Source organism: Dipodomys spectabilis, unplaced genomic scaffold (assembly GCF_019054845.1).
Source record: "Dipodomys spectabilis isolate Male_0828 unplaced genomic scaffold, ASM1905484v1 ptg000266l, whole genome shotgun sequence".
Taxonomy (NCBI): Eukaryota; Metazoa; Chordata; class Mammalia; order Rodentia; family Heteromyidae; genus Dipodomys; species Dipodomys spectabilis.
Genome location: NW_024870943.1, coordinates 5,538,868 through 5,609,355, shown reverse-complemented (window position 1 = coordinate 5,609,355; position 70,488 = coordinate 5,538,868). Strand labels below are relative to the sequence as shown.

At 45.7% G+C, this 70,488-nt stretch overlaps 3 protein-coding genes across 4 annotated transcripts; all 3 read right to left on the bottom strand.

Annotated features, from left to right (window-relative positions):
• Nucleotides 1-15,067: 15,067 nt before the first annotated feature.
• Nucleotides 15,068-21,572, bottom strand: LOC122125768 (sulfotransferase 2A1-like). Its single transcript, XM_042700369.1, has 6 exons — nt 21,430-21,572; nt 19,894-20,105; nt 18,491-18,617; nt 16,584-16,678; nt 16,040-16,217; nt 15,068-15,180 (listed from the first exon to the last, which is right to left on the bottom strand). The coding sequence occupies exons 1-6, from the start codon at nt 21,563-21,565 to the stop codon at nt 15,068-15,070; spliced, it is 861 nt and encodes a 286-aa protein (XP_042556303.1). The 5' UTR covers nt 21,566-21,572.
• Nucleotides 21,573-29,015: 7,443 nt separating this feature from the next.
• LOC122125778 (sulfotransferase 2A1-like) lies at nt 29,016-42,202 on the bottom strand. The gene is made up of 6 exons (XM_042700385.1): nt 42,041-42,202; nt 40,489-40,700; nt 32,255-32,381; nt 30,572-30,666; nt 29,985-30,162; nt 29,016-29,141 (listed from the first exon to the last, which is right to left on the bottom strand). Exons 1-6 carry the CDS (start codon nt 42,174-42,176, stop codon nt 29,029-29,031), a joined length of 861 nt encoding a protein of 286 aa, XP_042556319.1. The 5' UTR covers nt 42,177-42,202; the 3' UTR covers nt 29,016-29,028.
• Nucleotides 42,203-50,608: 8,406 nt separating this feature from the next.
• On the bottom strand, nt 50,609-58,481 carry LOC122125771 (sulfotransferase 2A1-like). 2 transcript variants are annotated; one of them, XM_042700373.1, is made up of 6 exons: nt 58,346-58,481; nt 56,537-56,748; nt 55,149-55,275; nt 53,487-53,581; nt 52,909-53,086; nt 50,609-50,721 (listed from the first exon to the last, which is right to left on the bottom strand). In XM_042700373.1, the coding sequence occupies exons 1-6, from the start codon at nt 58,479-58,481 to the stop codon at nt 50,609-50,611; spliced, it is 861 nt and encodes a 286-aa protein (XP_042556307.1). The 2 variants fall into 2 exon arrangements, with proteins under 2 accessions (XP_042556307.1, XP_042556308.1); XM_042700374.1 differs by lacking the exons at nt 52,909-53,086; nt 53,487-53,581.
• Nucleotides 58,482-70,488: the final 12,007 nt, after the last annotated feature.

Below are 70,488 nucleotides of genomic sequence, written 5' to 3'. Positions count from 1 at the left end.
ATGCTTCCATTCCAGCCCGGGGTTTATGCATGGCTTAGGAGACCCAGCGGAAGGCTGCCTTGGGGCAGGTAATGAACCCTGCCAAGACCTGTTGGGAAAGGGGAGGTGGTGATGGAGGGTTGTGGGAGTATAATACAGGGAAAAACGTAGTCAAAGTACATGGTGAGCTGGGTACCATACTCACAACTCTAATCCCAGCTGCTCAGGAGGCTGAGATCTGAGTGAGGGTTGCGGTTCAAAGCCAGCCTGGGTGGGAAAGTGAGACTCTTATCTCCAATGAGCCACTAGAGCCACAGCTCCACTTCTGGCTTTTTTTCCTTTTTTTTTTTGTCAGTTGTGGGCTTGACTTCAGGGCCTGGATGCTGTCCCTCAGCTCTTCAGCTCAAGGTTAGCGCTCTACCACTTGAGCCGCAGCACCACTTCTGGCTTTTTTTCTTTTTGCATATGTGGTGCTGAGGAATCAAACCCAGGGCCTTAGGCATGCAAGGCAAGCGCTCTACCACTGAGCCACCTTCCCAGCCCTCTCCTTGAGTTGAAGAGCTGAGGGACAGTGCTCAGGCCCAGAGTTCAAGCCCCATGACTGACAAAAAATAAAAAAAATAAAAAAGGGTTCTGGCAATGTGGTTTAGTGGTAGAGTGCTTGTCTAGCATGCATGAAGCCCTGGGTTTGTTTCCTCAGCACCACATATACAGAAAAAGCTGGAAGTGACGCTGTGGCTTAAGTGGTAGAGTGCTAGCCTTGAGCAAAAGAAGCTGAGGGACAGTGCCTAGGCCCTGGTTCAAGCCTGAGGACTGGCAAAAGAAAACTAAACATACACATATGCACAAAAACAGTTGAAAACGGGGTGTTGGTGGCTCATGCCTGTAATCCAAGCTACTCAGGAGGCTGAGCTCTAAGGATCATGGTTTGAAGCCAGCCCAGGCATGAATGTCCAGGAGACTCTTTTTTTTTTGGGGGGGGGGGTCCGGTCGTGGGGCCTGAACTCTGGGCCTGGGCACTGTCCCTCAGCTCTTCAGCTCAAGGCTAGCACTCTACCACTTGAGCCACAGCGCCACTTCCGGCTTTTCTCTTATGTGGTGCTGAGGAATCGAACCCAGGGCCTTGAGCATGCAAGGCAAGTGTTCTACCACTGAGCCACCTTCCCAGCCCCCCAGGAGTCTCTTATCTCCAATGAACCACCAGAGAACTGGAAGTGAAACTGTGGCTCAAAGTGGTAGAGTGCTAGCCTTGAGCAAAAACAAAACAAAACAAAAGCCTCAAGGACAGCACTCAGGCCCTGAGTTCAAGCCCCAGAACCACCACCACCAACAGAAAATAAATAAAAATTTTAAAAAATGGAAAGAGAGATCCAGATGGCAGTGGTTCATGCCTGCAATCCTAACAACTCAAGAGGCTGAGATCTGAGGATCAAGGGTCAAAGCCAACCTGGGTAGGAAGTCCATGAAAAATAATAGCTAAGAGGAGGCGCCCAGATCCTGAGTCCAAGACCCAGGACTAGCACATGGGCGTGTGCCTGCGAGTGCACAAACACACACACACACACACACACACATCAAAAGGGAGGGAAAAATAAGACTAGCAAAGAACATGGGAAGAGAGCCACAAAAACAAAGTTGATTCTGTGCAGGCTTTGAACTCACAGCATCTGTCTTTGTTGCCTATCCTCTGCTTTCCTCCACAACCTTCCTTTCCAACCTGCCTTTTGTTCTCTGTTGTGGGGGAACCAAGGATGGACTTTTGGATGAGGGTTCCATCCATTGTTACTTGATACCTAGATACTTAGGGCCCCAGCAAGCCCCCTTGGGCACCTCTTGGTGCTTTGGAGGCTAGTCCATGGTTGATTTGATTCAGCACCACGGACAGCGCCACAGGGCCCAGCCCCACAGCATGGAGACACCAGGCCCTGCCTGAGTTTCCAGGTACTGGGGTGCTGTAGCAGGGCCCAGGGAGCTTGAGCTGCACCCCATCCAGCCACAGTCCTGCAGAGTCCTGGTAGCAATCAGATTTCATGGCTTCACTTCCCTGAGGATTGCTTTTGTAATGGTAAAGTACAGCTTTTATTGGTCACCAGGTCTCACAGTACATAGTTGTTATAAAATAAGGCAATCAGGAACTAAACTGCTTTTTCTTTTTTTTCTTCCTGGCCAATCCTGGGCCTTGAACTGTCTCTAAGATCCTTTTGCTTTATGCTAGCACTCTACCACTTGAGCCACAGAACCACTTCTGGCTTTTTTTTTTGGTAATAGAGATAGGAGTCTCACTGACTTTCTTGCCTGGGCTGGCTCCGAACTGCAATCCTCAGATCTTAGCCTCTTGGGTAGCTGAGATGACAGGCCTGAGCCATTGGTGCCCAGCTTCTTTCTATTTATTTTTGTTCAATCCAAACCATTTTAAGTTGGGTGCTGGTAGCTCATGCCTGGAATACCAGCTACTTATGAGACTGAGACCCAGAGGATCTGGGCAGAAAAGTCTATGAAACCCCATTTCCAAAATTACCATCAAAAAACAAAGAACTGAACACCAGTGGCTCACACTGTGATTCTAGTTACTCAGATGGCTGAGATCTGAGGTTCTCAGTTCGAAGCCAGCTTGGGCAAAAAGTCCATGAGACATTTTTTTGGTCGTGGGGCTTGAACTCTGAGCCTGGGCACTGTCCCTCAGCTCTTCAGCTCAAGGCTAGCGCTCTACCACTTCAGCCATAGCGCCACTTTCGGCTTTTTCGGCTTATGTGGTGCTGAGGAATCAAACTCAGGGCCTCGTGCATGCAAAGCAAGTACTCTACCACTGAGCCACCTTCCCAGTCTTTTTTTTTTTTTTTTTAAATTCAGCTGTTAGTCTGGAACTCAGGGCCTGGCACTGTTCCTGAACACAAAGAGTTGTGCTCAAGGCTAGTGCTCTACCACTTGAGCCACAGCACTACTTCTGACTTTTGAGTGGATTACTGGAGATGAGTCTCATGAAGACTTTTCTGCCAAGGCTGGCACCTGGCTTCTTGAGACTCTTATCTGCAACTAATCACAGAAAAATCCAGAAGAAGGGCTGGGAAGGTGGCTCAGTGCTAGAACGCTTGCTTTGCATGCCTGAGGCTGTGGGTTTGATTCCTCAGCACCACATAAGCAAAAAGAAAAAAAAAGCCAGAAATGGTGCTGTGGCTCAAGTGGAAGAGGACTAAGCCTTGAGCAAAAGGAGCTTAGGAACTGCACCCAGGCAGAGTTTAACGCTTAATAGGACTAGGGAAAAAAAAAAAAAACAAAAAACATTGGGTGCTGGTAGCTTACACCTATAATCTTAGCGACTCCGGAAGCTGAGATCTGTGGATCACGGTTCAAAGCCAGGAAACCCCGTGAGACTCTTATCTCCAATAAACCACTCAGAAAACCGGAATTGGTGCTGTGGCTCAAGCAGTAGAGCGCTCGCCTTGAGATTAAGTTGAGATTAAGAGGGCAGGGACAGCACCCAGGCCCAGAAAAAAAATCAAGAATGGAAGCCTGGTTCCAGAGTGCTAGGATAGCAAGCAAACCCAGTGAATATGAGGCCCTGAGTTCAAACCCTGGGAAACCAAAAGGAAAAACAAATCAAGTACTACAACCAATCTAAAACGAAAGGTTTCATAAACGCTAAGTGATACCCCATTTCAATGTGCCGGTGATCAGTACTGGTTCTCTGGTGTTGGTGTTCCCACAAAGGCCCTTGACCCATGTTTTAGTCATATTCTTTTTTAAAATTAATTTACTTTATTGATATTATAGAGGTGATGTACAGAGGGATTACAATGACATGAGTCAGGTAATGAGTACATTTCCTTTTGAACAGTGTCTTCTGTTCCCTCATTCTCTCCCAGTCCCTCCCTCCCGTCTCCACCCATGAGTTGTATAGCATACTTTCATCCATGTCCAGTGAGCTCCACTGCCATACTTTTTGCCCATTTTGCTTCAGGTTCTGTGCCCTCTCCCTCCCCCTCCTGAAGATACGTACATGAATATACCAAACATAAGGTAAAGAAGACAGAATCATCAAAAAATTTAAAAGGAGTCCTTAGTTTCCATATCTTGGAGTTTGTTTCCGTATGTATATTATTTTATACAAATATGAAGAGGCACTTAGGCATTGAGCCTTTGTGTTTCTCTCCTAAGAGTATCCTCTTGGTTTGACTCTGTGTGAGTATCAAGAATCCTGTATAATTGGTTATCTCCCAGTGCGTTTTAGAACTAATGTCTGCATATCAGAGAGAACATGCACTGTTTGTCTCTCTGAGCTTGGGTGACCTGACTTTTTGTTTTTGTTTTTGTTTTTTTGGTCGTGGGCTTGAACTCTGGGCCTGGGTGCTGTCCCTCAACTCATCAGCTCAAAGCAAGCACTCTACCGCTTGAGCCACAGCGCCACTTCTGGTTTTCTGGTGGTTTATTGAAGATAAGAGACTCCAGACTTTCCTGCACAGGCTGGCTTTGAACCTCGATCCTTAGATCTCAGCCTCCTGAGTAGCTAGATGACAGGCATGAGCCACCAGTGCCCAGCTGGCTGACTTGATTTGTTCTAGTTCCATTCATTTCCCTGCAAATGACATTATTTTATTCTTTCTTTTTTTTGGGGGGGGAGGGGCCCGGTCATGGGGCCTGAACTCTGGGTCTGGGCGCTGTCCCTTAGCTCTTCAGTTCAAGGCTAGCGCTCTACCACTTGAGCCACAGCACCACTTCCGGCTTTTTTCTTTTTGCTTATGTGGTGTTGAGGAATGGAACCCAGGGCCTCAGGCATGCAAGACAAGCTCTCTATCACTGAGCCACCTTCCCAGCCCCCTATTTTATTCTTTCTAATGGCTGTGTAGAATTCCATTGTGTATAGGTACCACATTTTTTTGGGGTCCCCTCATCTATTGGGGGGCACCTGGGCTGTTTTCAAGCCTTGTGAATTGCGCTAGCTGCTGTAGCTACTTAAATAGCATTGACACCAAACAACCTTTGAGCTTTAGGTGCAATAACAATTTGCTGTTTTTTTTTAAAAAAATCATCTAGTTAATTTCTGTGCAAACAAGGAAAAAGATAGTGACTGTCCTGTCATAAATATAAATCCAGATTGCCCAGGCTCTGCTAGGAAGACCTTCAGGCCTAGTACCATCTCCCCACCCCCTAGCGAGGCCCTCCTCCCCCCGCCCCCCCCCCCCCCCCCCGCTATGATGGGCAACTGTGTATGGTGTGAGGGAATACCTATCTCTGCCATGAGCACCTCACTTGAGATCCTGAAAGATGTTCCCAGGTTTGTCCTGAAGGATGAAGATGTGGTCACCGTGATATACCCCAAATCAGGTAAGGGCACAGGCTCTGGAGCAGGTGCATGAAGGAAGGCTGAGAACTGGAGGACCACGGTTGCTCTGCACCCTCCCCTCCCCCCAGTGGAATATTCTCTGCATGCCCTATGGGCAGCGTGGAGGACCGCTGATGCCACCTGAGAGGAAAGGAATATAGCCAGGTCACTCCCCAGGACCCCGTGTGTCCCGATGGGACCGCTGTGTAAGGTGTTAGGGAGCTGCTTGATTCTATTTGGGCATTGGTATGGTTGCCGAGGGTGGGTTGCGGGAGGTGGGGCTGGAAGAGGGTGGTCAAGGAGGGCAGAATAGAAATAAAGAACATAGAGAAACATGGAATAGAGGTAGAGGCATGGCTCAGGTGGAACAGCACCTGCCTAACCAGCAAGCCTAAGGCTCTGAGTCCAAAGCATCGGTAATGTCCTCAGAAATGGCTTGGGATGTTGGGATGTCAGGGAGGGAGTAAGGATATCAACTCAGCAAGGCAAAATCTACTTCTGCATAGAAGGCGATGCCATTTGTCCAGGTCCTGGCAAGCAAACACCGGGAGCAGGCCACGCCCCTCTGCTCAGATTGGCTGAGCCCAGGTACCCACTCTGCTTGGGACTGAACGACTTTGAGACAAGATTAGCATTTTTTTTTTTGGTTCTGGTCGTGGGGCCTGAACTCTGGGCCTGGGCGCTGTCTCTCAGCTCTTCAGTTCAAGGCTAGTGCTCTACCACTTTGGACCACAGCGCCACTCTTTTTGCATATGTGGTGCTGAGGAATTGAACCCAGGGCCTCATGCATGCAAGGCAAGTGCTCTACCAATGAGCCACCTTCCCAGCCCAGCAATTTTTTTTTTTAATTGTGAAAATACCATACAGAGGGGTTACAATTACATGGGCAAGATAATGAGTATATTTCTTGTCAAGCACTGTTGCCTCCTCCTTTGTTATTTTTTTTTGCCAATCCTGGGGCTTGAACTCAGGGCCTGGGCACTGTCCCTGAGCTTCTTTTGCTCAAGGTGAGCGCTCTACCACTTGAGCCACAGTGCCACTTCCGGTTTTCTGGTGGTTCATTGGAGATAAGAGTCTCACGGTCTTTCCTGCCTGGGCTGGCCTTGAACCTTAGATCGCAGCCTCCTGAGTAGCTAGGATTACAGGTGTGAGCCACTGGTGCCTGGCAAGGTGTAGACAAGGCTGGTCTCGAACTCATTATCTTCTTGCCTCATTCTCCTTGTTGATTATTGGCATGTACCACTATGTTCAGTTTATAGCTGTTTAAGGTCAAAGCCACTCAAAGCTCCCAGGTGGCTAAAAAATGTCTCCAAAAATGTCCCATGGCTACTATGATTTTATATATGATAGGTCATTTCTAGAATCCTACCTTCATTCATGGTGACATTTGACTTGTGTTTTTCATTTTGAACAAGATTGATCAGGTAGAGTAAGAACTTTCTCTGCTGGAAATGTTTTGTTGTTTTGTTTTGTATTTTTGTCAGTTGTGAGGCTTGAACTCAGGGCCTGGGCTGTCCCTGAGCTCTTTTTGCTCAAGGCCGGTACTCTACCACTTGAGCCACAGCTCCACTTCAAGTTTTCTGGTGCTTAATTGGAGATAAGAGTCTCAGGGACAGCTGGGCATCAGTGGCTCATGCCTGAAATCCTAGCTACTCACAGTTCATAGCCAGCCCAGGCAGGAAAGTCCATGAGACTCTTATCTCCAATAAACTACTAGAAAAGTGGAAGTGGTGCTGTGGCTCAAGCGGTAGAGCACTCACCTTGAGCTGAAGAGCACAGGGACAGCACCCAAGCCCTGAGTTCAAGCCCTACAACCTACCAAAGGGGGGGAAAAAGTCTCATGGACTTTCCTGGCTGGCTGGCTTTGAAGGGTGATCCTCAGATTGCAAAGAAAGGAAGTCTGAGAAATTCTCCCTGTGTTTCCCAGCTAGCCTGGACAGTTAAGCCTAGCACTCTCTCTCTTACACACACACACACACACACACACACACACACACACACACACACACCCCATCAGTTTGGCACTCCAAAGATATGGAAATAGAAGACTTTTAAAAAGTTTTATTTTTTTGTTTTCTTGATGATTCTGTAGTCTTTGCCTCATACATGGTGTATTTACATCTACGTTTATGGGAGGGGAGGAGGGCACAAACTCAGAGGAAAAAGTGTGAAAAAGTGCAGCTGTGGAGCACACTGGCTACGCTGGGTGTTGATGAAAGTGAACTGTGCAACTTGTGGGTGGAGATGGGAGGGAGGGACTGGGAGACAATGAGGGAACTGAGGACACCATGCGGAAGGAAATGTTCTTATTTCCTGACGTATGGAAAGGTAACCAGGGTGTGTAGCACCTCTAAAGCAACATGTAAACTGGAGAAAAAGAATCCGTTTGACTATGATCTACGAAGTGTGATTTGCCAAAACTTGATCTTGACTAGTATTTAACTATGCCTTACAATGTTTTCAACTAGAATAAACCGAATACACCAAATAAACATGGCCTGGTGTGTGTGTGCCACAGCTCAGACCTTGTACTCAGACGTGTGCTCCGCGGTACAAATGATGGATTTGGGCCAACTTGGCACGGAAGGCCCTCAGCCTGAGTTCTCTGAGGGCCTGTGGAGCTCTTTGTCCCGGTCAGAGGTGTCGGTGCTGTCTTTGGTGATCTGCTTCCGATGGGGCAAATGTTGCGCCACAAAACAACAAAAAAAGATTTTCTGGAAAGTCCTATCCTGGCTCCACAGTGCTGGTGCTGGTTCCCGTGGCCATGATCCCTCCCACCCATTGTACTGCCTTGCCAGCAGGAAATGGTGGTGGTGGTGGTGGTGGTGGTGGTGGTGGTGTGTGTGTGTGTGTGTGTGTGTGTGTGTGTGTGAAGAATAGGTGAATTACACTGATTTGTCATTGCATCCTTGGTGGGCATAGCGATAAATCACCAATTTCAGGGTACAAATAGAGACAGGACTTATTTGTCAGTTACACCCTGGTGAAGGTGACAGGGACCAGAGCGATCAATGCCAAGACCGCAGGGCAGATCGGGAATGGTGGAGACTTTTCATGCTGCCCTCCTGTCTCCCCTGCAGTGCCATATGGGTCATGGTTTGATCACGTCCAGGGCTGGCTGTCATGAGGGAAAAGGAGAATGTGCTGACCCTCAGTTATGAGCAGATGAAAAAGGTAATGATCAATTTTACACGCATCCTACCTTTTCCATGTCTTCTTCTTCTGATTACCCCTCCCTCCAGAAAACACACACACACACACACACACACACACACACACTCTCTCTCTCTCTCCATCCCACCGTCTCTGTCAAATTTCTGCATTATGTTGTGTTATTCCACTCATTCTGCTTTCCATTTTTGTCAGTCATGGGGCTTGAACTCTGGGCCTGGGCGCTGTCCCTCAGCTCTTCAGCTCAAGGTGAGAGCGCTCTACCACTTGAGCCACAGCGCCACTTCCGGTTTTCTGGTAGTTCATCGGAGATAAGAGACTCATGAACTTTCCTGCCTGGGCTGGCTTTGAACCATGATCCTCAGATCTCAGCCTCCTGAATAACTAGGATGACAGGCGTGAGCCACCGGTGACAGGCTCCTGCTTTCCTTTTCCTTTTCCTTTTTTTTTCATTCTGAGATGGAAACTTAAACTTGGTACCTGGTGCTTTTGCTCTGGCTGGCGCTCTGCCCCGTGAGCCACACTTCCAAACCCACACTCTACTTATCTGCATTTGGTCATTTGGGGTTTGGTTGGTTCTTGTTTTTCTAGCAGTTTGAGTTGTATCATGAGGTAATTTACTTGAGGTGTTTCTTTTTGCATGTGAGTTTAGAGCTATGAACTTTCCTCTCAGCACTGTTTTTGCCATATCCCAGAGGTTTGGTTGTGATGCATTTTCATTTTCATTGAATTCTAAGAATTTTCTTTTTCTTTTTTTTTGGGTCTGGTCGTGAGGCCTGAACTCTGGGCCTGGGAGCTGTCACTCAGCTCTTCAGCTCAAGACTAGTGCTCTACCACTTGAGCCACAGCGCCACTTCTGGCTTTTTTTCTTTTTGCTTATGTGGTGCTGAGGAATCGAACCCAGGGCCTCATGCATGCAAGGCAAGCGCTCTACCACTAAGCTACCTTCCCAGCCAGTCTCTTTTATTTCTTTGGTGTCCCCTCTGTTGTTTGGTGGTGTATTATTCTGTCTTCATGTGTTTGAGTGTTTTCTTCAATGTGTTTTGTTATTGACAACTAGTTGGCATTCTCTGTGGTCAGACAGCATGCAAGGAGTTCTCTCAATCCTATTGTGTTTGCTTAGGTTCCTTGTGTGTCCTAGGAGGTGATCATATGTGGAGATTGTTCCATGGACTGCTGAAAATGTGAATTGGGCCATTCTTGGGATTCTTGGGTAGAATACTCTGTAGATGTCTATCAAGTCCATTTGGGCGATGGCTGATCTTTTTTTATTTTTTGGGTCCGGTCGTGGGGTCTGAACTCTGGGCCTGGGCTCTGTCCCTCAGTTCTTCAGCTCAAGGCTAGCACTCTACCACTTGAGCCACAGTGCCACTTCTGGCTTTTTCCTTTTTGCTTATGTGGTGCTGAGGAATCGAACCCAGGGCCTCATGCATGCAAGGCAAGTGCTCTACCACTGAGCCACCTTCCCAGCCCCAAAACATGCTTTTTTTTTTTTTTTTGGGTCCAGTCGTGGGTCTGAACTCTGGGCCTGGGCTCTGTCTCTCAGCTCTTAAGCTCAAGGCTGGCACTCTACCACTTGAGCCACAGCGCCACTTCCAGCTTTTTTCTTTTTGCTTATGTGGTGCTGGTGGAATCGAACCCAGGGCCTCATGCATGCAAGGTAAGCACTCTACCACTGAGCCACCTTCCCAGCCCTCTTTGCTGATCTTTTGTTTGGATGGCCTGTCCTGTGGTGAGAATGGAGTGTTAAGTCTCCCACTATTCCTGTGTTGGGTCTATCATGTTCTGCAAGCCTGAAAGTGTTTAATGTATTTTAGATGCTCCGTGAGTTGGTGCATAAATATTAACCACTATGATTTTTCTCTTCACGAATCATTCCCCTATTAATACGTAAGCCCTTCCTTGTTTCTTTGTATTGCTTTTAAATGATTGTCAGATATCAGTATGGCTATGCCTGTCTTCTTGCATGATGCATTTGCATGAAAGATCTTTCTCCATCCTTTCACGGAATTGGTAATTATCTTTGACTGTGAGATGGTTTTTTTTTTTTTTTTGTCGGTCGTGGGGCTTGAACTCTGGGCCTGGGCGCTGTCCCTCAGCTCTTCAGCTCAAGGCAAGCGCTCTACCACTTGAGCTACAGTGCCACTTCCAGTTTTCTGGTGGTTTATTGGAGATAGGAGTCTCACAGTCTCTCCTGCCCGGGCTGGCTTTGAACCGCGATCCTCAGATCTCAGCCTCCTGAGTGGCTAGGATTACAGGCATGAGCCACCAGCGCCCGGCTCGAGATGGGTTTCTTGAAGACAACAAATGGTTGGATCTTTTGTTATTATGACTTTTTGCTGGTCCTGGGGCTTCAACTCTAGGCTTGGGTGCTGTCCCTGAACTTCTTTTGTTCAAGGCTAGTGCTCCACCACTTTGAGCCAAACTCTAGATCTAGTTTTCTGGTGATTATCTGGAGATAATAGCCCCATGGACTTGCCTGTTTGGGCTGTATTCAAATCTGGATCCTCAGATCTCAGTCTCTTGAGTAGCTAGGCTAACAGGTGGGACCCACTGGCTCCCAGCGTGGATCTTGTTTATAGGTTTTCATTGGGAAATGGAGTCTATTACTGTTTAAAGGTCACTATGGAGAGTATTGTCATGTTCCCTGCCATGTTCTTTGTGTGTTTTTTGTTTTTTTGTTGGTTGTGGGGCCTGAACTCTGGGCCTGTGCACTGTCCCTGAGCTCTTCAGCTCTAGGCAAATGTTGTACCACTTGAGCCACCGCGCCACTTCCAGCTTTTTCTGCTTATGTGGTGCTGAGGAATCGAACCCAGGGCCCCATGCATGCGAGGCAAGCACTCTACCACTGAGCCACCTTCCCAGCCCTCCTGCACGTTCTTATTTTCCTGTGGCTTGCTTCCTTTCTTCTTTCCTTCCTTTCTTTCTTGACAGTCCTGGGGCTTGAACTCAGGGACTGGGCACTGCCCCTGAGCTTCTCCTTTGCCTTTGGGACTGTTCTGGTCTGCACCTGGCCAGGGAGAACTTGCAACCATGGGACAGGCACTCCTATTATACCTGGGACCCCAAGGGAGAGCACACAGACCTGAGGAGGTTTGCCTCCGGTGGGGGGGAGGGCTCTTTTCGCCTTGTCTTTCTTGGCCCCCTGTTTGTGCTGTCACCTGCTCCTTCGAGCCTGCCACCACTGCCCAGTCATGTGCAGCTGCTCTGGTCGCCTGACTCAGTTTCCCTGCCCCCAGCCACCTTCCATTTTCCCTTCTCCCATCTCCATCCTCAGCCTCCAGGGAACTTGTCATCTCTTACACACCTTTATCTTCTCCAGGCTCCCTTCCACTCCCAAGGACAAGGCAAGCCACGGAGGCCCCTGGGTCACCCGATCTCCCTGGAGACGCCATTACCCTTCATTCCAGCCTGGGGAACTGCCGGTGGACTCCCAGTCCCCAGAGCCCCGGTGGGCCACACACCCCTCCACGGATCACACAGTGCTGTGGCGGGAAGGAACCTTCCCCAGAGACTCTTGTATTTTTACTAACCTGTAATCAAGCTAACTCTCTTCTCCAGGTGATGATTTCCTGTCTCTCTCACCTCAACCCCCTCAACCGCCACCTCTTCCAGTTCAAAGGAGTCTGCAATGGAAAGCACTAGAATCTGGCTGGGGTTTGTTCATGGATGGTTTGTAAAAGCAGGGAAGCTTTCTGGGTTCAGGGTGCCTGCTGCTAGCGAGCACCAGGTTCCTGTGGCAAGATGTAGTGGGAAAGATAAAGCCCTCCCAGCAGCAGCAGTAATCTAACCTGCAGCAAGGTTCCGTGTGTGCCAGGTGAGCTAGTCAACAATCTAGCACCACAAAATAATAGCACTTTAAATTTTATTTATTTATTTTTGGGTCCGTTCGTGGGGCCTGAACTCTGGGCCTGGGTGCTGTCCCTCAGCTCTTCAGCTCAAGGCTAGCGCTCTACCACTTAAGCCACAGCGCCACTTCCGGCTTTTTTCTTTTTGCTTATGTGGTGCTGAGGAATCGAACCCAGGGCCTCATGCATGTAAGGCAAGTGCTCTAGCACTGAGCCACCTTCCCAGCCCCCACTTTAACTTTTCTACAGCTATGTTAACCATGTAATCTACAGTTTGCATCTTCAATCCATCATCATTTCTCTCACCTCACGCCCATCACCACCCCCAAATCTGTTGAATCTATTCACTGGTGCAATATATTCACCTGTAAAAGAACGGAGAGCTGTGTTCTGGTGGCTCATGCTTATAATCCTAGCCTCTCAGGAGGCTGAGACCTGAGGATGGTGGTTTGAAGCCATCCGGGGCAGCAAAGTCCTTGAGACTCTGATCTCCAAGTAATCACAGAAACACTTGGACGTGGTGCTGAGGTTCAAAGTGATAGAGTACTAGCCTGAGTAAGAAAAGCTCAGGGACAATGTCCAGGCCTTGAGTTCAAGCCCCATGACTGACAAAAAAAAAAGACTGAGAAGCATTGAGGATAAACTTCAGATTAACTTGTGTGAATCAGGATTTTTTTTTCTGTTCCTGAAATTTGAACTCAGGGCCTGGGTTCTGTGCTCAAGGCTAGAACTCTACCACTTGAGCCACAGCACCACTTCTGGTATTTTTTTGTGTAGTTCATTGGAGATAAGAGTCTCATGGAATTTCCTACCTGGGCTGACTTCAAACCATGATCCTCAGATCTCAGCCTCCTAGGATTACAGGAGTGAGCCACTGGTGTCCCAAAGGAACAATTTCTTGAAGTGCACTGCAACACTTGGACCAGGGTTGGAGCAGAGATGCCAGGTTTCTAGGATCCTCAGTTTCCCCTAACAGAGAACTTTCTAGAATTGTGTTGCCACCACTTCTATTAGACTTAGCAATATTAGAATAACATTCTGAGGAAGTGAGAAATGTTGCTCATCGTTTTTGCAAACCAGACACAATCCTGTGTTCACTAAGAAATGCTAAGGGTGCAGTGACTAACGCAGCTCCCCGACCAGGGACATTTTAAATGAGCTGCATTTAAACCCATCATTTGAGGAGTGGTAGGCTTCACTGTGTTGGTGGGGTTATGATTTGGGTTTCATTTGGGACTCAATTTCACATCACCAAACTCTTCATTTTTGCTTGGAGGGAAAAAAATCAAAGCCACGTGTAAAAACCCTTCTAATGCCTGTGTCTTTCTCCTGCAACTGCACACGCAGCTGTGCACTTTGGGTGAACAGAGGGTCACGCCGCCAACTGATTCCTCCTGTCACCAAAGAGGCTTCTAATTAATTAGCTAGAAAAGAATAGTTTGCTAGTATATTGTAAGGAAGAGCCAAATCTTCTGGAAGAAAGGAGCCAGGTACTGATGGCTCATGTCTGTAATCCTAGCTACTCAGGAGGCAGAGATCAGGAAGATTGCAGTTCAAGGCCAGCCTGGGCAAAAAAAGGTGGTGAGCCCACATCTTAACCAAGAGCTGGGTTCAAGGGTGTGTTCCTGCCATCCCAGCTCTGTGAGATGTGAAAAGCTGAGATCAGGTGGAATCCATGTTCCCAGCCAGACTAGACTAACAACCTTGAGAGAACCTCTCCCCATCTCAACAAAAAAAGACTGGATAGGGTGGTGCATCATGTTATCCCAGCTAAAGCAGCAAGTACAAATCTGACGCTCAAGGTCTGGTCCAGTCCTGGAAAGAAGTAAGAACCTAGTCTCAAACAAAGCCAGAGGGGGAAATTAGGAATGGCAGTGTGGTTCAAGCAGTAGAGCACCCAGCCAGCACGAGTAAAGTCCTAAGCTCACACCTTCGTACTCCTCCTCCCACCCAGAAACAAAAAGCACGGCATGGAGGAGTTGCCTGTACCTAGCACAGTACAATCAGAACTGCCTGGAGACCACGGGGGACAGGCTCCCTGCCCCTGGCCACCTTCTTTCCATGGTAACTGCCCGCAACAGGCTTGGTTGAGCTCCCTCCCTACCCCCACATCCTCCTCTCCCCTTTCTTGATTGCACTGGGGACTTTAGGGTCACAGAAAGGAATTTTCTAGTCTGCAGTGGCATTGGGAAAATGCTGGCCATGCTGAGCTCCCTAGGAGCTTGGTGTTTGTAGGACACAGGCATTGGTGTGGACACTAAGGGCAGTGTGCTGCTGTCTAGCTGGAAGGTGTTTGCTCTGTTGGAAGGTCGGGCTGGAGCTGTCCAGCGTGGAGAGCAGCCGAGAGCTGCCCCTGGAGATCCATGCGGGGAAAGGGAACCCCTTCCCCAGAACATCCAGCAAACCCTCAGGCAGCCTCCTGCCGTGGGCAGCCCACTGTCCCCACCCGAGGGACCTCCGCAGCCTTTCACCCAGGTCTTCTTTGCTAAACAGAACACTAAGGCATGTTTGTCAGCCCTCGGTGCCGTGGCCACATTTATTTCAGCAAGAACACACACGGGTCCCTCTGTGCTCCTCACCTGCATGTGGCTGCCACCCGTCCTGGTGATTGCACCAAAGATGTGACAGGCAAAGTCAGACCTCTTTATTTGAGTGACAGACTAATGCTATGATCTCTGCCCAGTCCTGTCACCTCCGTAAGATGGGGACACAGGTCTGGATCCCCACAGACAAGGAGCTAAATCTGGGCTTAGTCCCATGAGAATAGCTCTGGAGGAAGCCCAGCCATCTTCTCCCAGAATGTTTCCTCGAAGGCTTGGGTCTGGGCTGGGGTGAAGTGGTTCTTCCACTCCCCTGTGACACCTGAGGCCGTGGAAAAACAATGACACCAGACTGGGTCAGGGCAGGGAGTCGCTGTCCCCTGGTGTCCCTTCTGCCCTCTGCCTGCCCCAAGGGTGAGGCTACTGAACTCCGTTGGAGATGGACTCTACAGCCACCACGCTCCATGTCCAGTGCTCTCCTCTCAAGTTCTGCCCCTGCCACCAGAGGGGCACATCCTCCCCAGATGTGTGGGAGTCAGGAAGCTCAGGATGTGGTCTCATAGTCACACAATGGCATTTTTATTTAATAGGAAGTTGAATAGAGTTGTATATAATAGAGTTCAGTGTGTGTACATGTGTGCATGTGTGAGCATGTGTGTGCCTATACAAGAGTTTGAACTCAGGGCCTAGGTGCTGTTTGGGAGTTAATTTCTGCTCAAGCCTCGTGCTCTACTACTTGAGCCACAACTCCATTTTCTGTTTTTTTTTGGTAGTTAACTGGAGAGAAGGAATCTCCTGGACTATGCTGCTCTGTCTGGATTTGAACTGTGGTGCTCAGATCTCAGGTTCCTGGGCAGGTAGGATTACAGGCCTGAGCCATGGACACCCAGCTGGTACTTATACTTTGTTTTCTTTTCAGATCCACTTACTATCACATTACTTGTTTGTCTGTTGTAGGACTTAAACTCTGGGCCTGGGCACTGATCTTGAGCTTCTTTTGCTAAAGGCTTGGCACTCTACCATTTGAGCCCCAGCTCTACTTCCAGTTTACTTTGTTTTAACACAAGCTGGAAGTGAACAGCCAGCCTGTTCCTGGCTGATCCCTGGCCAGGAGTGTGTGGTCTGAGACCAGATTTCCTTCCCTGGCTTCCAGCACCTCCTTCCCTGGGACATTTCCATACCTTTCCTGGTGATTTTTAAACCGGTGGGAACAAGCTCCTCTGGAACAGTACTGAAGTTAGACATCTTGTTCTCCTTCATCGCCTGGAAGGAACTGTTCTCCAGAACCAAGTCCAGCTCTCCCGGTTCCAGCACCTTGCCCAGGAACCCACAGATCCTCTCTACCATGCTCCTCGGGTCCTAAGGAGAGAAAAACAAGGGCTCAGGTATGAGAGGGGACAACAGAGCAGGAGTGAGGAGGAGGGAGCAGGAGAAGAGAGAAACAGCAGAAGGCACTGGCAGGAGAGAGGATGGGTGGCCTGTGGAGTTGGGGGCGTGACTCAGTGGGTAGAGCACCAGCCAAAAAGCAAAACATCAGGTACTGAGTTCAAGACTCCATCTTGAAACAAAAATAAAAAGGAAAGAAAAGGAGGATAAGAGGAATGCAGGAAGGAATAACACACAACAGGATGTAGAAAGTTGACACAGAAGGTGGGATGGAGACTGGTGGTAGAAGGGGTGGAGAGGGCAATTTTGGGGTGGGGTGCATGTAAAATCAATCGTTACCTTTTTCATCTGCTCATAACTGAGGACCAGCACGTTCTCCTTTTCCCTCATGGACATCCAGCCCCGGACGTGATCAAACCATGACCCGTAAGGCACTGCAGGGGGAACAGGGGGGCAGCGTGAAAAGTCTCCACCATTCCCGATCTGCATGGTGATCTCAGCACTGATTGCTCTGGTCCCTGTCACCTTCACCAGGGTGTAACTGAAAAGTAAGTCCTGTCTCTTTATAGCCTCAAAGTGAGAGCACTACCGAGTACTGGTGGCTCATGCCTGTCATCCTAGCTATTTAGGATGCTGAGATTTGAGGGTTACTGTTCAAACCAGCCTGGGCAAGAAAGTCCATGAGACTCTTATTGCCAATGAACCACCAAAAAACCAGAAGTGGCACTTTGGCTCAAGTGGTAGAGTGCTCGCCTTGAGCTAAAGAGCTGAGGAATAGGGGCTGGGAGAGTGGCTCAGTGGTAGAGCACTTGCGTTGCATGCATCAGGCCCTGGGTTTGATTCCTCAGCACCACATAAGCAAAAAGAAAAAAGTCAGAAGTGGCGCTGTGGCTCAAGTGGTAGAGCGTTAGCCTTGAGCTGAAGAGCTGAGGGACAGTGCCCAGGCCCAGAGTTCAGGCCCCACGACTGGAACCAAAAAAAGAAAAAGAGCTGAGGAATAGCACCCAGGCCCAGAGTTCAAGCCCCATGACGAGAGAGAAAGGGAGGGGAGGGAGAGAGAGAAAGTGGGAAGGAGACAGAGAGGGAGGGTGGGAGGGAGAGGAAAAGAGAGCAAACACAATCTCTGTGGAGCAAGGATATGGATATCTAAGCAATTTTGGCCTGTAGCACAACCTTTGCCCAATCTGAAGCAGGTCACAAAAGGCCACACCAAAACCTCTGACCCAGACAAAGAGCTCCACAGGCCCTCACAGAACTCAGGCTGAGGGCCTTCCATGCCAAGTTGGCCCAAATCCATCACTTGCACAACTGAACACAAGTCTGAGTGCAAGGTCTGAGCTGTGACACACGCACACGAGGCACCTCTCATACCTGCCCATGGCTCCCAGCAGGTCAGTCTGCAGAGGCCTTGGTGTGGTTTATTCTACTTGAAACATCTTTCCTTGATCAGGGCCAGAGCACTGTCCCTCGGTTTCTACACTTCTCTTCTACCACTTGAGCCACACCTTAACTCCCTGCATCATGATGATTGAGTGGGTATGAGAGCCTCAAGGACTTTCTGCCTGGGTTGGCTTCCAACTCTGACCCTCAGCTCTCAGCTCCTGAGTAGCTGAGATTATAGGCATGATCCACCAGCCCTGACTATAGATCCAAGTGGTAAGAGATGTTGGATCAGGGGAGAAACAGCTCATCAGGCACTTCTACTGGTTGTGAAGCTAAACCCAGAGGGCCTGAGACACCAGATGATGAGGTACACAGAGCACAGATGTGGGGTCCCCCCCACCCTTCATACCCAACTCAGACCATGGACCCCTGACAGAACCATGGACGAGTGACAAAATTACAAGCATGAGGAATGACCCAGAGCTTCTGCATGACTAGAAACAGAGCGATCCCAATTAAAGTGAGAAACTCTGACATGGACAGCAAAACAAATTTAAAACATAAAAATACGTAGGGAAGGTAGAGTTGGGCTGTGTGGGAAGCCAGTGAGAAGCTGTCAGTCAACATCTGGGAGTAGAGCACACAGGAGGGGGCGGGTCCTCCGTGGCTACGGAGGCTCCAGGGGCTCAAAACACCTTGGGACCTTCCATCATGGGAGAAGTCTGGTGCTGCCTTTAGCCAATGTGAGTTCTGGAAGGAGGAAGCATTGGACCTACAGACGGTGAGATTTAAAGGAGACCTTGGAGGGAGGGGACACTCAAAGAGGTTTAAATCCTTCTCCATTCCCTTCACAGTCTACTCACCATATCCTTGCAAGAACCATTCAAAAAATTGTTCCAGTGACTCTGGTTTCTTAGCCAGATTTGTAAAACGCCAGAAATAATAACCAGATATAAGGACATCCTTAGGATTCCTGATGACATAGATCATCTTCAAGGGAGAAAGGAGAGAATTAAACAATATTCCCATCATTTCTTGCACTCTTGGTGTTCAGAGAAATTCTAGCCATTTTTTGCTCCAACATTGAAATATCTGTTGATCTTTTGGTTGTGCATTAGTTTGTGAAATACTTTTCAGAGTTCCTATAATCCAATCACTTTGCCAGGGATTAACCAATGGTGGGACAACGCATTTCCTAAACATATCGGGGATATTTATCTACTAAACACAGGAGAGCAGACCCTGGTCAGCCTTTCTTGGCTGCAGATTTATGAGTTGTTCTGTAAACATCATTGAAACATCTGGGCATGGGTAGCTCTCACCTGTAACCACATCTACTCAGGCAGCTCAGATCTGAGGATCATAGTTTGAAGCTAGCCCAGGCAGAACAGCTCATGAGAAACCCATCTCCAATTAACATACCTCAAGGGGAGCTATGGCACAAACTGGTAGAATAACAGCTTTGAGTACAAAAGCTCAGGGACAGCTGTGAGTTCAAGTCCTAGGAGTGGCACAAAAACAAAACAACAAGAATCCATTGAAGGAGGGAGCTGAAATGATACAACAACAGAGATTTCACAGCACAGGCGCCCATTTCTATGGTGTTCAGGAGCAAATCTAGGTAGCATTTCACCAGGGAGGAGTGTGCATCGTGTGTGGTGTGGGCTGGGCTGGGGAAGCGGGACAAAGGCTCCTGATCTGATCTGGCCATGAGCATCAGGTGTTTATTCATTGCACAGCCTTCAGAGTCAGACCACTGATACCAGGTCACATGACACTGAAACCACACAAGCCCAGTTTTCTTTTTCTTTTCTGTCTTTTTTTTTTACTCAGGGCCTATGTGCTGTTCCTGTGTTTTTGTGCTCAGGTTGGTGCTTTACCACTTGAGGTGCTGCTCCACTTCTGGCTTTATTTTTGATAGCTTATCAGAGAAAAGAATCACCTGGCCTTTCCTACCTGGACTGACTTCTGATCTTGATCCTCAGATCTCAGCCTCCTATTTAGCTGAGATGACCACACAAGGCCTGGGTATCCACTGAAAGCACAGTTTGGTTAGTCTTTCAGTTAGTCATCCAGTTCATCTGTCAGGGATTACACAACCATGGTCCACATCTTGGACTCTGTTTGGTCTGAGGACCCTCACCTCATGAAGGAGAGTCTGGGATCCTCCATGAACTACAGAGCAAGAATGCCAGACCTGCTGGCTATGTGCATTTTTAAGAGGAAAAGGCCTTGATGGAACAGTTATTGGGCACTGATCACTGACCTTGGCCTTGGAAGTGAAGAAAGACTTGGGGAAGAGTTGGATGGGGAGGTGGGAGGAGATGAGGGGGGGACCCTCCTTCCTCTCCACTTTGAATTTATATCCACTTTCAGTCTCGATCCATGGGGAACGAACATATGTGGGCACAGATCGAATCCAGTTGGGATCCCCCTTGGTGTGAATCAGAGAGAGAACCTCAATCAACCAATGGGTTCCTGGAGCAGAAAAAAAAGCAGAGGTCACTCATTTCTGTCTGAATTCACAATATTTTATATATATATATATATATATATATATACATACACACACACATACATACATTCATACACACACATATAAAATGGTAAAGCATATGTAACATAGACCTTACGGATATAAACTTTCTCAAGTATGCAATCTGATATGGATAAGTAGTGTTTAGGGTATTTGAATCATAGCTCTCTCAGTGCCAGTATTTTGTCATCTAATAAGTCTACACTGTCCATGACAACTGAATATTGATTTGCTTGCCACCTGCCCCATCATTCTCTTATCACACCAGGACTTTGGCAGTTCTGGGCCTTGTATGTGAGTGCAATAGTACACAGTTTGTTTGTTTTTTTGCACTATGGCCTTGACTCATGTGGTTTCAAATGGCAAAATGTCCTGATAATAGTAGAACATTGGGTCTAAGTAGGAAGCATTATGCTCACCTTTGGTCCTCAGCTCCACCTATTTCTGAGCTACTCCCTGCCTTGGAGATCTTGCCATAGAACTGGCCCCTCCCTCTCTCCACCCAGACCCACCTGAGCTCCCACCTACCTCACTTCCTACCCCCAGCCCCTGCTGCTGCTAGATAGTGGAGGTGGTCATGAGCTCTCTCTCTGGGGGAGAAATGGCTCCTCTAATAAACCTTGTAATCATCTTTCTCCTGTGCCTGCCTGCCTCCGCATGGTCCCCTGGGAAGGATGTGATGGATCCTTTCCTGAGCTGTCTGCATTTTCAATAGTGTATAATATTCCTCTTTGATCTCTCACCTTGTTTGGGATTGTGCAGCCATTTCTCTGTGGATATTTGGGTTTAATGCAGCTGTCAGCTGTTGCTGAAATCCTGCAGTGCCCCACTGGCTGTGGTTTTCAGCACATTTCCCTTGCAGTGTGCCCTCAGTGCTCCCTCCCCACTCCCCGGGCCCCTTCACACAGGCTCCCTGGCCTGCCAGTGCCTTGTGTTTACCCCAAGTTTTCCAGGCCCTAACTAAGGCCCATCATGATTCTTCTATTTGAGATCATGCCTTTTCTCCAGGTAACCTCAAAATCATCCTTTTCATTTTATGAACTATGGAGCATCTCAAAAACACCTATTTAAAAAAATCTGCTGCCAACCCTGGAGCTTGAACAGGGCCTGGGCGCTATCCATGAGCAGTTGCGCTCAAGACTGGTACAAACCACAGGGCCACAGGTCTTCAATAATGAGCTACTACACCATTCCTATGTGGGACACAGTTGGGAGTGAGGCCACAGCTCTGGCCTTTCCCACTCAGCCACAGCCCCCTCTGCTCACCTGATTTGGGGTAGGTCACCGTGATGATGTCTTCGTCCTTCAGCACCAGCTCCTCATGGGCTGCTTTTATGACTTCAGGGTAGAAATCCACCACAGGAAAAGGAATGCCCTGGTACCACACGTAGTCCTGAGCCATGGCAGAGTCCTGGGTGCCTGGCTCTTGGTCCCAGGCCACTGGCACTGCCACTGTGGAAGTGGTGAGAGAGTCTGGATGGTGAAGACAATCATTAACTAAGATGAATTGGTGATAAAAACAAAACCCTGTAATTGTTCCCAGGGATTTTTATTGGGCAACTGTGATATCATGCAAAGGGTGAACTGTGCTCATCTGATCTCCAGTTCATGGCAGAAAACTAGAAATACAAGTGGAAATAGGCTAGGGCATAAGATTAACTAATATTTTTAATGCACTAATCCTTTATTTTGAGAAGAGGTGTAGGATATGAGAAAAAACCATAGAGAGGGAAGGGCTGGACTTCTGGATCAACACTCCAAGTTCAATCTACTAATATCGCTCCAAGATCTTTGCCAAGATTCCTCAATGCATTGTCCTTCCAATTTCCTCTGTTTCCCCTAGGATCTCTCTCCATTCCAGGATGGCAGCCATGATCCCCCAGGTGATGGGTGGCCACGGTTCCTCAGGAACCTGGACGCAGGGACACTTTCTCAGACTTCTTTTTTATATCCTGACCTTGCAGATTTGAGAAACAACAAATACTTCCGTAACTTTATGGGTATGGTGTGAGTGTGTGTGTGTGTGTGTGTGTGTGTGTGTGTGTGTACACACCACAGAAACTGATTTCTCTCCTTTGTTCCTTCCTTCCTTCCTTCTTTCCTTCCTGCCTTCTTTCCTTCCTTCCTTTTTTCCTTCCTTCTTTTCTTCTTTCCTTCTTTTCTTTCTTTTGTAGTTAGTCATGGGTCTTGAACTGGCCCTGGGTCTCTCAGTTCTTTAGCTCAAGGCAAGCGCTCTACCACTTGATCCACAGCACCACTTCCTGCCTTTTCTGTTTACGTGGTGCTAAGGAAGTGAACCCAGGTCCTCATGAATGTGAGGCAAATGCTCTACCACTGCGCCACCTTCCAAACCCCCAGGAACCCATGTCTATGATGTTCAGGAGTGATGAAATCTAGGTAGCATTGCACTGAGAAATCTTTGGGGTTGTGCCTGGTGTAGGCTGTACCTGGGAAGTGGGATATTCTCTCTGTAGTATAAAGCCATTTTTTTTTGCCTTCCTGGGACTTGAACTCAGGACCTGGGCACTGTCCCTGTGTTTTTGTGCTTAATATTAGTGCTCTACCACTTTAGCCACAGCTCCACTTCTTGTCTTGTTGGAGATAAGAGTCTCTAGGTCTTTGCTGCCTGGGCTGGCTTCCAACTTTGATCCTTACTTCCTGATTAGCTGGGATTACCGGTGTGAACTACTGGTGCCTGGCTTTTTTTTTTTTTTTCTTTTCTAGTTCTGGGCTTGAACTCTGGGTTAAGGTGCTAATCCTGAGCTTTTTTGCTCAAGGCTAGCACTCTACCCCTTGAGTAATAGCACCAGGGCTGGCTTTTTCTGTTTATGTGATGCCAAGGATTTGAATCCAGGGCCTCATGCAAATGAGGCAAGCACTCTACCACTGAGCCAACTTCCCAGTGCTATTTTTTTTTAACTTTCATTTTATTGTAAAGATACTGGACAGAGAGGTTACAGTTACATGAGTAAGGTAATGCTCAGGTTTTTGTTAATGCCAGTCTTGTGTTATGTGCTTCCCATGGGTCTGAGTTGTCTGCATTTTCAACACTAATATTCCATTTTGATCTCTTAACCTGGTTTGGGTGATGCAGCCATTTCTCTGTTGATATTTGGGTTTAATTGCCTGGTGCTCTACCGTGTTAGCCACAGGTCTTCAATAACGGAGCTACTATATGGTCCCTATGTTGTAGACAGCAGGAGGGAATGGGGGCTGCAGGACTGGAGGTTCCAATGCAGAGTACTGGAAGTGGAGCTCTGGCTCGGGTGGTAGAGTGTGAGCCTTGAGCAAAAAACTGAGGGACAGTGCCCAGGCCCTGAGTTCAAGTCTCAGGACTGGTAAACACTTGAAGAATATAGCGCTTGATGCATTCCCATACTTACATTTCTTACTGACATTTTTGTGCCAGACCCAGCAGTCTGGAACCCACAGGACATGAATGTCTCGCAGGGCATTATGGGGGTGGTGTCCGCTCACATATCCACCCAGGGCCTGGGCTGTGACTCAGTGAGACCTAGGCTGTGATGTCGTCGTACCCTCTCTGGTGTGATGGGGTCCCCTGAGAGGCGATCTCTCTTCCACTCCTGACTGGGAAAACTTGACCAAAGCCTGCCTAAAGCCCAGTCAATAGCTACAATTTGAAATGTGGTAATTGAGGAAGCTCATCTCCAGGCTTTGAAAAATCAACAGGTCCCCATGATCGACAAAAAGAACCACAAACACACAAACAAAAAAACCACCACGGACATTCCATTTGTATACTAATACTCCTTGCTAACAAAGCTGTCTAAACATATTTTGTTCTTTGTCATCTAGTTCTCAAAAGCTTTGAAAAATACTGTTTGTTGTGTTTGTATTTTGCGTCATAGTTTGCTTTGTGTTGTCTGTCTAATACTGACCACACAGTTTTATCATATCGGACAGAACAATGGTATTTTGCGATTGGAATTCCAAAAGAATCTATTGCATACAAATATATACATACATACATATATATATATATATATATATATATATATATATATATATATATATATATATATATATATATGTTTTTTGTCAGTCATAGGACTTGAATTTTGGGCCTGAGCATTGTCCCTTAGCTCTTCAGCTCAAGGCCAATTCCAGTTTCCTGGTTGTTAATTGGACATAAGAGTCTCATGGACTTTCCTGCTTGGGCTTGCTTTGAACCTGAATCTTCAGTCTCAGCCTCCTGAGTAGCTAGGATTACAGGTCTGAGCCACAGACACATGGCCAAATTTCATTTTTATAATCTAATTGAGCATTAAAACTCTTGTACATAGGGGCAGGAAGGTGGCTCAGTGGTAGAGCGCTTGCCTTGCATGCCTGAGGCCCTGGGTTCGATTCATCAGCACCACATGAGCAAAAAGAAAAAACCCGGAAATGGCACAGTGGCTCTAGTGGTAGAGCACTAAACTTGAGGTAAAGAGCTGAGGGACAGTGTGTAGGCCCAGAGTTCAGGGCCCACGACTGGATCCAAAACAAAAAAAAAAACAAAAAAAACTCTTGTACATAAGTATGAGTGTAAGCGTATGTGAAACTGTTCAACATAATCTAGTATTTTAATGCTTAAAATCTGTCAGGATGGTGTAAAAAAAAAAACAGTTCTGGGAAGGTGGTTCAGTGCTAGAGTGCTCACCTTGCATGCATGAGATCCTGGGTTCAATTCCTCCGTACCATATAAGCAGAAAAAGTCAGAAGTGTGGCTGTGGCTCAAGTGATACAGCACTAGCCTTGAGCTGAAGAGCTCTGGGACAGCACTTAGGCCCAGAGTTCAGGCCCCATGGCCGACAAAAACAAAGAAATACAAAACCAAAAACTAAAACAAGTTTCCTTGAGCTAAGAAAAGCATTTGGGAGGTAAGACTTGTCTTAAATGTTCATTTCAAAATATAGAAATGAATAAGACTAACCACGTAAGGTTCAAGTAAATGTCTGATGGTATGACTATGTCTTAAGTCTATATGATAAAGAACTTATTAGTAAAGTTGATATGTAGCTACATTGGCTGTGATTTAAATAAGGTTAAAAGTAATGTAGTGTAATACCAATATTTCATACTTTATGCCAATCTCATATAGATGCTTCTCTCTTTCCCTTTCAGACAGCACTAAAAACTAACAGTAATATAGGCAATGTGATTAGTATTCCTAAAAACTGCTCCTTGGGATGTATTAAAAATTAAAACCTTTAAAAGGAGAATTAAAAAGAAAAAAGGGTTAATCTGTATAATGTAATTTGGTTTCAATGCTATTCTGCAATTAGTAACAATTTGAGAGGAACAAGCTTGTTCTGAGATCCTTAGTTTATTAAGTCTGGGTTCTTGGTACAGTGATTCCTACATGTAAAGAAAAACTATGCTATAAGAGTTTAAAGGTTTTCTAAGAGTTAACTCAGACTACAGAAAAAAAAAAGTGCCAGCTTTAAATTCCAGATGGCCAGGAGAGAAATGGGTGCTGCCCAGTGACTCTAGGTTTCACAAGGGTTAACTCAAATGCAAATTAACAATGGGAGTGGCCTTAAAATGAGGACTTGGAAAGAAAAGTTATCCAAAATATTTGTTTCAAAGTGGAAAAGGGAAAATTAGGACTATTTAAAATTCACTTCAGGGCTGGGAAGGTGGCTCAGTGGTAGAGCGCTTGCCTTGCATGCATGAGGCCCTGGGTTCAATTCCTCAGCACCACTTAAGAAAAAAGAAAAAAGCCAGAAGTGGCACTGTGGCTCAAGTGGTAGAGCGCTAGCCTTGAGTTGAAGAGCTGAGGGACAGCGCCCAGGCCCAGAGTTCAGGCTCCATGACCGGACCCAAAAAAAACAAAATAAATAAAATAAAATTCACGTCAATCCAGGTGCTGGTGGTTCACACCTGTAATCCTAGCTACTCAAGAGGCTGAGATCTGAGGATCAAAGTTCAAAGCCATCTTTGGGCAGAAAAGTCCGTGAGAGTCTTATCTTCAATAAACTACTCAGAAAAAGCTGGATGTGGCGCTGTGGCTCAAGTGGTAGAGTGCTTGCTTTGAGCTGAAGAGCACAGGGTCAGGGCCCAGGCCCTGAGTTTAGGCCCCTGAACTGACAAAAAAAAAGGAGGGGGAGGAGATAGGTGTAGGTCATAGAACCCTAAAGAACAGATAGCAATGGCATTCTATACCCTTAATTATGAAAATTTACTTTTTCCATCTAATATTTCATCAGCAGATAAACTTTGCAAAGACCTGAAAAAATTGCTTCTTTACCTCAACCTATACGCTGAAAGGATGACATTGGAAATAACTAGAGACCCAAAACCGTGAAAGCATGGGGTGGTGGTTATTCCTGTGGGTGCACAGGTTCAGCGGACATCTGTCTACCCACCCTGAAATGAAAACCCAGAAATAAAGAGAAAGTGCATTTAACCTCCAGGAATCTTTGGAGAAAACCTTCAAGAGGATTAGGATAACTAAAGGCTCAGGGAGAAAGAGACACAGGGAACCTTCCCACCTGGGGACCTGTGAAGAAGCTTTCTCTAGAAACTAAGAGATGCTAAAATGACAAGGGACAGGAAATGAATGCATCCTTGTTGTTTATAATGATGATGGTGCTTATTCAGACTGCTGGTGCCTCCTGCTCAGTATAAGCCTCTGTTTGGGGGGTTCCTATGTTGAGTAAACAGTTGCACTTAAATTGTACTGTGATATGTAACAACTCAAAAACGGGACCTGTCCACAGATATAAAGATGGAGTTAAAATATTTAGTCAGGCCGGGTGCCAGTGGTTCATGCCTGTCATCCTAGCTACGCAGGAGGCTGAGATCTGAGGATCACAGTTCAAAGCCAGCCCAGGCAGGAAGTGGTGAAAACTGGAAGTGGTGCTGTGGCTCAAGTCATAGAGCGCTACTTTTGAACTATAGAAGTCGGGGACAGTGCACAGGCCCAAAGTTCAAGGCCTATGACAAACCAAAAAAAAAAAAAGACCATGAATGAAACTTCCTTTTGTATCAAAGAAGGCTCTTCTTTGCAAAATGTTTTAATATAAAGTTTAGTAGGACATACTATCAGTTTAAAACAGGTAAAACTATAACTCAGGTTAAAATTAGTCATCAAGAAGATGAGAGTTGAGAGAGTGAATTAACTTTGGTCCTTGAATTTATAGTTCATTGTGAGTGTTCATGCTTCTGCTGTGCAAATGACCTTAGCAACTGTTCATCGGTGACAAGACTCTGTTTGCCCCAAGGAAAAAGAGTCGGCATTGGCTGGTCTTTCTTTTGTGGAGGAAAGGCATATGGCACTCTACAGACAAATTATCCGTGACTGTTATGTTAGGAGAATGGTGCCTGTCTGTCTTAGTAATTTGACCCATCAGAATAAGAGATGCATAAGACAAGATCTCACTCCAAATTGTGATAACTTAATGCTGTTAAATACTGTGGACAGGGATATAGCTGCAGCTTTTATTTTGCCTGTCCCTAAACTTGAAGAAGGTGTCCAGAAAGAGTGCAGCAGACTACCTTGTATTATCAACCATGTGACAGATAAATAAATCAAGAAATCAATCAACAAATCAATCAATCAATCAATGAAGAAATGAAAAAGGGAAGAACAATAATTTGACACATTGGAAGCGCCACAGATTCTTTGCTATTGAAAAACCATTTAGGATGTGAACTGTTTGAAGGACTGAGCTGCTTGAAGATAACTGGCAATTCTTAAAGGATTCGGAACCAGCTAGAGCAGCTGAAACAGGAGCTGAAAAAGTTAAAATTCAGTGATAACTGGGGACTTCCAGAATAGTTTTCCTGTTTTTTTTTTTTTTTTTGCCTTTTCTGAGTCCAAGATCCTCTATTTTATGGATTATCCAGCTAGCCTCCTGTCTATTTCAATATTTATCTTCTAGCATGCAGAATACACTAGTTCAAACAAAAATGAGAATTATGCTTTACAATCATAGGAAAAGGGGGGATTGTGAGAGCCCCCGTAAGCTAAGCTGTGAGAGCTGAAAGGATTGGGAGGATGGAAGGCCTCCTCTGAACAGGAACTCTTAGAATCCTGAGAGCTTCCTGGAAAGGTCAATCCCTTCTGGATTGATAGGACTTCAGATTTCTTTCTTGGGTGTAGGCTAATTCCACATCAGACCTTCTGGGATCTTTGGGATAGACAAAAATCTATCTGAACTCTAAGTAATTTGCTGCTTAAGATGAAGGAGTTATTTATCATGAGAGGGAGATGATACCACACAATGGGTGCTTGTGATTAGTATTGTATTGTAGTATTGGTGCTTGTGATGTCAGGGAAATGGTGATCTCACTTTGTACACGTACACCCCTGTGCTCTACTCAATAAATACTTTGTCCAATGGACTCAGGGCATCGGGAGCTGGCAAAAGGCTTCAGGCTTCTGGTGCCCCAAACCTCAATTCCACAATCTGAAGTCTGTTCTGGCCTCATCCCAGGTTGTCCCAAGTTGGGACAGAGCTTCCACTCAAGATCAGTGGGGAGGGGAAGACAACCCCTTCCGCAGCACATACAGCAAACCTCAGGCAGTCTCCTACTGTGGGCAGCCCACTGTCCCCACCCGAGGGACCCCCCCAGCCTTTCACCCGGTCGACTTTGCTAAACAGAACTCTAAGACATGTTTGTCAGCCCTTGGTGCCGTGGCCCCATTTATTTCAGCAAGAACACACACGAGTCCCTTTGTGCACCTCACCTGCATGTGGCTGCCACTCGTCTTGGTGATTGCACCAAAGATGTGACAGGCAGAGTCAGACCTCCTGATTGCAGTGACAGACTAATGCTATGATCTCCACCCAGTCCTGTCACCTCCATAAGATGGGGACACAAGTCTTCATCCCAACACACAAAGAGCCAAATCTGGGCTTAGTCCCATGAGAACAGCTCCGGAGGAAGTCCCGCCATCTTCTCCCGGAATGTTTCCTCGAAGGCTTGGGTCTGGGCTGGGGTGAAGTGGTTCTTCCAGTCTCCCTTGATACCTACGCAATGGAAAAATGACAGCAGACTGGGTCAGGGCAGGAAGGTGCTGTCCCCTGGTGTCCCTTCTGCCCTCTGCCTGCCCCGAGGGTGAGGCCCCGGATCTCCCTGGGAGATGGACTCCACAGCCACCATGCTCCATGTCCAGTGCTCTCCTCTCAAGTTCTGCCCCTGCCACCAGAGGGGCACATCCTCCCCAGATGTGTGGGAGTCAGGAAGCTCAGCATGTGGTCTCATAGTCACACAATGGCATTTTTATTTAATAGGAAGTTGAATAGAGTTTTTATATAATAGTTAAATGTGTGTACATGTGTGCATGTGTGAGCATGTGTGTGTCTATACAGGAGTTTGAACTCAGGGCATAGGTTCTATTTGGGAGTTATTTTCTGCTCAAGCCTCATGCTCTACTACTTGAGCCACAACTCCATTCTTTGTTTTTTTGGTAGTTAACTGGAGAGAAGGAATCTCCTGGACTATGCTACGTCATCTGGACTTGAACTGTGATGCTCAGATCTCAGGTTCCTGGACAGCTAGGATTATAGGCCTGAGCCATGGACACCCAGCTAGTACTTATACTTTGTTTTCTTTTCAGATCAACTTACTATCACATTACTTGTTTGTCTGTTTTAGGACTTAAACTCTGGGCCTGGGCACTGATCTTGAGCTTCTTTTGCTAAAGGCTTGGCATTTGAGCTACAGCTCCACTTCCAGTTTACTTTGTTTTAATACAAGCTGGAAGTGAACAGCCAGCCTGTTCCTGGCTGATCCCTCCCAGGAGTGTGTGGTTGGAGACCAGATTTCTTTCCCTGGCTTCCAGCACCTCCTTCCCTGGGATATTTCCATACCTTTCCTGTTGATTTTGAAACCAGCAGGAACAAGCTCCTCTGGGATACAAGGGAGGTTGGACATCTTGTTCTCCTTCATGGCCTGGAAGGAACTGTTCTCCAGGACCAAGTCCAACTCTCCCGGTTCCAGCGCCTTCCCCAGGAACTCACAGATCCTCTCTACCATGCTCCTTGGGTCCTAAGAAGAGAAAAACACAGCTCGGGTATGAGAGGGGACAACACAGAGCAGGAGTGAGGAGGAGGGAGCAGGAGAAGAGAGAGACAGCAGAAGGCACTGGCAGGAGAGAGGATGGGTGGCCTGTGGAGTTGGGGGCGTGACTCAGTGGGTAGAGCACCAGCCAAAAAGCAAAACATCAAGTACTGAGTTCAAGACTCCATCTTGAAACAAAAATAAAAAGAAAGAAAAGGAGGATGAGAGGAATGCAGGAAGGAATAGCACACAACAGGACGTAGAAAGTTGACATAGAAGGTGGGATGGAGACTGGCGGGGGGATACTGGGGAAGAAGATACTGGAGAAACAGGAGAGTTGGTCGAAGGGGTGAAGAGGGCAATTTTGGGGTGGGGTGCATGTAAAATCAATCGTTACCTTTTTCATCTGCTCATAACTGAGGACCAGCATGTTCTCCTTTTTCCTCATGGACATCCATCCCCGGACGTGATCAAACCATGACCCATATGGCACTGCAGGGGGAACAGTGGGGCAGCGTGAAAAGTCTCCACCATTCCCGATCTGCATGGTGGTTTCAGCAGGGATCGCTCTGGTCCCTGTCACCTTCAACAGGGTGTAACTGAGAAATAAGTCCTGTCTCTTTATAGCCTCATAGAGAGATCACTACCGAGTACTGGTGGCTCATGCTTGTAATCCTAGCTACTTAGGACACTGAGATTTGAGGATCACTGTTCAAACCAGCCTGGGCAAGAAAGTCTATGAGACTCTTATTGCCAATGAACCACCAAAAAACCAGAAGTGGCGCTTTGTCTCAAGTGGTAGGGTGCTTGCCTTGAGCTAACGAGCTGAGGAGTAGCACCCAGGCCCAGAGTTCAAGCCCCATGACTGAGAGAGAAGGGGAGGGGAGGAAGAGAGAGAAAGTGGGAAGGAGACAGACAGGGAAGGATGGAGGGAGAGGGAAAGAGAGCAAACACAAGCACTGTGGAGTCAGGACATGGTATCCTAAGCAATTTTTTCCCGTAGCACTACCTTTGGCCCGTCTGAAGCAGGTCACCAAAGGCCACACCAAATCCTCTGACCCGGACAAAGAGCTCCGCAGGCCCTCACGGAACTCAGGCTGAGGGCCTTCCATGGCAAGTTCGCCCAAATCCATCACTTGCACAACGCAGCACAAGTCCAAGTGCAAGGTCTGAGCTGTGACACACGCACACGAGGCACCTCCCATCCCTGCCCATGGCTCCCAGCAGGTCAGTCTGCAGAGGCCTTGGTGTGGTTTATTCTACTTGAAACATCTTTCCTTGATCAGGGCCAGAGCACTGTCCCTCGGTTTCTACACTTCTCTTCTACCACTCGAGCCACACCTTCACTCCCTGCATCATGATGATTGAGTGGGTATGAGAGCCTCAAGGACTTTCTGCCCCGTTGGCTTCCAACTCTGACCCTCAGCTCTCAGCTCCTGAGTAGCTGAGATTATAGGCGAGAACCACCAGCCCTGACTATAGATCCAAGTGGTAAGAGATGTTGAATCAGGAGAGAAACAGCTCATCAGGCACTTCTACTGGTTGTGAAGCTAAACCCAGAGGGCCTGAGACACCAGATGATGAGGTACATAGAGCACAGATGTGGGGTCCCCCACCCTTCATACCCAACTCAGGCCATGGACCCCTGACAAAACCATCGACGAGTGACAAAATTACACGCATGAGGAATGACCCAGAACTTTTGCATGAGTAGAAACAGAGCGACCCCAACTTCAAGTGAGAAACTCTGACACGGACAGCAAAACAAATTTAAAACATAAAAATACGTAGGGAAGGTAGAGTTGGGCTGTGTGGGAAGCCAGTGAGAAGCTGTGAGCCAACATCTGGGAGTAGAGCACACAGGAGGGGGCGGGTCCTCCATGGCTACGGAAGCTCCAGGGGCTCAAAACACCTTGGGACCTTCCATCATGGGAGAAGTCTGGTGCTGCCTTAAGCCAATGTGAGTTTTGGGAGGAGGAAGCATTGGACCCACAGATGGTGAGATTTAAAGGAAACCTTGGAGAGAGGGGACACTCAAAGAGTTTTAAATCCTTCTCCATTCACTTCACAGTCTACTCACCATGTCCTTGCAAGAACCATTCAAAATATTGCTCCAGTGATTCTGGTTTCTTAGCCAGATTTGTAAAACGCCAGAAATAATAACCAGATATAAGGACATCCTTAGGGTTTCTGATGACATAGATCATCTTCAAGGGAGAAAGGAGAGAATTAAACAATATTCCCATCATTTCTTGCACTCTTGGTGTTCAGAGAAATTCTAGCCATTTTTGCTGCAACATTGAAGTATCTGTTGATTTTTTGGTTGTGCATTAGTTTGTAAAATACTTTTCAGAGTTCCTACAATCCAATCACTTTGCCAGGGATTAAACAATGGTGGGACAACGTATTTCCTAAACATATCGGGTATATTTATCAACTAAACACAGGAGAGCAGATGCTGGTTAGCCTTCCTTGGCTGCAGATTTATGAGTTGTTCTGTAAACATCATTGAAACATCTGGGCATGGGTAGCTCTCACCTGTAACCACAGCTACTCAGGCAGCTCAGATCTGAGGATCATAGTTTGAAGCTAGCCCAGGCAGAACAGCTCATGAGAAACCCATCTCCAATTAACTACCTGAATACCTCAAGGGGAGCTATGGCGCCAACTGGTAGAATAACAGCTTTGAGTACAAAAGCTCAGGGACAGCTGTGAGTTCAAGTCCCAGGAGTGGCACAAAAACAAAATAACAAGAATCCATGGAAGGAGGGAGCTGAAATGATACAACAACAGAGATTTCACAGCACAGGCGCCCATTTCTATGGTGTTCAGGAGCAAATCTAGGTAGCATTGCACCAGGGAAGAGTGTGCATCGTGTGTGGTGTGGGCTGGGCTGGGGAAGCGGGACAAAGGCTCCTGGTCTGATCTGGCCATGAGCATCAGGTGTTTATTCATTGCACAGCCTTCAGAGTCAGACCGGCGACACCAGGTCACATGACACTGAAACCACACAACCTCAGCTTTCTTTTTCTTTTTTCTTTTCTGAGTTTTTTCCTTTTTGCCATGGCTGGAGGTTGTACTCAAGGCTTAGGTGTTGTCCCTGTGTTTTTGTGCTCAAGCTGTTGCTTTACCAATTGAGCTGCTGCTCTACTTCTGGCTTTATTTTTGATAGCTCCTCAGAGATAGGCTTTTCCTACGTGGGCTGACTTCTGATCTTGATCCTTAGATCGCAGCCTCCGTTTTAGCTTGGATGACTGCATGAGGTCTGGGTATCCACTTAAAACACAGTTTGGGTGAGGGGGACCAAGATGGCGACGGGGCAGTAGGGAAACGCCACAGCTCTCTCCAACCAAAAAGAGAGTTCGAGTTCCAACGCTTAATCTCCCCAAGAGACCGACAACAGCAAAAAGACGAACACTCAGAGAAAAACCAGAGGTGGAAAATAACAAAAAAAGAAAGAGAGGAAAAGAAGAAATTCAGAACAGAGAAGAGCGAAGACCCCTCCCCCAGCCTTTCCTGGCCCCGCGGCAGTGCGCCAAGCCGCCGGCCAGCCGGCCCGGCGGGGGCTGCCGGAGCCACAGAGACACAGGGGGCTGCTTGTAGATCACCAGGTACCAGATTGCAGAACAGCGGATCGCCAGGAACAGAGAAACCTACCAGCCGGGAGTCTCCACGAGGATACCACCCCCACCCCTCACTCTCCACCGGAGCGGAGAGGCTCCATCCCGCCAAAGCCGCCAGGCACCAGCAGCGCGACAAAGGGACCTGTCGGCAGACCACCCGCCCAATCGCGATCGCAACGACCCGGCGGGGGCCGCCCAGCCCGCAACCACCCCAACTGAACTCGGATTGCAACAACAACTGACGACCTACAGGGTGAGTACCCAACAGGGGACAGTGAATCCATCAAGGGAGACCAGAGCTGGAGGGAATCCCCAGACCCTAACCTAGACTCCCTACCCCAACACCAGGACAGGACCCACTAAAACTGGGAACTGTTCGAGAGCTCCACCAGCCGGTGGAGCACACTCTGCTGGCCAGGCCAGAGCAAGAGTGTCCCTGGAAGGGAGCATAAATGCCCAAGCCAGGAACAGCGCCCTTGGGTCAAGACTACCAACAGTAGAAGAAATTTGAACTGTGTCCTCCAGGCTGCATAACCTAGGTGGTATACACATTAGCACAGGCCTAACGAGCGCGCTCCAGGCTGGGGCTGGAACCAGGCCCGGGGACCGGCACCTGAACAAAGCAAAAAGGGTCAGAAGTGGGGCTGTGGCTCAAATGGTAGGGTGCCAGCCTTGAGCTGAAGAGCTGAGGGACAGCACCCAAACCTAGAGTTCAAGCCCACAACCAGCCCAAAACAAACAAACAAAAACACATCAGGAGCCCATAGCAGACTCCAGTATTTGGGAGAGTGCATCCAGAGCATCTGATCTTTCCAAGAGCACCCGCAGGAGCAAACACAAGCAGTCTAGGCTGCTCAACCCTTCCAAAGGCGGGAATTGCCAGCAATCTACAGCAGAGAGCTGAGAATCCTAAGTAAGTCAGAATAGCAGCTGGAAATAGGCTCCCAACAGAATCCAGATCAGGCACAGACTCTCTCTACCAATACAGAATCAGCAACCAAGCAAAGACAGACACACCAAAACAAGATTGAAGAGCAGTCTCCTGAACCCCCATGCGAAAATCACAGAGAAAAGTCACAAGGTTTACCACTACCCAGGACAGCAAGCTCACCTCAAAAGCCAGCAGCCACGCAGGGGAGAGCCCCAGTGGGAGCAAAGCAGGAATGGAAGACAAAAGCTACATCCAAGGGTTGCTGGAGGCAATGACTCAAGAAATAAAGCGAGAAATGGATCAGAAATTGAAAGAGCACAAGGATGAACTATCAAAAGATATACAGGATATCAAACAAAAGTTGGATGCAAAAATAGAAGCTGCACAAACCTCAGTAAGAAGTGAGATAAACGCCAAATTAGAGGTAATGCATACTGATCTCACCTCATTGAGAGGTGAGATCAGTACTCTGAGAACCAACATTGAATCCATAAAGGGATCCATTTCCTCCATGCAAACCACAATAGAAGCCACGGTCAACAGAGTGAATGAAATGGAAGGTAGAGTGTCAGATACAGAAGACAGAATACACCAACTGGACCAAAAAGTGACAGATATGGAAAAATCACTCAAATTAAACCAAAGGGAAATTCAAGAGCAAGCAGATAATGCTAAAAAATTTAACCTTCGCATAATCGGAGTGGACGAAGGTGAGGAATTCCAGAGCAAGGGAATGCAACACCTATTTAACAAGATAGTCAATGAAAATTTTCCCCACCTCAAAAACGACCATCTTAACTACATCACAAAAGCTTATCGAACACCCAACAAGCAAGATCCCAGGAGAAACACTTCTAGACACATTATAGTAAAAATGATGGATCTGAATAATAAGGAAACAATCCTGCATGCAGCAAAAATGAAGAAGGAACTATACTACAACGGGAAAAAAATTAGAATCACTGCAGATCTCTCCACACAAACAATGAATGCAAGAAAAGCCTAGGAAAGCACCATACGAGCCCTGAGAGCCAATAACTGCCAACCCAGACTGATATACCCGGCAAAGCTAGCATTCACATTCGATGGAGAACTGAAAACTTTTAATAGCAAAGAAAAACTAAATGAATACATAAACATTAAGCCAGCATTACAAAGAATTCTAAGAGGGGGGACACAACCTGAAGAAAGCAACCAGGAACTGGGACCTGCCCCAAACAGGCATTACTCAAAGTCTAACTGAGCAAGCACAGGAGGAAAGGAAAGAAGAAAAACTTAGGAAAACGGAATGGCAGGGACAACAATGCATCTCTCTATACTTTCTCTTAATATAAATGGGCTGAATTTGCCAATTAAAAGAAAACGAACTGAGGACTGGATCAGAAAACAAGACCCATCCATCTGTTGCCTTCAGGAGACCCACCTCTCAGCCAAACATACAAACAAACTCAGAGTGAAGGGGTGGAAAAGGATCTACCAATCAAATGCCCCCAATAAGAAAGCAGGTGTAGCTATCCTGATATCTGACAAAATAAACTTTTCATTAAAATCAGTACAGAAAGACAAGGACGGACACTACATATTAATAAAGGGAACAATCCAAGAGGAGGATATAACCATCATCAACTTATATGCCCCAAATATCGGTGCACCCAGATATGTTAAACAAATGCTCTCAAACTTACAGAATAAAATAGATCCCAATACGATAATACTAGGAGACTTTAACACGCCACTCTCACCAAAGGACAGGTCTACCAACCAGAGGATTGGCAAAGAAGCTACCGAATTAAGTGAGGCCATACTTCAAGCGGAATTAACTGACATCTGCCGAGTATTTCACCCTAAAACAACACAGTACACATTCTTCTCAGCAGCTCATGGAACTTTCTCCAAAATAGACCATATCATAGTTCATGCAAGGAACTTAAGCAAATACAAAGGGATCGACATAATCCCCTGTATTCTATCTGACCACAGTGGAATCAAGCTAGCTCTCAATAACAAAGCATACCGCAGAAATTTCTCTAATACATGGAAATTGAACAGCACACTCCTTAACAAGGCCTGGGTAACAGAAGAGATCAGAGAAGAAATAAAGCATTTCCTACAACTAAATGAAAATGAAAACACCTCACAAAGAAACTTGTGGGACACAGCAAAAGCAGTCCTGAGGGGCAAATTTATTGCCCTCAGTGCCCACATCAAGAGAATGGAGACAGACCAAGTAAATAATCTCATGTTGCAACTAAAACAGCTAGAAAAACAAGAAAAAATGGGACCTAAAGCTACTAGACGAAGCCAGATAACCAAATTGAGAGCAGAGATTAACCAATTAGAAAATCAGAAAACCATAACCAAAATAAACCAAACAAAAAGCTGGTTCTTTGAAAAAATAAACAAAATTGATGGCCCGTTGGCAAGATTAATTAAAAAAAGAAGAGAGGAAACCCATATTAATAGGATTAGGGATGCCACGGGAAACATCACAACATGTACCCAAGATATCCAAACAATTCTAACAGACTACTTTCAAAAGCTATACTCTCTAAAGGAAGAAAATCTGGCGGAAATGGATGCATTTTTAGAGAAATACAAGTTACCCAAACTGAGCAAAGAAGAAGTTAACCAATTAAATAAGCCAATATCCTATAATGAGATACAGGAAGCAATCAAAAGTCTTCCAACAAAAAAAAGCCCAGGACCAGATGGATTCACAGCAGAATTCTATAAGACCTTTAAAGAAGAACTAATACCCATACTCCTCAAGCTCTTCAGAGAAACAGAGAAGGAGGGAGCTATCCCAAACTCATTCTACGAAGCCAATATCACACTCATCCCCAAACCAGGCAAAGACTCAACCAAAAAGGAGAATTACAGGCCAATCTCCTTGATGAACACAGATGCAAAGATCCTTAACAAGATTCTAGCTAACAGAATCCAGAAACACATAAAAAAAATAATACACTATGATCAGGTAGGCTTCATCCCAGAGACACAGGGATGGTTTAACATACGTAAGTCAATAAATGTAATCCAGCATATCAATAGAGCCAAGGTCAAGAATCACATGATTATCGCCACAGATGCAGAAAAGGCCTTTGATAAAATTCAACATTCATTCATGCTAAAAGCTCTGGAAAAAATAGGAATAGAAGGAACATTTCTAAAAACAATAAAAGCCATTTATGACAGACCAATAGCCAATATTATATTTAATGGGGAAAAGCTACAACCAATCCTCCTAAAAACAGGAACAAGGCAAGGATGTCCACTGTCTCCACTCCTCTTCAACATAGTCCTAGAACCCTTAGCCAGGGCAATAAGGCAAGAAAAAGACATTAAAGGGATCCGCATAGGGAAAGAAGAAGTTAAACTATCCCTTTTTGCAGATGACATGATACTATACCTCCACGATCCCAAAAACTCCATCCCCAAACTTTTAGAAATCATAAGTCACTTCGGCAAAATAGCAGGATACAAAATAAACCCACAAAAATCAGTTGCCTTCCTATACACTGATAACGCACAGGAAGAGAGGGAAATAAAGGGAGCAACCCCATTCACAATAACCTCCCCAAAAATAAAATATTTAGGAATTAACCTAACCAAAGATGTAAAAGAACTATTTAATGAGAACTATAAAAAGTTAAAGAAAGAAATTGCAGAAGACACTAGGAAATGGAAAGACCTCCCATGCTCCTGGATAGGCCGACTTAATATAGTAAAGATGGTAATACTGCCAAAATTAATATACAAATTCAATGCAATTCCTATTAAATCCCAATGACGTACATCACTGAAATACAGAAAACAGTCCAAAAATTTATATGGAACAACAAAAGACCTAGAATAGCCAAAATAATTCTAGGGGATAAAGACAATATGGGAGGGCTATCCATGCCGAACTTCAAACTCTACTATAGAGCTATAATCACAAAGACAGCATGGTACTGGCACAAAAACAGACCCGAAGACCAATGGAACAGAATAGAAGATCCAGATATAAATCCACAGGCCTACAGCCAGCTGATATTCGACAAAGGAGCCAAAGACATACAATGGAAGAAACACAGCCTCTTCAACCGCTGGTGCTGGAAAAACTGGGCAGCCACATGCAGAAAACTAAAAGTGGACCCCAGCCTATCACCATGCACCAACATCAACTCAAAATGGATTAAAGACCTTAACATTAAACCTGAATCTCTGAAACTACTACAGGACAGAGTAGGAGAGACACTTGAACTAATAGGCACAGGAAGGAACTTCCTGAACAGAGTCCCAGGGTCACAACAAGTTGGAGAGAGACTCGACAAATGGGACTACCTTAAAATAAAAAACTTCTGCACAGCTAAATCTATCGCAACTAAGCTAGAAAGACAACCAACTAATTGGGAAAAAATATTTACCAGCAATATATCAGACAAGGGGTTAACATCCTGTATATACAGGGAACTCAAGAAACTAATCCCTCCCAAACCTAACAAACCAATTACTAAATGGGCAAGGGAACTAAAGAGGGACTTCTCAAATGAAGAAATAAAAATGGCAAAGAAACACATGAGGAACTGTTCATCATCCCTGGTGGTGAAGGAAATGCAAATAAAGACAACCCTGAGATACCACCTTACCCCAGTCAGAATGTCCCACATCCACAAATCAGCCAACGACAAATGCTGGAGGGGATGTGGAGAAAGAGGAACCCTATTACACTGCTGGTGGGAATGTACACTTATACAACAACTTTGGAAAGCAGTCTGGAGGGACCTTAGAAAGCTAAAGATTGACCTCCCTTACGACCCAGTCATACCACTTCTAGGCATCTACCCTGAACAACAGGAACCAATATACAAGGACACGTGCACCTCCATGTTTATTGCAGCACTGTTCGCAATAGCTAGGATATGGAAACAACCTAGATGCCCCACCACAGATGAATGGATCCAAAAATTGTGGTATCTATACACAATGGAATATTATGCAGCCATTAGAAATGACAAAATAATGGCATTTGCAGGGAAATGGATGGAGCTAGAAGGAATCATGTTGAGCGAGGTAAGCCAAGAACGAAGAGACAAACGGTACATGGTCTCCCTGATAAGTGGATGCTAAATCCAAAAGGTTAGGTGATACGACAAAACTAGCAGGACTTAAGAAACAAAGAACTCCCACTCATCTGGTTGAACCACTACTAAATATCTCCATGCTGCTGATCACAAATATGGTATATAACATGTGAACACTGTTATATATTACAGACTGTGGTAGACAATCTGCTCCAGGGAAGTTAGAATGAACTTGTGACTTTGAAATTATGTAATCATTTAATCACAATCAAAAAAAAAAAAAAAGAACCTCGGGGAAGGGAGGGAGGGAGGGGATGGTAAGGGGAAAACAATGGAGGGGGTAACAATGTTCAAGAGGAAGAGTACTCATTACCTCACTCATGTAACTGTAACCCTCTGTATAGTAGCTTTACAATAAAAAAAAATAAATATATAAAACTCTAAAAAAAACAAACAAACAAACAAACAAACACAGTTTGGTTAGTCTTTCAGTTAGTCATCCAGTTCATCTGTCAGGGATTACACAGCCATGGTCCACATCTTGGACTCTGTTTGGTCTGAGGACCCTCACCTCATGAAGGGGACTCTGGGGTCCTCCATGAACTACAGAGGGAGAATGCCAGACCTGCTGGGTGTGTGCTTTTGTAAGAGGAAAAGGCCTTGATGGAACAGTTATTGGGCACTGAGCACTGACCTTGGCCTTGGAAGTGAAGAAAGACTTGGGGAAGAGTTGGATGGGGAGGTGGGAGGAGATGAGGGGGGGACCCTCCTTCCTCTCCACTGTGCATCTGTTTCCACTTGCAGTCTCGATCCATGGGGAACGAACGTATGTGGGCACAGATCGGATCCAGTTGGGATCCCCCTTGCTGTGAATCAGAGAGAGAACCTCAATCACCCAATGGGTTCCTGAAGCAGAAAGAAAAGCAGAGATTACTCATTTCTATCTGAATACACAATATTATATATATATATATATATATATATATATATATATATATACATACACACATACATACATGCATACATACACATATATAATGGTAAAGCATAAGTAACATAGACCTTATGGATATAAACTTTTCAGGCATGCAATCTGATATGGATAAGTAGTGGTTAGTGTATTATAATCATAGCTCACTCAGTGCCAGAATTTTGTCATCTAATAAGTTTACACTGTCCATGACAACAGAATAATGATTTGGTGCCATCTGCTCTTACCCACATCATTTTCTTATCACCTGCATGACTTTGGTAGTTCTAAGCCTTGATTGTGAGTGCAATAGTACACAGTTTGTTTGTTTGTTTTTTTGCACTATGGCCTTGACTCATGTGGTTTCAAATGGCAAAATGTCCTGATAATAGTAGAACATTGGGTCTAACTAGGAAGCATTATGCTCACCTTTGGTTCTCAGCTCCACCCATTTCTGAGCTCCTCCCTGCTCTGGAGATCTTACCATACAGCTAGCCCCTCCCTCTGTCCACCCAGACCCACCTGAGCTCCCACCTACCTCACTTCCTACCCCCAGCCCCTGCTGCTGCTAGATAGTGGAGGTGGTCATGAGCTCTCTCTCTGGGGGAGAAATGGCTCCTCTAATAAACCTTGTAACCATCTTTCTCCTGTGCCTGCCTGCCTCCCCCTGGTCCCCTGGAAAGGATGTGATGGATCCTTTCCTGAGCTGTCTGCATTTTCAACAGTGTATAATATTCCACTTTGATCTCTCACCTTGTTTGGGATTGTGCAGCCATTTCTCTGGGGATATTTGGGTTTAATGCAGCTGTCAGCTGTTGCTGAAATCCTGCAGTGCCCCACTGGCTGTGGTTTTCAGCACATTTCCCTTGCAGTGTGCCCTCAGTGCTCCCTCCCCACTCCCCGTGCCCCTTCACACAGGCTCCCTGGCCTGCCAGTGCCTTGTGTTTACCCCAAGTTTTCCAGGTCCTAACTATGGCCCATCGTGATTCTTGTATTTGAGATCATGCTTTTTCTCCAGGTAACCTCAAAGTCATCCTTTTCATTTTATGAACTATGGAGCACCTCAAAAACACCTATTTAAAAAAATCTGCTGCCAACCCTGGAGCTTGAACAGGGCCTGGGCGCTGTCCATGAGCTGTTGCGCTCAAGACTGGTACAAACCACAGGGCCACAGGTCTTCAATAATGAACTACTACACCATTCTTACGTGGGACACAGTTGGGAGTGAGGCCACAGCTCTGGCCTTTCCCACACAGCCACAGCCCCCTCTGCTCACCTGATTTGGGGTAGGTCACCGTGATGATGTTTTCACCCTTCAGCACCAGCTCCTCGTGGGCTGCTTTTATGACTTCAGGGTAGAAATCCACCACAGGAAAAGGAATGCCCTGGTACCACACGTAGTCCTGAGCCATGGCAGAGTCCTGGGTGCCTGGCTCTTGGTCCCAGGCCACTGGCACTGCCACCGTGGAAGTGGTGACAGAGTCTGGATGGTGAAGATAATCATTAACTAAGATGAATTGGTGATAAAAAAAAACTCTGTAATTGTTCTCAGAGATTTTTATTGGGCAACTGTGAAATCATGCAAAGGGTGAACTGTGCTCACCTGATCTTCAGTTCTTGGCAGAAAACTAGAAATACAAGAGGAAATAGGCTAGGGCATAAGATTAACTAATATTTTTTAATGCTCTAACCCTTTATTTTGAGAAGAGTTGTAGATATCAGAAAAAATCGTAGAGAGGGAAGGGCTGGACTTCTGGATCAACACTCCAAGTTCAATCTACTAATATCACTCCAAGATCTTTGCCAAGATTCCTCAATGCATTGTCCTTCCAATTTCCTCTGTTTCCCCTAGGATTTCTCTCCACTTCAGGATGGCAGCCATGATCCCCCAGGTCATGGGTCTCCACAGTTCCTCAGGCCCCTGGACGCAGGGACAGTTTCTCAGACTCCTTTTCTTTATCCTGACCTTGCAGATTTGACAAACAACAAATACTTCTGTAACTTTATGGGTATGGTGTGAGTGTGTGTGTGTGTTTGTGTGTATGTTTGTGTGTGTGTGTACACACCACAGATACTGATTTCTCACCTTCATTCCTTCCTTGCTTCGTTCCTTAGTTCCTTGCTTCCTTGCTTCTTTCCTTCCTTCATTCTTTTCTTTCTTTTGTAGTTGGTCATGGGGCTTGAACTGGCCCTGGGTCTCTCAGTTCTTTGTTTTTTTTTTTTTGTGTCCAGTCATGGGGCCTGAACTCTGGGCCTGGGTGCTGTCCTTCAGCTCTTCAGCTCAAGGTTAGCGCTCTACCACTTGAGCTTTAGCGCCACTTCCGGCTTTTTTCTTTTGGCATATGTGGTGCTGAGGAATCGAACCAGGGCCTCATGCATGCAAAGCAAGCACTCTACCACTGAGCCACCTTCCCAGCCCCATGGGTCTCTCAGTTCTGTAGCTCTAGGCAAGCGCTCTACCACTTGATCCACAACACCACTTCCAGCCTTTTCTGTTTATGTGGTGCTAAGGAAGCGAACCCAGGGCCTCATGAATGTGATGCAAATGTTCTACCACCCCCAGGAACCGATGTCTATGATGTTCAGGAGTGATGAAATCTAGGTAGCATTGCACTGAGAACTCTTTGGGGTTGTGTCTGGTGTACGCTGTACTAGGGATGTGGGATATTCTCTCTGGAAGATAAAGCCATTTATTTTTTTGCCTTCCTGGGGCTTGAACTCACGGCCTGGGTACTGTCCCTGTGTTTTTGTGCTTAAGATTAGTCCTCTACCACTTTAGTCACAGCTCCACTTCTTGTCTTGTTGGAGATAAGAGTCTCTTGGCCTTTTCTGCCTGGGCTGGCTTCCAACTTTGATCCTTACTTCCTGATTAGCTGGGATTACAGGTGTGTGCCACTGGTGCCTGGCTTTTTTTTTTTTTTGTCTTCCAGTCCTGGTCTTGAACTCTGGGTCAAGGTGCTATTCCTGAGCTTCTTTTGCTCAAGTCTAGCACTCTACCACTTGAGTCATAGCACCACGGCTGGCCTTTTCTGTTTATTTGATGCCAAGGAATTGAATTGAGGGCCTCACTCATATGAGGCAATCATTCTACCACTGAGCTAACTACTCAGTGCTAATTTTTTTAAATTTAATTTTATTGTAAAGATACTGGACAGAGAGGTTACAGTTACATGAGTAAGGTAATGCTCAGGTTTTTGTTAATGCCAGTCTTGTCTAATGTGCTTCCCATGGGTCTGAGTTGTCTGCATTTTCAACACTGAGTAATATTCCATTTGGATCTCTTAACCTGGTTTGGGTGATGCAGCCATTTCTCTGTGGATACTTGGGTTAAATTGCCTGGCGCTGTACGGTGTTAGCCACAGGTCTTCAATAACGGAGCTACTATATGGTCCCTATGTTGAAGACAGCAGGAGGGAATGGGGGCTGCAGGCCTGGAGGTTCCAAGGCAGAGCACTGGAAGTGGAGTTCTGGCTTGGGTGGTAGAGTGTGAGCCTTGAGCGAAAAACTGAGGGACAGTGCCCAGGCCCTGAGTTCAAGTCTCAGGACTGGTAAACACTTGAATAATATAGCGCTTGATGCATTCCCATACTTACATTTCTTACTGACATTTTTGTGCCAGACCCAGCAGTGTGGCACCCACAGGACATGAATGTCTCCAAGGGTATTATGGGGATGGTGACCACTCACATATCCACCCAGGCCCTGGGCTGTTAAACCAAGGCTGTGATGTCATTGCACCCTCTCAGGTGTGATGGGGTCCTCTGAGAGGCGATCTCTCTTCCACTCCTGACTGGGAAAACTTGACCAAAGCCTGCCTAAAGCCCAGTCAATAGCTACAATGTGAAATGTGGTGAGTGAGGAAGCTCATCTCCAGGCTTTGAAAAATAAACACATCCCTATGCCCGACCAAAAGAACAACAAACACACAAACAAAAAAAGCACCATAGACATTCTTGGGGCTAGGAAGGTGGCTCAGTGGTAGGGTGCTTGCCTGTATGCATGAGGCCCTGGGTTCAATTCCTCAGGACCACATAAGCAGAAAAAGCCAGAAGCAGCACTGTGGCTCAAGTGGTAGGGCCCTAGCCTTGAGTTGAAGATCTAAGGGACAGTGCCATGGCCCAGAGTTCAAGCCCCAGGACTGATCAAAAAAAAAAAAATTAACGTGTCTACCCTCCCATAGTAACTGAGGAGGACCAGCTTACTAGACTGGGAGTGGTCCTACAGGTACTGGGCATAAATGAAGTGATTGATCAGGAATCAGAACAGGGAAGAGGTAACCCAGCCAGGATAAACAGCTATCACCTCTGTACATAGCAGGCAAGGAGGCCTCGAACCGTTGGTTGATTTCAGAGCCTGGTTAAAGTTAATCTTCATAAAACTGTAATGCAAACTGAGTTAAGAGACTAACTTCTCTAAATATATACCATTGATGAATGCTAATTTAGTGTCCAAAGGTTAACACTCCATCAAGGCTGCAAACGGCGATGTTACAAATCATGTTGAAGTCTGTAATGACATTGGCTCCTCTGCTGCAGCAATAATGAGACCCACCATAAAACGTCTTAAAATGTTTTTGATGTGAAAAAAATGGGATAAATAAAAAGAAATTGTTCAAAAGGTAAGAACTCTTAGCAAATTCTTAGCCTTGTACAAGTTAAATAACCCTCTTGTGGTAGGATGGAGGTTGCCAGATCCTTCTATAAACTTCTCTTACATCTATAAATTGATTTAGGAAGAGTTCCCTCTTTTTGCCCAATTTTCTTTACGGACCCTGAAGACTAGAAGCCTCGGACAAGTTCAAAGATCCATTTGTATACTAATATGCCTTGCTAACAAAGTTGTCTAAACATTTTCTGTTGTTTGTCATCTATTTCTCAAATAGCTGTGAAAAATGTTATTTGTTGTGTTTGTATTTTGCCTCATAGTTTGCTTTGTGTTGTCTGTCTAATACTGACCACAGAGTTTTATCATATTGGACAAAATAATGTCACTTTGCCATTGGAATTCCAAAAGAATCTATGGCTGACATATATATTGTCAGTCATAGGGCTTGAACTTTGGGCCTGAGCATTGTCTCTGTTCTCTTCAGCTCATGGCTAGCCACTGTGCCACTTCCAGTTTCCTGGTTGTTAATTAGAGACAAGAGTCTCATGGACTTTCCTGCCTGGGCTGGCTTTGAACCTGGATCTTCAGTCTCAGCCTCCTGAGTAGCTAGGATTACAGGTGTGAGCCACAGGCACCTGGCCAACGTTCATTTTTATAATCTAATTGAGCATTAAAACTCTTGTACATAGGGACAGGGAAGGTGGCTCAGTGATAGAGCGCTTGCCTTGCATGCCTGAGGCCCTGAGTTCGATTCCTCAGCACCATATAAGCAAAAAGAAAAAACCAAAAGTGGCATTGTGGCTCAAGTGGTAGAGCACTAAACTTGAGCTACAGAGCTGAGGGACAGTGCCTAGGCCCAGTTCAGGGCCCACCACCGGACCCAAAACAAAACAAAACAAAAAATACAAAAAAAAACAACTCTTGTTCATAAGTATGAGTGTAAGTGTATGTGAAACTGTTCAAAATAATCTAGAATTTTAATGCTTAAAATCTGTCATGATCGTGTAAAAAAAAAAAGTTCTGGGAAGGTGGTTCAGTGCTAGAGTGTTTGCCTTGCATGACTGAGGTCCTGGGTTTGATTCCTGTGCACCATATAAGCAGAAAAAGCCAGAAGTGGTGATGTGGCTCAAGTGGTAGAAACTAGCCTTGAGCTGAAGAGCTCAGAGATAGCACCCAGTCCCAGAGTTCAGGCCCCAGGACTGACAAAAACAAACAAACACAACACCAAAAACCAAAGAAAGTTTCTTTGAGCTGAGAAAAGCATTTGGGAGATAAGACTTGTCTTAAATGTTCATTTCAAAATATAGAAATGAATAAGATTAACCACATAAGGTTCAAGTAAATGATGATATGAGTATGTCTTAAATCTATAAGATAAAGAACTTATTAGTAAAGTTGACATGTAGCCGCATTGGCTGTGATTTAAATAAGGTTAAAAGTAATGCACTATAATTCCAATATTTCATTTCTTTTTTTTTTTCTGTCAGTTGTGGGGCCTGAACTCTGGGCCTGGGCACTGTCCCTCAGCTCTTCAGCTCAAGGCTAGCGCTCACTACTTGAGCCACAGCTCCACTACTGGCTTTTTCTGCTCATGTGGTGCTGAAGAATCGAACCCAGGACCTCATGCATGCAAGGCAGGCAGTCTACCACTGAGCCACCTTCCCAGCCCCAATACCAATACTTCATACTTTATGCCAATTTCATATAGATGTTTCTCTCTTTCCCTTTCAGACAGACACTAAAAACTAGCAGTAATATAAGCAATGTGATTAGTATTCCTAAAAACTGCCCCTTGGGATGTATTAAAAATTAAAACCTTTAAAAGGAGAATTAAAAAGAAAAAAGGGTTAATCTGTATAATGTATTTTGGTTTTATTGCTATTCTGCAATTAGATACAAATTGGGAAGAACAAGCTTGTTCTGAGATCCTTAGTTTATTAAGTCTGGGTTCTTAGTACAGTGATTCCTACATGTAAAGAAAAACTATGCTATTTGAGGTTAAAGGTTTTCTACGAGTTAACTCAGACTACAGAAAAAAAAAAGTGTCAGCTTTAAATTCCAGATGGCCAGGAGAGAAATGGGTGCTGCCCAGTGTTTCTAGGTTTCAAAAGTGTGAACTTAAATGCAAATTAGCAATGGGAGTGGCCTTAAAATGAGGAATTGGAAAGAAAAGTTATCCAAACTATTTGTTTCAAAGTGGAAAAGGGAAAATTAGGACTATTTAACATTCACTTCAAGTCCGGTGCTCTTGGTTCACACCTGTAATCCTAGTTACTCAAAAGGCTGAGATCTGAGGATCGCAGTTGAAAGCCATCCTTGGGCAGAAAGTCTGTGGGAATCTTATGTTCCATAAAACTACTCAGAAAAAGCTGGATGTGGGCTGTGGCTCAAGTGGTAGAGTGCTAGCTTTGAGCTGAAGAGCACAGGGTCAGTGCCCAGGCCCTGAGTTTAGGCTCCAGGACTGACTAAAAAAAGAAAGGGGTGGGGGAGGAGATAGGTAGGTCATTAGAGCCCCAAAGAACAGATAGCAATGGCATTCTATACCCTTAATTTTGAAAATTTACTTTTTCCATCCAATACTTCAGCAGCAGATAAACTTTGGAAAGACCTGAAAAAATTGCTTCTTCACCTCAACCCATACGCTGAAAGGATGACATTGGTAATAACTAGAGACCCGGAACTGTCAAAGTATGGGGTGGTGGTTATTCCTGTGGGTGCACAGGTTCAGCGGACATCTGTCTACCTACCCTGAAATGAAAACCCAGAAATAAAGAGAAAATGCATCTAATCTCCAGGAACCTCTGGAGAAAACCTTCAAGAGGATGAGGATAACTAAAGGCTCGGGGAGAAAGAGAAACAGCGACCCTTCCCACCTGGGGACCAGAGCAGAGCTTTTTCTAGAAGCTGAGAGATGCCAAAAGGACCAGGGACCGGAAGTGAATGCATCATCATTGTTTATAATGATGATGGTGCTTATTCAGACTGCAGGTTCCTCCTGCTCAGTATAAGCCTCTGTTTGGGGAGTTCCTATGCTGGGTAAACTGTTGCACTTAAATTGTACTGTGATATGTAACAACTCAGAAATGGGACCTGTCCAGTGATATAAAGACGGAGTTAAAATATTTAGTCAGGCTGGCTGCCAGTGGTTCATGCCTGTCATCCTAGCTACTCAGGAGGCTGAGATCTGAGGATCGCAGTTCAAAGCCAGCCTAGGTGGGAAGTGGTGAAAACCGGAAGTGGTGCTGTGGCTCAAGTCATAGAGTGCTAGCTTTGATTTAAAGAGCTCAGGGACAGTGCCCAGACCCAAATTTCAAGCCCTATGACAAACAAACAAAAAAAAAAAAACCACAAAACCATGAATGAAACTTCCTTTTGAATCAAAGAAGGCTCTTCTGTGTAAAATGTTCTAACACAAAGTTTAGTAGGACATGCTGCCAGTTTAAAGGAGGAACAATATAACTGAGAATGAAATTAGTCATCAAGAAGGTGAGAATTTAGAGAATAAATTAAATTTGGACCTTGAATTTATAGTTCATTTTGAGTGTTCATGCTTCTGCTGGGAAAATGACCTGAGCAACTGTTCATCAGTGACAAATCTCTGTTTGCCTCAAGGAAAAAGAGTCGGCATTAGCTGGTCTTTCTTTTGTGGAGGAAAGGCATATGGCGCTCTAAAGACAAATTATGTTATGTTAGGAGAATGGTGCCTGTTTGTCTTAGTAATTTGACCCAGCAGAATAAGAGATGCATGAGACAAGATCTCACACGAAATTGTGATAACTTAATGTTGTTAAATACTGTGGATGGGGCTGTAGCTGCAGCTTTTATTCTGCCTGTCCCTAGACTTGAAGAAGGTGTCCAGAAAGAAGGCAGCAGACTACCTTCTATTTTCAACCAAGTGACAGATGACTAAATCAAGAAATCAATGAATCAATCAAGAAATGAAAAAGGGAAGAACAATAATTTGACACATTGGAACCACCACAGATTCTTTGCTGTTGAAAAACCATTTAGGATGTGAACTGTTTGAAGGACTGAACTGCTTTAAGATAACTGGCAATTCTCAAAGGATTCAGAACCAGCTAGAGCAGTTCAAACAGGAGCTGAAAAAGTTAAAATTCAGTGATAACTGGGGACTTCCGGAATAGTTTTCCTGGCTTTTTTTTTTTTTTGCCTTTTCTGGGCGCAAGATCATCTATTTTTCGGATTATCCCGCTAGCCTCCTATCTATTTCAATGTTTATCTTCTAGCATGCAGCATACGTTAGCGCAAACAGAAATGAGAATTATGCTTTCTGAAATCATAGGAAAAGGGGGGATTGTGAGGGCCCCCAAAAGCTGAGCTGTGAGAGCTGAAAGGATTGGGAGGATGGAAGGCCTCCTCTGAACATGAACTCTTAGAATCCTGAGAGCTTCCTGGAAAGGTCACTCCCTTCTGGATTGATAGGACTTCAGATTTCTTTCTTGGGTGTAGGCTAATTCCACATCAGACCTTCTGGGATCTTTGGGATAGACAAAAATCTATCTGAACTCTAAGTCATTTGCTGCTCACACCTGCTCCTTCAGATGAAGGAGTTATTTATCACTTGAGGAAGATGATACCACACAATGGGTGCTTGTGATTAAGATTGTATTGTAGTATTGGTGCTTGTGATGTCAGGAAATTGTGATCTCACTTTGTACACGTATGCCCCTGTGTCCTACTCAATAAATACCTTGTCAAATGGACTCAGGGCACCGGAAGCTGGCAAAAGGTTTCAGGCTCCTGGTGCCCCAAACCTCAATTCCAGGACCTGGTGTCTGTTCCGGCCTCATCCCAGGTTGTCCCAATTTGGGACAGAGCTTCCATTCAAGATCAATGCGGGGGAAGAAATCCCTTCCCCAGAACATCCAGCAAACCCTCAGGCAGCCTCCTGCCATGGGCAGCCCACTGTCCCCACTCGAGAGACCTCCGCAGCCTTTCACCCAGGTCGTCTTTGCTAAACAGAACACTAAGGCAGGTTTGTCAGCCCTCGGTGCTGTGGCCCCATTTATTTCAGCAAGAACACACACGGGTCCCTTTGTGCTCCTCACCTGCACGTGGCTGCCACCTGTCCTGGTGATTGCACCAAAGATGTGACAGGCAAAGTCAGACCTCCTGATTCTAGTGACAGACTAATGCTATGATCTCTGCCCAGTCCTGTCACCTTCATAAGATGGGGACACAAGTCTATATCCCAACAGATAAGGAGCTAAATCTGGGCTTAGTCCCACAAGAACAGCTCCGGAGGAAGTCCCGCCATCTTCTCCCGGAATGTTTCCTCGAAGGCTTGTGTCTGGGCTGGGGTGAAGTGGTTCTTCCAGTCCCCCGTGATACCTAGGTCGTGGAAAAACAATGACACCAGCCTGGGTCAGGGCAGGAAGGCACTGTCCCCTGGTGTCCCTTCTGCCCTCTGCTTGGCCCGAGGTTGAGGCCACAGATATCCCTGGATGATGGACTCCACAGCTACCACGCTCCATGTCCAGTGCTCTCCTCTCAAGTTCTGCCCCTGCCACCAGAGGGGCACATCCTCCCCAGATGTGTGGGAGTCAGGAAGCTCAGGATGTGGTCTCATAGTCACACAATGGCATTTTTATTTAATAGGAAGTTGAATAGAGTTTTTATATAATAGAGTTAAGTATGTATACATGTGTGCATGTGTGTGCATGTGTGTGTCTATACAGGAGTTTGAACTCAGGGCATAGATGCTATTTGGGAGTTATTGTCTGCTGAAGTCTCTTGCTCTACTACTTGAGCCACTACTCTATTCTTTGTTTTTTTGGTAGTTAACTGGAGAGAAGGAATCTTGTGGACTATGCTATGCATTCTGGATTTGAACTGTGATGCTCAGATCTCAGGTTCCTGGGCAGGTAGGATTACAGGCCTGAGCCATGAACACCCAGCTGGTATGCCACGCCTACTCCGGTGGAGTCTGCTTAGCGTGGGAAACCTGCTTTCAGACCTGAGAATGGGGCTTCACAGAGCCCTATCTCTGAGAATGGGACTTCACTGAAGTCTACCTCAGAGAATGGGGCTTCAAAGAGGCCTACCTCCTGGAAAGGCTGGCAAGCTCCTGGGAAAAATGTGTTTCTGTTACTGTTTTTCTTTTCTTCACTGTATAGGAGTGCCTATTAATCTTTTACTGTTCCTGCTGCTCATTGTACTTACTCATGCTCAACGTTCCCTTTTTCAAGGCTCTTTCTTAAGAGTGTTGATGACTCCAACATCTGATGAGTGTCTTAAAAATATGACTAACTCACCAGAGTTAAGTGCTACCCTGAAAACCCCTCTTATGGAGGCTAGTAGACAAGTCATAAGTAAGTATAACAGTATTGGGGGTTTCATGAGGTCACTTCAGCAGAAGGAATTGTTTGTAAGAGATTAACAAGAAGCTGTAGGCGCGGCTAGAGCAGAAAGAGTGTATGGCTACTGGGGACTTTCCTTTAATCCTAAAAACATATACAATAGATTCACATAGATAGCCTGTAGATAAGAAAGATGTAGAGGGATATTTAGACCAAAAGCTAAATAAGATTCCTAAAAGGTTGGTAGATAAAAGATGACAATGGCTTATCAGAGGAAAATGGTGGGATCCTCCATTATCTAGAGGACCCCAGAGACTTCCCCTAAATCCATAGCCTTTTACAGGTGTGTATGATAAGGATGGCAATTGCTGGGAAAACTACTTAGGAGAAAGAACTTCCTGTTACTCTCTTTCATTTACTGAGAGACTTGCTAGATCTAGGCCTCCTTGGTGCTTACTATTAAAGAAGGAACAAGAAAGATCTTATGGGACAGTTAAGGCCTCTATAGAAAAAAGTAAACGATTATGTGAAAGGGTTACAGAAAAGACACTATGAGCTTAAATTTGATATATGGCCAGATTTAACTAAGTATACTGAATATCATGATTTTTGGCCACAAATTGGGAACCCTCTAAGCACAATTGCTTTCTTAAAAATAGAGGCAAAGCCTGGAACAAGTGCCTATAGTCATAGCTTGTCATCCAAAAAACAAGATCAGACGACCAGCTGGTGACCACCCAAGAACCAAGCCCTGCAGCAAGATTGTGGAACCTTTTGCCCTTTCTCATGCAGACTTTTGCTATAAAAGCTTGTTATCCTCTGCATTAAATTGCACTCAGCATCCACTCCTCTTGTGTGTGAGTTGTCTGTTTGCCATCTCCCCACCTATTCCAGTTCCTCCACTAGGGGTCCTCCATTGTCCCAACAGAGCCGGTCCGCGGCACTGGTACTTATACTTCGTTTTCTTTTAAATTCACATACTATCACATTACTTGTTTGTCTGTTTTAGGACTTAAAGTCTGGGCCTGGGCACTGATCTTGAGCTTCTTTTGTTGAAGGCTTGGCATTTGAGCCCCAGCTCTACTTCCAGTTTGTTTTAACACAAGCTGGAAGTGAACAGCCAGCCTGTTCCTGGCTGATCCCTGGCCAGGAGTGTTGGTTGGAGACCAGATTTCTTTCCCTGGCTTCCAGCACCTCCTTCCCTGGGACATTTCCATACCTTTCCTGGTGATTTTGAAACCAGCAGGAACAAGTTCCTCTGGGACATCAGGGAGGTTGGACATCTTGTTCTCCTTCATCGCCTGGAAGGAACTGTTCTCCAGGACCAAGTCCAGCTCTCCTGGTTCCAGTGCCTTCCCCAGGAACCCACAGATCCTCTCTACCATGCTCCTTGGGTCCTAAGAGGAGAAAAACAAGGGCTCAGGTATGAGAGGGGACAACAGAGCAGGAGTGAGGAGGAGAGAGCAGGAGAAGAGAGAGACAGCAGAAGGCACTGGCAGGAGAGAGGATGGGTGGCCTGTGGAGTTGGGGGCGTGACTCAGTGGGTAGAGCACCAGCCAAAAAGCAAAACTGAGTTCAAGACTCCATCTTGAAACAAAAATAAAAAAGAAAGAAAAGGAGGCTGAGAGGATTGCAGGAAGGAATAGCACACAACAGGATGTAGAAAGTTGACATAGAAAGTTGGGATGGAGACTGGGGGGAGGATATTGGGGAAGAAGATACTGGACAAACAGGGGAGATGGTAGAAGGGGTAAAGAGGCAGTGGTGGGGTGGAGTGCATGTAAAATCAATCGTTACCTTTTTCATCTGCTCATAACTGAGGACCAGCACGTTCTCCTTTTCCCTCATGGACATCCAGCCCCGGACGTGATCAAACCATGACCCGTAAGGCACTGCAGGGGGAACAGTGGGGCAGTGTGAAAAGTCTCCACCATTCCCGATCTGCATGGTGGTCTCAGCACTGATTGCTCTGGTCCCTGTCACCTTCACCAGGATGTAACTGAGAAATAAGTCCTGTCTCTTTATAGCCTCCAAGAGAGAGCACTACCTGAGTATTGGTGGCTCACGCCTGTCATCCTAGCTACTTAGGACACTGAGATTTGAGGATCACTGTTCAAACCAGCCTGGGCAAAAAAGTCTATGAGACTCTTATTGCCAATGAACCACCATAAAACCAGAAGTGGCGCTGTGGATCAAGTGGTAGAGTGCTCGCCTTGAGCTAAAGAGCTGAGGGATAGCACCCAGGCCCAGAGTGCAAGCTCCATGACTGGGAGAAAAGGGGAAGGGAGGGAAAGTGAGGGAGGGAGAGGGAAATAGAGCAAACACAAGCACTGTGGAGTCAGGACATGGATTTCTAAGCAATTTTTCCTGTAGCACAACCTTTGCCCCATCTGAAGCAGGTCACCAAAGGCCAGACCAAAACCTCTGACTGGTACAAAGAGCTCCGCAGGCCCTCACAGAACTCAGGCTGAGGGCCTTCCATGCCAAGTTCGCCCAAATCCATAATTTGCACAACTGAGCACAAGTCTGAGTGCAAGGTCTGAGCTGTGACACAAGCACACGAGGCACCTCCCATCCCTGCCCATGGCTCCCAGCCGGTCAGTCTGCAGAGGCCTTGGTGTGCTTTATTCTACTGGAAACATCTTTGCTTGAAATCAGGGCCAGAGCACTGTCCCTCGGTTTCTACACGCCTCTCTACCACTTGAGCCACACCTTCACTCCCTGCATCATGATGATTGAGTGGGTATGAGAGCCTCAAGGACTTTCTGCCTGGGTTGGCTTCCAACTCTGACCCTCAGCTCTCAGCTCCTGAGTAGCTGAGATTATAGGCGAGAACCACCAGCCCTGACTATAGATCCAAGTGGTAAGAGATGTTGAATCAGGGGAGAAACAGCTCATCAAGCACTTCTACTGGTTGTGAATCTAAACCCAGAGGGCCTGAGACACCAGATGATGAGGTACACAGAGCACAGATGTGGGGTCCCCCACCCTTCATACCCAACTCAGGCCATGGACCCCTGACAGAACCATGGACAAGTGACAAAATTACAAGCATGAGGAATGACCCAGAGCTTCTGCATGACTAGAAACAGAGCGACCCCAATTAAAGTGAGAAACTCTGACATGGACAGCAAAACAATTTTAAAATATAAAAATATGTAGGGAAGGTAGAGTTGGGCTGTGTGGGAAGCCAGTGAGAAGCTGTGAGCCAACATCTGGGAGTAGAGCACACAGGAGGGGGCGGGTCCTCCATGGCTACGGAGGCTCCAGGGGCTCAAAACACCTTGAGACCTTCCATCATGGGAGAAGTCTGGTGCTGCCTTTAGCCAATGTGAGTTCTGGGAGGAGGAAGCATTGGACCCACAGATGGTGAGATTTAAAGGAGACCTTGGAGAGTGGGGTCGCATAGGCACTCAAAGAGGTTTACATCCTTCTCCATTGACTTCGCAGTCTACTCACCATATCCTTGCAAGAACCATTCAAAAAATTGTTCCAGTGACTCTGGTTTCTTAGCCAGATTTGTAAATCTCCAGAAATAATAACCAGATATAAGGACATCCTTAGGATTTCTGATGACATAGATCATCTTCAAGGGAGAAAGGAGAGAATTAAACAATTTTCCCATCATTTCTTGCACTCTTGGTGTTCAGAGAAATTCTAGCCATTTTTAGCTCCAACATTGAAGTATCTGTTGGTCTTTTGGTTGTGCATTAGTTTGTGAAATACTTTTCAGAGTTGCTACAATCAAATCACATTGCCAGGAATAAAACAATGGTGGGACAATGCATTTCCTAAATGTATCTGGGATATTTACCTAGAAAGCACAGGAGATCAGACACTGGTTAGTCTTTCTTGGCTACAGAATTATGAGTTGTTCTGTAAACATCATTGAAACATCTGGGCATGGGTGGCTCTCACCTGTAACCACATCTACTCAGACAGTTCAGATCTGAGCATCATAGTTTGAAGCTAGCCCAGGCAGAACAGCTCATGAGACACCCATCTCCAATTAACTACCTGAAAACCTCAAGGGGAGCTATGGCGTAAACTGGTAGAATAACAGCTTTGAGTACAAAAATTCAGGGACAGCTGTGAGTTCAAGTCCCAGGAGTGGTACAAAAACAAAACAACGAGAATCCATTGATGGAGGGAGCTGAAATGATACAACAACAGAGATTTCACAGCACAGGCACCCATTTCTATGGTGTTGAGGAGAAATCTAGGTAGCATTGTGCCAGGGAAGAGTGTGCATTGTGTGTGGTGTGGGCTGGGCTGGGGAGGCGGGACAAAGGCTCCTGGTCTGATCTGGCCATGAGCATCAGGTGTTCATTCACTGCACAGCCTCCAGAGTCAGACCACTGACACCAGGTCACATGACATGGTGTCATGTTTTACTTTTCTTTTTTTTTACTCAGGGCCTATGTACTGTTCCTGTGTTTTTGTGCTCAGGCTGGTGCTTTACCACTTGAGCTGCTGCTCCACTTCTGCTTTACTTTTGATAGCTCATCAGAGATAAGAATCACCTGGCCTTTCCTACCTGGGCTGACTTCTGATCTTGATCCTCAGATCTCAGCCTCCTATTTAGCTGGGATGACCACACAAGGCCTGGGTATCCACTTAAAGCACAGTTTGGTTATTCTTTCAGTTAGTCATCCAGTTCATCTGTCAGGGATTGCACAGCCATGGTCCACATCTTGGACTCTGTTTGGTCTGAGGACCCTCACCTCATGAAGGGGACTCTGGGGTCCTCCATGAACTACAGAGGGAGAATGCCAGACCTGCTGGCTATGTGCATTTTTAAGAGGAAAAGGCCTTGATGGAACAGCTATTGGGCACTGATCACTGACCTTGGCCTTGGAAGTGAAGAAAGACTTGGGGAAGAGTTGGATGGGGAGGTGGGAGGTGATGAGGGGGGGATCCTCCTTCCTGTCTTTTATGGTTTGGAACCCAACTTCACTCTCAATCCATGGGGAACGAAGACCTGTGGGCACAGATCGAATCCAGTTGGGATCCCCCTTGGTGTGAATCAGAGAGAGAACCTCAATCAACCAATGGGTTCCTAGGGCAGAAAGAAAAGCAGAGGCCACTCATTTCTATCTGAATTCACAATATTATGTATACACACACACACACACACACACACACACACACACACACATACATACATACATGCATACACACACATAGATAATGGTAAAACATATGTAACACAGACCTTATGGATATAAACTTTCTCAGGTATGCAATCTGATATGGATAAGTAGTGTTTAGTGTATTTTAATCATAGCTCACTCAGTGCCAGTATTTTGTCATCTAATAAGTCTACACTGTCCATGACAACTGAATATTGATTTGCTTGCCACCTGCCCCATCATTCTCTTATCACACCAGGACTTTGGCTTTTCTGGGCCTTGTATTTGAGTGCAATAGTACACAGTTTGTTTGTTTGTTTGTTTTTTTTTTTGCACTATGGCCTGGACTCATGTGGTTTCAAATGGCAAAATGTCCTGATAATAGTAGAGCATGGGTCTAAGTAGGAAGCATTATGCTCACCTTTGGTCCTCAGTTCCACCCATTTCTGAGCTGCTCCCTGCCCTGGAGATCTTGCCATAGAGCCAGCCCCTCCCTCTCTCCACCCAGACCCCCCTGAGCTCCCACCTACCTCACTTCCTACCCCCAGCCCCTGCTGCTGCTAGATAGTGGAGGTGGTCATGAGCTCTCTCTCTGGGGGTGAAATGGCTCGTCTAATAAACCTTGTAACCATCTTTCTCCTGTGCCTGCCTGCCTCTGATTGGTCCCCTGGGACGGATGTGATGGATCCTTTTTTGAACTGTCTGCATTTTCAACAGTGTATAATATTCCACTTTGATCTCTCAACTTGTTTGGGATTGTGCAGCCATTTCTCTGTGAATGTTTCGGTTCAATGCAGCTATTAGCTGTTGCTGAAATCCTGCAATGCTCCACTGGCTGTGGTTTTCAGCACATTTCCCTTGCAGTGTGCCCTCAGTGCTCCCTCTCCACTCCCCATGCCCCTTCACACAGGCTCCCTGGCCTGCCAGTGCCTTGTGTTTACCCCAAGTTTTCCAGGTCCTAACTATGGCCCATCATGATTCTTCTATTTGAGATCATGCCTTTTCTCCAGGTAACCTCAAAATCATCCTTTTCATTTTATGAACTATGGAGCATCTCAAAAACACCTATTTAAAAAACTGTGCTGCCATGCTGGGCGCTGGTGGCTCAAGCCTGTAATCCTAGCTACTCAGGAGGCTGAGATCTGAGGATCGTGGTTCAAAGCCAGCCCTGGCAGGAGAGACCGTGAGACTCCTATCTCCAATAAACTACCAGAAAACCGGAAGTGGCGCTGTAACTCAAGTGGTAGAGCACTTGCCTTGAGCTGAAGAGCAGAGGGACAGTGCCCAGGCCCAGAGTTCAAGTCCCATGGCCGACAAAAAAAAAAAAAAAAAACTGTTCTGCCAACCCTGGAACTTGAACAGGGCCTGGGCGCTGTCCATGAGCTGTTGCGCTCAAGACTGGCACAAACCACAGGGCCACAGGTCTTCAATAATGAGCTACTACACCATTCCTACGTGGGATACAGTTGGGAGTGAGGCCACAGCTCTGGCCTTTCCCATACAGCCACAGCCCCCTCTGCTCACCTGATTTGGGGTAGGTTACTGTGATGATGTCTTCGTCCTTTAGCACCAGCTTCTCATGGACTGCTTTTAGATGTTCAGGGCAGATATACACAACAGGGAAAGGAATGCCCTGGTACCACACGTAGTCCTGAGCCATGGCAGAGTCCTGGGTGCCTGGCTCTTGGTCCTAGGCCACTGGCACTGCCACCGTGGAAGTGTTGACAGAGTCTGGATGGTCAAGACAATTATTAACTATGATGAATTGGTGATTAAAAAAAAAAACCCTGTAGCCGGGTGCTGGTGGCTCACGCCTGTAATCCTAGCTACTCAGGAGGCTGAGATCCGAGATAGCGGTTCAAAGCCAGCCCAGGCAGGAGAGACCGTGAGACTCCTATCTCCAAGAAACCACCAGAAAACCGGAAGTGGCGCTGTAGCTCAAGTGGTAGTGCGCTCGCCTTGAGTTGAAGAGCTGAGGGACAGCGCCCAGGCCCAGAGTTCAAGCCCCACCACCAACAAAAAAAAACAAAAAACAAAACAAAAAAACCCCTGTAATTGTTCCCAGTGATTTATTTTATTTATTTATTTTTTTTCTGAACATATTGTACAGAGATGTTACAATTACATGGGCAGGATAATGCGTACATTTCTTATCAAGCATTGCAGCCTCCTCCTTTGTTTACCCTTCACATCCCTTCCCAGCCTCCCCCCCCACTCAAACCTCCCCCCTCCTCCCCCCAGCACCAACGTTGTAAAGTTCGTTTTCGATATGACAACTTGTACTTCTCATTGTTGCAACAAGTCCACCTGTATCCTTAAACGACTTGTTTTTCCCCATCTCCTCCAGAAGTTATACTGACATCAAATATAGTGAAAGCAGGGGCTATACTGTGGGGGAGGGACATACAAAGCAACAATGAAATAATCTTATAAATGCATTAGAAACAAATGCATGAAAGAAAAAAACATTAAAATACATATCTAAGGGTTCATCTTCCTAACATCACATTATCTGACCTTTTTCTGCTTGACTCATACATATACTAGATATTGCAAATAAGGAAAACCTTGGGACCTATGTTTCTTTGGGCCTGGCTTACTTCACTTAATATATTTTTTTTCCAAGTTTTTCCATTTCCTAACAAATGGGGCACTGTCGTTCTTTCTGATGGAGGCATAGAATTCCATTGTGTATATATACCACATTTTCTTGATCCATTCATCTATGAGGGGCATCTGGGTTGGTTCCATATCTTAGCTATGGTAAATAATGCTGAAATAAACATAGTTGTGCTGGTAGCTTTAGTGTGGTCTTGTTTGTAAACATTTGGTTCCCAGTGATTTTTATTGGGCAACTGTGATATCATGCAAAGGGTGAACTGTGCTCATCTGATCTTCAGTTCATGGCAGAAAACTAGAAATACAAGAGGAAATAAGCTAGGGCATAAGATTATCTAATATTTTTTAATGTACTAATCCTTTATTTTGAGAAGAGGTATAGGTATCAGAAAAAATCATAGAGAGGGAAGGGCTGGACTTCTGGATCAACACTGCACATTCAATCTACTAATATCACTCCAAGATCTTTGCCAAGATTCCTCAATGCATTGTCCTTCCAATTTCCTCTGTTTCCCCTAAGATTTCTCTCCACTCCAGGCTGGCAGCCATGATCCCCCAGGTCATGGGTCTCCATGGTTCCACAGACGCAGCGACAGTTTCTCAGACTTCTTTTCTTTATCCTGACCTTGCAGATTTGACAAACACCAAAAACTTCTGTAACTTTATGGGGATGGTGTGAGTGTGTGTGTGTGTGTATACATACCACAGAAACTGATTTCTCTCCTTTGTTCCTTCCTTCCTTTCTACCTTCTTTCCTTCCTTCCTTCTTTTCTAGTTGGTCATGGGGCTTGAACTGGCCCTGGGTCTCTCAGTACTTTAGCTCAAGGCAAGCGCTCTACCACTGAGCCAACTTCCCAGTGCTATTTTTTTTAAACTTCCATTTTATTGTAAAGATACTGGACAGAGAGGTTACCATTACATGAGTAAGGGAATGCTCAGGTTTTTGTTAATGGCAGTTTTGTGTTATGTGCTTCCCATGGGTCTGAGTTGTCTGCATTTTCAACACTGAGTAATATTCCATTTTGATCTCTTAACCCGGTTTGGGTGATGCAGCCATTTCTCTGTGGATATTTGGGTTTAATTGCCTGGCGCTGTACCATGTTAGCCACAGGTCTTCAAAAATGGAGCTACTATATGGTCCCTATGTTGTAGACAGCAGGAAGGAATGGGGGTGCAGGTCTGGAGATTCCAAGGCAGAGCACTGGAAGTGGAGCTCTGACTCGGGTGGTAGAGTGTGAGCCTTGAGCAAAAAACTGAGGGACAGTGCCCAGGCCCTGAGTTCAAGTCACAGGACCAGCAAACACTTGAATAACATGGTGCTTGCTGCATTTTCATACTTACATTTCTTACTGACATTTTTGTGCCAGACCCAGCAGTGTGGAACCCACAGGACATGAATGTCTAGAAGGGCATTATGGGGGTGGTGCCCACCCACATATCCACCCAGGGCCTGGGCTGTGACCCCGTGAGACCTAGGCTGTTATGCTGTAGCACCCTCTCAGTTCTGATGGGGTCCTCTGAGAGGCGATCTCTCTTCCACTCCTGACTGGGAAAACGTGACCAAAGCCTGCCTAAAGCCCAGTCAATAGCTACAATTTAAAATGTGGTGAGTGAGGAAGCTAATCTCCAGGCTTTGAAAAATCAACACATCCCCATGATCGACAAAAAGAACAACAAACACACAAACAAAAAAACCACCATAGACATTCTTGGGGCTGGGAAGGTGGCTCAGTGGTAGGGTGCTTGCCTTGCATGCATGAGGCCCTGGGTTCAATTCCTCAGGACCACATAAGCAGAAAAAGCCAGAAGCGGCGCCGTGGCTCAAGTGGTAGAGCACTAGCCTTGAGCTGAAGATCTAATGGACAGTACCATGGCCCAGAGTTTAAGCACCACGACTGATCAAAAAAAAAAATCAACATGTCTACACTACCATAGTAATGGAGGAGGATCAGATTACCAGATTGGGAGTGGACCTACAGGTACTGGGCAAAAATAAAGTGATTGATCAGGTATCAGAACAGGGAAGAGGTAACCCAGCCAGGATAAACAGCTATCACCTCTGTACATAGCAGGCAAGGAGGCCTGGAACCTTTGGTTGATTTCAGAGCCCGGTTAAAGATAATCTTCATAAAACTGTAACTGCAAACTCGAGTTAAGAGACTAACTTCTCCAAATATATACCATTGAAGAATGCTAATTTAGTGTCCAAAGGTTAACACTCCATCAAGGCTGCAAACGGCGATGTTACTGAAAGACCCCAGACTCACTGGGATGCTTTCTTCAACGGGAGGGCACCCCAAGAACCAAGACTCCAAACCAGCAGATGCAATAAGCAAGAGGAGTTTATTAGGCGTTTGCGCAAACGGGCTCCCTGTCCAAGGCAGACTGGAAGCCCCGAGCAGTGGTTACAGGCACTTTTAAAGACAAAAGCCACAGGATTAGCATAAGACCCCAGGCTCCCCAGGATTGGCTCAGGTTAAAAATTATCATATACTCCAGCAATCATTTTGTTGTGTGGGAAGTCTTGTAACACTAGTCGTAAACTGGTTGGCTCTCTAGGGGGAGGCTTCCCTGGGGGGGGGGAGACCACATAGTTACAGGCTCGTCATTGGTTGACATTTGACTTAGTTTGCTGGGCTCGCCAGATGGTCCTTGTCTTGAGCCCCTTGCTGAGAGTTTCTAAACAGGAATTTAGAAGAACATACTCTTTTGTTCTTTATCTATGTTTGCAGACCTTGTGCCTGGGCCTGCATCTGGACTTTGTAACTTTTTAACTTATTTCTGGGAGGGGAAGAGTCAGTGTTAGCGCAAGCATGTTTACAGAAGCAGAATTAGCAGTTAGCATATTGTAAAATGAACATAGCCCCAATTTCAATCTTTCATTCCCTCCTCTTGTCTTTGGACTAATTTTAATCTTAAAATTTAGGGTGTCTCTATATTATCTTGTGGGGTGTCAGTTGTTCTCAATGCTTGGTATTTGGATCTCAGAACTAATGGACGGACTGAGCTGATCTTTTTCTTTTACAAGTCTGTTGAGTATACAAGGTCCGATTGTAACAAAAGTAACAGTTGACCAGGGCCCCTTAACATTTTTTTCCACCAGTCCTGACTCCGTGTATCACAGTTAACTTAATTTTATATCAGCTGTACTTGTAAGCTCCAATTTTAAGACTTACTTGTACCATCTGTGACATACTTAAACTTTCTGAGGTTTGTCTTCTTTAAAGACAATCCTTACTTTTCAAATCCTTTCTTATCCAGAGGGGATACCAATTTTTCCCCAATTCCTTTCCCAAGGCTTTCTTACTACCCCCCCTCTCCTTTTCAGTTTATTACTTCCATTGATAACATACTCAGGTTATTACCATACCAGAGCCAAACTAGGCTATGACCAGTGGATTTCCAGTCACTATGCACTGAATTGCCTAAGGCAAGCAAGCCAGTGATATCCTTGTCCCCAATATCCACTGTGGGAAGAGAGGGTTTCTGGATATCACCTAAAAGAATGTCCCACAAGTTCTTAGATTTAGCAGCAGTCAAACAGGAAGCAGACTCAGGTGATGGAATCAGGCAGGAGTTTCTCCAGGTGGCTGTCAGGCCGTCGTTGAACTTTACCCATTAGGGTATGCAGCAGCAGCAGCAGCAGCAGGGTCTCTCGGTGGCTCCAAGGGACTGTCACACCTCATGCTGTAAATTCCTACACAGACTGGTTAAAGATACATTGCATAGGCTTGGCAGGCTTTGATCCTGCTGGTTTTTAAGATCTTTAAACAATAGTCCAGGACAATTTACCAAAATCACAACTTTTTTACTAGCCAGATATTTTTGTAAATGGACACAGAAGGCTCAGTCTTGTAACCATCTTGTAACCATCTCTGACAGATGCAGTCTCCACACCTTGCACACCTATAACAGTTAACACTATTTTTATGTCTTTTTTTAAAAAAATTATTTTATCTATTTTGCCTCATTTCTCCAAAACTGACTCTGGACCCTTGATCTTAAAATGGGGGTAGAAGAGCGAAGGTCCATCTTCTGTAACTTTTTCAAGATGACTTCAGGGGCGTTGATCCTACCTAGCCAGGAACCTATAACCTTAGCCTATTTTACAAAGAGGCCATCAGGGTTAGATGTCATTAAGAACAATATTTTGACAACTGCACAGACCTTTTCTCCGGCTACAGCAGTATAGCTTGTTTAGCACTCTGGTTTGCAAAAACATCCTTTTGGATGACTTAGGAACGTGATCTCTAGTGACCCTAACAATGCCTAAGTTACCTTTGCAGGCCTTTAGACAGATATCAATGGACTCTCTGGTTTACAAACTTTTCCTGAGCAGATGAATTTCATGTAGCTGATGTCAGCTCAATAGTTACTGCCAATTAAAGCTTTTGGCACATAAAGGGGTTGAGATTTAAACTATCCCCCACATTTCATAACATTAGCTTTTTACTATCACAGAGGACTGGCAAGTGGCAAGTTCCTGTTCCTTACAAGGTAGTCATGAACATTAGGCATGCTTACAAACTCTTCCCATGACCTCCCGGCTCTGACCAGTTTTGCAGGGCCACGCACAAATGACTCTAGGATCTGACATTTCTGCCATCCAAGCAGTGGCTTACTGCCTCTGGATGCTCCTCCATTGCTCTTGTCCCAGGAGTGTCTTCTCCACATTGGGGTAAATGCCTCATTGGCATTTCCCTTTAGCTGGTCACTGGACTTGAACTCGGGCCTGAGCACTGTCCCTCAGCTCTCCAGCTCAAGGCTAGCACTCTGCCACTTTGAGTCCCAAAGCAACTCTGCTTGCTCTTTCAGCTCTCTGCTGCCTGAGTAGAGGTGACAGTCTCACAGGAACCTTTTTCTGCCCGGGCTGGCTTTGAACCAGTTTGCAGATCAATGAGTCCTACAAAAGGCCATTTTACTCCAATTAAAAGCAACAAGGTGGTCAACATAGAGGTAGCTTTTAAGCATGCTCTTACCTAAAACTTATTGAGAGTCAAAGTTACATCTGAAAACTTTTAAGAATCCTGTGGTTTGCTCTGGACTTTGCTGGAAACTTAAAAAACAACCTATAAGAGCAAACTGGAATAGCAATCATTTTGATAATCCTAATTTTAATGTTAACACATCCAAGGGGAAGTTTTAGCAATACTAATCAGATCACCACATTACTCATTTTAACCATCATGTTTTCAGTCTGTATCTGCAGGGAAAAGAGAGAGAACAAAGATGGGCCACTCAGCCCCTTCTATGGAATGGGCACGCACCCAATCCGACTCTTTAGGGTTAGATGAACTGTGTTTGTGCCAGCTTACCCTCTTTCACCATGTGTGGACTCCTCCCAGGACCTGTCCCACCATGCATGACCAGCTGAAGTGCACTTCAGCCTGTTCACCCCTTACACCCAAAGACAGGTCTTCTGTTGGCTTCTAGTTTTCCCTTTTCTTATCTCTTGGTTCTCGAATGAAATACACAGTTTTAGACAGACAGAACAGGTAACATCTTTGACAGTGTTAAACTAACCTTTACATTTAAATTTCTAATATTTATTCCCAAATTTTAGCCAAGGGAATTAAATCCTGAACTGCCAATGCATTTTTGTTAAGCCAGATAACTTGATTACAGTATAAACAGTCTTATGCATTTTAAAACATCAATGTGAAGATTTAAAAAAAAATGTTTGGTAATGTCCAAACCTCATAACCTTTTGAATTTTTAAATTTAAACTCACCCAATTGTTACAGCATGCTGACAATTCTTATTTTTGAACACGTTCACAGACACACACAAAACACTCACACAGATCTTAAAGCGCGCAAAAATAAAAATCAGTCAAAAATAAAAATCAGTCGTACGTACACCTTTTAAAGTTTTTAAACAAAAATTTAAGACAGTGTTTCTTTTAAACTAGGTACCTTTTTTGGGCTTTATTTTCCCAGAACTTGTTTGTCTAGCAAGGCAATTCACTAATTAGTCTTTTGAATCCCTTCTGTTGGAGGAGGGCTGGGGGAGGGGTCACTTTAAACTGGCCAGATTGTTTATCCAATTTAGACAAGAGCACTTTACAAATTGTTACATTGTCAGGACTACCTGAAAAAGTCCAAACCAGGCACACAGCCTTCTACACCCTCCCTGCTGGCAGCCTCCACAAGGAGAAAATGTAGCCTGAGGCTAGAAGGGAACCAAACTAGCCCAGTAACTGTCCATGCCTCACAGGGAGGGTGGGAATAGCAGGTCTGAGACCAAGCCCAGCTGGAACTTTTATTCCCCCAGAGATGTTTAAAAAAATAACAAAAACACAGATAAACACAAAAACCAAGAATCCACATTTAAAACTGGTACCAATTCTAAAACAGAACTAGACAAGGACTGAAGGCTGAGTTGGGGACTAATGGGCCCCAATTTATCCCTACCGGAACTCTGTGCTGTTCTCATTCAGCAAGCTGAATCCAGAGTCTGCTGAGTGAGCCTGCCACACTCACCCAGAACTTCCCTACCCCAGAAAACATAAAACAAACACACACTAAAGTTAACAAGACAAACAAGTGGCCATAAAGACAAAATCAGGTCTCAGTGAATGGGGCGACATCTCACCATTTACTTACCAGGGGGCTCAACCCCCCTCCTCACCTCCGGAAGATTTTTCTCTTAGATTCCTGCAGACGTTGACCCAGGGGCCTTCCAAGGTGGAGGAGAATTCCCAGTCATCTTGGGGCAAGGGAAAAGAAAAATCCCTAGCGGCCGTCCCCTCAGACTGACAGGTTTTCCCCCACGCTCAGACCCCCCGAGCCAAGGCCCGAGGCTGAGATCTAACTGGGGCCACTTGCAGGTGGTCAGTGGCAGTTTCATAATTGACAAACAAGCAAGTTACAAAAGCAGAACCAGCAGTTTTTAAACGAACTAGGATAAGGTCTCGGGTGTCCTGGGAGTGGACTCACTTGTTGTCCCATCTCTATAGAGGATACAAAACACACACTAAAAACGAGTAACACTAAACAGAGACAGACAAAACCAGACGCCGCGCGCGGCAACCGAGTGCAGATGAGGAAGGAATTACAGATGGGAGTGGCCGGCCTCGCCTTAACTCCCCAGAACAGAGACACTCGGATCTCCTCCTTCCTCCAGACGACCCTGGAGCAGGACTCCAGGGCGGGACCAGGGTACTGGGCACGTCTGCTTTTCCCTCTGGCCCAAATACAGATTCAGACAACCCTGGAGCAGGGCTCCAGGGCGGGACTAGGGTACTGGGCACGTCTGCTTTTCCCTCTAGTCCAAATACAGATTTGGATCCCAGAATGCAAAACGAAAGTGACAAACACACAAGACACGAGACACAAGAGCTCTATCTTACCTCCTACCGGTCCTGGAATTTGGGGTCTGGGGGCGCCTGGATCCCGGACGAGCCCCCAACTGAAAGACCCCAGACTCACTGGGATGCTTTCTTCAATGGGAGGGCACCCCAAGAACCAAGACTCCAAACCAGCAGATGCAATAAGCAAGAGGAGTTTATTAGGCGTTTGAGCAAACGGGCTCCCTGTCCAAGGCAGACTGGAAGCCCCGAGCAGTGGTTACAGGCACTTTTAAAGACAAAAACCACAGGATTAGCATAAGACCCCAGGCTCCCCAGGATTGGCTCAGGTTAAAAATTATCATATACTCCAGCAATCATTTTGTTGTGTGGGAAGTCTTGTAACACTAGTCGTAAACTGGTTGGCTCTCTAGGGGGAGGCTTCCCTGGGGGGGGAGTTCACATAGTTACAGGCTTGTGATTGGTTGACATTTGACTTAGTTTGCTGGGCTCGCCAGATGGTCCTTTCTTGAGCCCCTTGCTGAGAGTTTCTAAACAGGAATTTAGAAGAACATACTCTTTTGTTCTTTATCTATGTTTGCAGACCTTGTGCCTGGGCCTGCATCTGGACTTTGTAACTTTTTAACTTATTTCTGGGAGGGGAAGAGTCAGTGTTAGCGCAAGCATGTTTACAGAAGCAGAATTAGCAGTTAGCATATTGTAAAATGAACATAGCCCCAATTTCAATCTTTCATTACAAATCATATTGAAGTCTGTAATGACATTGGCTTCTCTGCTGCAGCCATAATGGGACTCACCATAATATGTCTTAAAATGTTTTAGATGTGAAAAAAATGGGATACATAAAAAGAAATTGTTCAAAAGGTAAGAACTCCTAGCAAATTCAGAGCCTTGTACAAGTTAAATAACCCTCTTGTGGTAGGATGGAGGTTGCCACACCCTTTATAAACTTCTCTTACATCTATAAATTGATTTAGGAAGAGTTCCCTCTTTTTGCCCAATTTTCTTTACATATCCTGAAGACTAGAAGCCTCAGACATGTTCAAAGATCCATTTGTACACTAATATGCCTTGCTAACAAAATTGTTTAAACATTTTCTGTTCTTTGTCATCTATTTCTCAAATAGCTGTGAAAAATGTTTGTATTTTGCCTCATAGTTTGCTTTGTGTTGTCTGTCTAATACTGACCACACAGTTTTATCATATTGGACAAAATAATGTCACTTTGCTATTGGAATTCCAAAAGAATCTATGGCCGATATATATATATATATTGTCAGTCATAGGGCTTGAACTTTGGGCCTAAGCATTGTCCCTGTTCTCTTTAGCTTATGGATAGCCACTGTGCCACTTCCAGTTTCCTGGTTGTTAATTGGAGATAAGAGTCTCATGGGCTTTCCTGCCTAGGCTGGCTTTGAACCTGGATCTTTAGTCTCAGCCTCCTGAGTAGCTAGGATTACAGGTGTGAGCCACAGGCATCTGGCCAACTTTCATTTTTATCATCTAATTGAGCTTTAAAACTCCTGTACACAAGTATGAGTGTAAGTGTACGTGAAAATGTTCAAAATAATCTAGTATTTCTGCTTAAAATCTGTCATGATGGTGTAAAAAAAAACAGTTCTGGGAAGGTGGCTCATTTCTAGAGTGCTTGCCTTGCATGCATGAGGTCCTGGGTTCGATTCCTGTGCACCATATAAGCAAAAACAGCCAGAAGTGGTGGTGTGGCTCAAGTGGTAAAGCACTAGCCTTGAGCTGAAGAGCTCAGCGATAGCATCCATGCCCAGAATTCAGGCCCAAGGACGGACAAAAACAAACAAACACAACACCAAAAACCAAAGAAAGTTTCCTTGAGCTGAGAAAAGCATTTGGGAGGTAAGACTTATCTTAAATGTTCATTTCAAAATATAGAAATGAATAAGACTAACCACTTAAGGTTCAAATACAGGTATGATGATATGAGTATGTGTTGGGTCTTCGTCTGTCTTTGGATGGAGGGGGTCCGAGGAGAGGTAAGTGCGAAGTGTGGCCGCTGGCCTGTTCCCCAGCCTCCCTTAGCCCAGGAGACAATTAGAAGCAGAGGGGTGTCAAGTCAAGCAGGAACTGGCTTATTAACAGGGAGCATCTCCTTTTTAAAGCAAAAGACTGCATGGGAGGAGAGGAAATGGAACCAACCAATCTCTGAAAGGCCACACCTTAACATGCACCTAAGCTTCCATGAGTTGTTGACACACTGAACCTAAACAAATCCGGCTCTGCCCACTCAACTTCCTCTCAGGGCCATCTTTGCTACCCCTCACATATTCACCTTTTTTGTTTTAATGGCAGATCCACCTCCCAGTTAGTTATCTTTTCCCCCTCCTCCGTAAAGGTTATTTTAACAGGATTACATTTGACCAAGCAGGGGGTTGGAGGCAAGTCTGGGGGGAAGGAGGGGCCTTGTGCATAAGAGCCTGTCCCAGTTACCTCTCATCCCCACCTAGCACAATAATAAACATCAGTCCCACCACAGTTAGAGTTAGAAATGTCCCAAGCTGTAAAATTTAAAACAAACTGTGCAGACATAGCAAAGCAATCCCGGGCACCTAGTGTCTTTCAAGTAAGCCAGTTCCTTGTACGTGCCTTCAAGTGAGCACAGGGGTCAAGATGACCTTTAAAGCTTTACTGTCAGCTCCCAACACCTGTCTTTGTCTGAAGAAGTGAACCCGCCTCTCTTAGGTTGGGTAGATCGCCTTGTCTGTCTTTCCCGTCTTCGGGAACTTCTTCAGAGCAAAGCTGAAGGCCCTGTCTTAGGTTGGTCCGACTGGCACCCCCTCTTACTCGTCTCTGGCTGCAGTTCCTCTCGGGGAAATTTATTTACTTGGAGCTTGATCTTATGTAACTGGCTGGCTCATAAGAGTTTTGCAGTGCACGTATAATGCAAGGAGGGCATAGAAAAAGCATCAGCAAAAGCATTCCCAGGCCAAACAATGTCATTAGCCCTTTAACATTAGTCAGGGATGGGATAGTAGTCTTTGCCACTTTAGAGTTCAGAGGTGGGGCTTGTTCTAGAATAGGTTTTAGACATATTTACAGGACACATAACAAAAGGTGGTTGTACAAGCAATTAGTAAAAGAACAATTAGAGCAGGTAACATTAAAATAGATAGCTCCTACAAAAATATGTTTTAAACAGTCCATACATAATGACATAGGGTGGTGATCAAAATGAAGGTCAGGCCACCAGGTCGAAGGTACAGCTTCTCTTGTGGTGCTATTGATGATTTTTGCATTGCCAGCGCTGATCCCTGCCCAGGTCACCCGTTGAGGTTGATGTGGATTCCGTAGCCATTGCTGGGACTGGGAAGGTCAGGACAGCCATCAGCTGGAGTATCACCATCTGCAATTGTTAAAGAACACAAGAGCTTCTCAAGGGCTGGTTGCCCTTGGGGATGGTTAGTTTATCCTTAGGCATCCTCCTGTATAGAGGAAATGGGTAAAAACTTAAGGTTCCTGGCAGGAATCCAAATGGGGGCTGTCTTCCCTATGGGAAAAATGCATCCAAATCCCCTGCCCGTGGTAACTAGGGGGTCAGGTCCTCTCCATTGTTGTGTCAGGGGGTCTTTCCACCTGACTTTTACTCGGGGCTTAGGGTTTAGTTGTCCCCAGTCAGTTGCCCCTTTTGAAAAATTGAAAATGTTAACTTATGTAGGGGGCTAACTCCCCCTTTTTGTTTTAATTGCTCCTTAAGACATTGGTAATT

What these genes read in the sequence shown, in the direction of transcription:
- LOC122125768 (XM_042700369.1), bottom strand. Translation starts at nt 21,565, where the DNA reads ATGGCTCAGGACTACGTGTGGTACCAGGGCATTCCTTTTCCTGTGGTG. An exon ending in TCTTCACTTCCAAGGCCAAG is followed by an intron (nt 18,618 to 19,893) that starts GTCAGTGATCAG and finishes TCTCCCTTGAAG; the next exon opens with ATGATCTATGTCATCAGGAA. An exon ending in ATGGTTCTTGCAAGGATATG is followed by an intron (nt 16,679 to 18,490) that starts GTGAGTAGACTG and finishes TTCCCCCTGCAG; the next exon opens with TGCCTTACGGGTCATGGTTT.
- LOC122125778 (XM_042700385.1), bottom strand. Translation starts at nt 42,176, where the DNA reads ATGGCTCAGGACTACGTGTGGTACCAGGGCATTCCTTTTCCTGTGGTG. An exon ending in TCTTCACTTCCAAGGCCAAG is followed by an intron (nt 32,382 to 40,488) that starts GTCAGTGCTCAG and finishes TCTCCCTTGAAG; the next exon opens with ATGATCTATGTCATCAGAAA. An exon ending in ATGGTTCTTGCAAGGACATG is followed by an intron (nt 30,667 to 32,254) that starts GTGAGTAGACTG and finishes TTCCCCCTGCAG; the next exon opens with TGCCATATGGGTCATGGTTT.
- LOC122125771 (XM_042700373.1), bottom strand. Translation starts at nt 58,481, where the DNA reads ATGGCTCAGGACTACGTGTGGTACCAGGGCATTCCTTTCCCTGTTGTG. An exon ending in GTTATGAGCAGATGAAAAAG is followed by an intron (nt 53,087 to 53,486) that starts GTAACGATTGAT and finishes TTCTCCTCTTAG; the next exon opens with GACCCAAGGAGCATGGTAGA. An exon ending in TTTCAAAATCACCAGGAAAG is followed by an intron (nt 50,722 to 52,908) that starts GTATGGAAATGT and finishes TCCACGACCTAG; the next exon opens with GTATCACGGGGGACTGGAAG.